At 38.2% G+C, this 72,089-nt stretch overlaps 3 protein-coding genes and 1 long non-coding RNA gene across 6 annotated transcripts in view; 2 read left to right on the top strand and 2 right to left on the bottom strand.

Annotated features, from left to right (window-relative positions):
- Positions 1-459, top strand: part of kiz (kizuna centrosomal protein) — a 21,889-nt gene extending 21,430 nt beyond the window's left edge. Inside the window, 1 exon segment of the mRNA XM_072365381.1 lies at positions 145-459. Within this exon segment, the coding sequence (XP_072221482.1) occupies positions 145-248 (104 nt within the window). The 3' untranslated portion in view covers positions 249-459.
- A 26,354-nt stretch (positions 460-26,813) lies between these two features.
- nkx2.4a (NK2 homeobox 4a) lies at positions 26,814-29,375 on the bottom strand. 2 transcript variants are annotated; one of them, XM_072365330.1, is made up of 2 exons: positions 28,885-29,375; positions 26,814-28,362 (listed from the first exon to the last, which is right to left on the bottom strand). In XM_072365330.1, the coding sequence occupies exons 1-2, from the start codon at positions 29,252-29,254 to the stop codon at positions 27,674-27,676; spliced, it is 1,059 nt and encodes a 352-aa protein (XP_072221431.1). In that variant the 5' UTR covers positions 29,255-29,375; the 3' UTR covers positions 26,814-27,673. The 2 variants fall into 2 exon arrangements, with proteins under 2 accessions (XP_072221431.1, XP_072221430.1); XM_072365329.1 differs by having other exon boundaries at positions 26,814-28,335.
- A 432-nt stretch (positions 29,376-29,807) lies between these two features.
- LOC140269922 (uncharacterized) lies at positions 29,808-30,819 on the top strand. The gene is made up of 3 exons (XR_011907675.1): positions 29,808-29,882; positions 30,457-30,555; positions 30,700-30,819. It is a non-coding gene; the product is annotated as an uncharacterized lncRNA (long non-coding RNA).
- Positions 30,820-51,536: 20,717 nt separating this feature from the next.
- Positions 51,537-54,168, bottom strand: nkx2.2a (NK2 homeobox 2a). Of its 2 annotated transcripts, none has more exons than XM_072365395.1 (2): positions 53,832-54,168; positions 51,537-53,148 (listed from the first exon to the last, which is right to left on the bottom strand). In XM_072365395.1, the coding sequence occupies exons 1-2, from the start codon at positions 54,094-54,096 to the stop codon at positions 52,568-52,570; spliced, it is 846 nt and encodes a 281-aa protein (XP_072221496.1). In that variant the 5' UTR covers positions 54,097-54,168; the 3' UTR covers positions 51,537-52,567. The 2 variants fall into 2 exon arrangements, with proteins under 2 accessions (XP_072221496.1, XP_072221495.1); XM_072365394.1 differs by having other exon boundaries at positions 51,537-53,124.
- Between the last annotated feature and the right edge of the window lie 17,921 nt (positions 54,169-72,089).

The following is a 72,089-nucleotide window of genomic DNA, read 5'->3' as shown; positions in this document are numbered from 1 at the left end:
ATCCTTGATTGTGTACAAACAAGACTGCTAAGAATTTCACATTCAATCACTTTAATTTTTTGTATAATTTTCACTAACTTGGCTGCATTTGAAGCATTGAGGGAAAATTCTGCTCTAATGATGTCTTCTTGTTTTTTACTAAAGCTTTCTGGCAGGAATCAGATGACAGCAACTCAGAGATTGAGGCAGCCTTACGTCCTCCAACCTTCAACACAAACAGCAACGACACCGATGATTTCTATGACTGATGTTTCTGCTAAGACTCTTTTGAAGTGCACTGCGTGATATCAGTGCAAAGTCTTAGGCAGATTGGCTTTTGGTAATTCACCTCCCTGACCATAATGTTAGCGGTCTGCATTGTAATTCACATGCACACTATATCGTAAAAACAAATAATAAAGTTGACAGCTCTCACGCTGGGTAAAGTATGTGAAGAGTTGTCCAACGCACTGATGTTAACCCTGCTTCGGTCTCTTTATCTGAATAACTCTCCCAGCTCATAATAACAGCTCGAAATAGATTAAACAGATCTTTTAAAGTGATTTGTTTGCACTAGGCTGAAAATCATGCATTTTGAATGCTGCAAGCATCTCCGAGTGCTCTGCCTCCGGCATGCTCGAGTGTAGTGATGTGAGTCACCTGTGAAATGACAAAGCACAATGGCCACTCCGCACGCTTCTGCGCGACCTGTGAACCCGTTGAAGAGGCCCATCTCTCAGGGCACAAAGTGTTGCAATGCTAACAAACTCAGAATATTTAGAACCTCAAACAAATGCTCCACTCATATTCTCACAACTGCTTCGTTAAAAATGTGAAAAATCTGTGCCTTAAGTATAAAAAGACGGGTTTACCTTCCTCTGTGTTATTGTACTAAAGAGTCCCAAGTATCAGAACTGATGCTGCTAACACACTATAGCCTTTTGTAATATAGGATTTTCCAGCACATTGTGCATCCTGTATCTATTAATAACTGCAAGCTGCTGTGTGGGAGGTTACATTCCAAGGTTTACATTTATAGTTCATTATTTCTGCGGTGTAAATTTCCCAAACTGCCATTCTGGGATGTGGTAGAAGCCCCCTGGCATTCAGTGTCAGCAGGATTCCATTAGTCAGCTTTAGGTGACTTTACATGCCTGAACCTTTTAAAGTAGGACTCCACATTCATTACCAATAATGGCTTCAGACAGCCCTGACCCACCACAGAAAAGGGACTGTGGCAGAGTAATTTGGAGTTTGCTAAAAGGCTCCCTAACATAATATCCAGTTAAGGAGCATGTCAACAGATACTTGTGTGTGACAGATGGATCATGGTGGAAGTGGAGTTATATTGTACTAATGTGTACTAACAGGAACATTTTTTTCATAAAGAACTTCTCCGAGTCGGTGCCAGAGAGACCATTTGGATGATTTTCAGCTCTTTTTGTTCTTTTACACTGTCACTGGAGGAAGTGTAAGGTTTTATCTTGCAGGCAACAGAACTCAATTGCAGTACTTGCTTTGCAACGTTACTTGATCTTTCGTGCTCAGGCCGGCATTATTCTGAGCTCCACTCTTCCTTTTGTTTGGTTTAATTATAATTTGTTTCTTGTTATTGTACAGATTGTTTCGGGAGTGAAGAAGGATAGAAAATAAACGAGTAAAAGCTTATATGACCCGTTGTGATTTTTATTGCAGATAAGGAAAAATCTGTTTTATAGCCATGTTTTTTAAAAAAAATGACATTATTGAAAACATTACTACGACATGTTCTCAAGTTTTGACACTGGGAAATGTTATTTTCTTGAGAAATATGATTATTTTGAATTTGATGCCAGCACCATTAAAAAGGAAGTTAGAACAGAGACATATTTGCCTTTTTAACAAAACGTTTAATATTTTCAGCAGTTTGGGGCTTCATTCATTATATTGGTCAGTTCTTGACCATATTCAGGCCAGCCTAGCAACCTAACTCCTACCATGGAGCTTTGCTGCCGTGATACATACATCATTTTGTTTTATATTGTCTGATATATGTTGCTCCACGACCTGCGCAACGGTTCAAAACTACTTCAAAACATTTCTTCCGATTCTCTATTTTGAAATGATATTTTGTGCCATACATGATGAAATCACCATTAAAAGTCATGAATCTTCATTAGATGAACGATTTACCTACATAACCTTTTATAGGATGGTGAACCCCTCCCATTCATCATGTTTTCATACCCACTGGCCTGTTGATCTTTTAAGTTGTGAGGTATTTTTCAGCTAGGTGTTTTTTTGTCTTCATCTCAACTTGTTTTTCTGGCTTCAAATTCAAAATAATTTGAATTTCAAAGTTACTGCAGTATTTGACAGATAGAACAAACTTTTGGTTGTTGCTACTTCTCACCATGACCACTAATATCAGATCTACAAAGTACTTTTTGTTGTTGCAGTTGTTGTGAATAAATGCATGTGTGTAACAAGATATATGGACTCACTGTCTCCAGAAAATGACATGTAAAAAAATGTCATGCAACGCGTGAGTTGGTACTTTTACAAAATGCATGTGCATAGTTTCTGTATGCCTAATTTCATGGTGACTGGTCTGGTGTGGTATTTGAATGTATTTTCCATAACCTGAACTTTACTTAACTAACTTGAACTTAACCATGTGGCTTTGGTTCACGTGTGAAACCAAAGAGGAAAGAATGGGAGGAAAAAACAACAGCGCAAGAGCTTAACACGGGTTGGAAGTCAAAGGTAAAATGAGGAGTCTAAGAGTCAAAGATGGGTCTTTCACCAATTCTTCTTATAAGACCCTCTTTGTTGGTCGGTAACAGTGATGTTGGCTTGTGCATGTGCAATAATAATAATTAAACAAAAATACTTAGAATAGGCACATGAGCTAAGTAGTCACATTAAGTATTAATTTGAAAATAAATCTAAACTATTAACAAGGCGGAAAATGGCAACATCACCATTTATGTAATGATTCACTCTCCTTTGTGAGGCCTGTTCATAGCTATGTTTTTTTTTAATGTCGTAAAGATGAAAGATTCAAAGAAAGTCTGCAATATCAATGTTTCTCTTCTCATTTAAAATGAGTTCATCACAGATTGATACTAGTTACAAGAGGTCATCATCACATCTTATGCCTGCATTACAAACCTATTATTAATACTTTCATTGTATATGCATAGAAAAGACTGCTGCACATGCAAAAGTAGACATGAATGACATTGGAATTGGTTAAAAAGGGTGGGTGTATGCATACTGTATAGAAAACTATACTATTTCTCATGGGTTCTATAAAATATGAATAATAGGGTTTATGTAGCACATGAAAAGGTATCAAATCTAGACTCAGCCATGCTGTTTGAGCTATATATCAACTATATATACCCCTCAACGTGGGACCAAAGGGCTGAGAGACTACTTGAGTACAATCACATTCCTTTTTCAGATCTAACAGTCACAACGAGAAAACCAAAGAAAGAAAACCTAAGTAGAACATCTGTGGGGGGAAATTTCAGACTTACAGAATGTTTCAATTCTGTCTTTCATAGTTTTATAGAGTATGTTTTATAGAGTGACAGATCTCTGCAGCTCAACAATGCATTTCATGGTAGCTTGAAAATGGAATCGGTAACAATTGAGAACGATGCTGTAGATGAGTGCTTGTTCGCTCCTGAAGCATTATTTCATAACTTTCAATTTCATATTTTAGATACAATTAAGCAAAGTGAGCGAGCACAGCAATAACACTCACAACCCCATGTATTGTTAGCATATTGAGTAAAAACATTTGAATTCTCCTTGAATGCAATGACACACTTTCATGCATCCATAGGGCTTTGCATCCACTATATGTAATATTGGTCAAGGTCTGACACGATGCAGTTTTGTCAGATGTGCACTCACATTGTCTGTAGAGGAAACCCGCTGGCTGTTTCACAATGGAGTAACATTTCAGAACTGATATAAAAAGAAAACCAAACATCTGATGCCAGAAACCAGACAGCAGCTCAAATAGAATTCTGCTATGTTTATTCAGCTTTACCACTTTACCATGTGGACTGCACAAAAGAAGAATGTTGTGATATGGAGTGATGCTCAGTCTTATGATTGCACGTGAGCACATTATTCAAAATACAACACACCTTATGGCTGCATTGTGGTCCGCCCCTGTCAGAGAGATTGTCTCCTGTACTGTAAATCTCCATGTCTGATTGTTGAGCAGAGTTGCAAAATGGCTTCTCTTGAGTGAGGCTTCTGTTTTTTCCCTACCCTACTCCTATTTTCCACTGAATAATCATTTAAAGCAAGGTCATTTTGATCTTCTGCCTCAATAGGCCTCAATTAAATATTCATTCATTCTGATGTGGCCTCTTCAGCAGCATCTTTGGTATGTGTGTTACAGAGACAAAAGGCTTTGCTTTTAATTACACAAACCTGGGCTTTTTCAAAGAGATCAGGCAACGTTATATGAAGTTAAACAATCTTTTCCACTGATCAATTGTTTTCAGTAAAACGTTTTCTTTAGCTAGGATCAGGGATTTTGTCCTTGAACGTTGAAATAAAAACAGTTTATTTTGTTTCCAAGGTTTAATCAAACTACATCTTCAAAGCCTTTGTTAATTGTTTCATGATCCTTCAGCAATTCATTTGCAGTTAAAACCTATTTGGTTTCTGTTGACAAGAAAACTAGTTTTAGACTAGTTTATTCAGTCTAAAACTGTAACAATTTTGAATTAGATTATCTATCTATGCCTAGTATATGTTTACATGATTTAGCAATACAAGAACAACGTGAATGAGCACAACACAATATCTGCACAAATTTATGGTCATTTTAGCATTGTATGGTGTTACCTTATAGAGCCTCAATCTAACCAGCTATAGTCATTGTATTGTGTATGTCTGACATTTCCTAAAGTGGTCACTGTAAAGAAAATTTAGTTTGTCATAGTAGGATAAGTGAACGTATTACTCATGGCTGGGCTCTTAGTCTCAGTCAACATGGTTACATGCGCAGTTGACAAAGTGTGACAGTGACAATAGAAATTTTCACAATTTTCACAATGAACATATTTTTTCATAAAAAGCAAAAACATAGATTAAACATTTTCCTATTATAGTGACATCCTGTGTCACTATAACTAGTGAAAACTAGTTCAAAATGCAAGCCTTTTAATGCCGTCATGGTGATTTTCTCGCTATGATACACCATAACAGACTGATGTGGAGCTCTACCAGGTCCCATTTCTCATATTTTGTACAGCATTTTTTAAAATATGTGGAACAAACTGAAGTGAAGGTTACTCGTGCTTTTGTTGATGCTGTTGCTGGTCCTCTACAGAAGTTATAGTGGACAAGAATCTACTTTATGAACGAAATTTAGTGTAAAAATTGTTTAGCTATTGTCTGAGCTTTTCAGCTGTGCTTATTCATTCTTTACTGTGTTTCTTCACTCCTTCCTCCTTGCAATGAAATCTTTTGTCAACTCCCCCCTTCTAGTACAAGTTAACCTTCAACAAATAATAACCAACTGAAGTGACACTGCAGATGGCAAAGCTGCTGTCTAACTGGAGGGCTGCACACAAGCCTATTTGTGTGATGGTGAATACCCATAATCCTTCACTTTGCGTGTGATGACAATAAAGGCAGAAACATATGTGCCACCAGGAATCTTGCAGCAGGTGTTTAAAAAAATAAGTGAAGTGAAGTATGAAATAAAGTGTATAACTCCTCCACCACACTCTCCTGCTTCCTATTGTGGAGTTGCCTTTTAAAACTGATAAACATTCATTCTGTTCAAGAAAAAAAAAGAGAGTAGGAAAATTTGTGTCCAAGAGCACAAATCAATACATAATGTTTAGTCGTAGTTTCACACAGTGTTTTCATTTATGGAATAATGCATGAGGGGAGGTGGAAGTGATTTCACACAGAGGGGGTGGAGCATGTCCAAGGGGTCATTCTGATAAGGTCACTTTAAATGGCTGATAAATGCTCGTACCATGAAGTACCAAAACAAAGTAAAATATGTGTAAAAGTTTGAAATGGCAGTGTTTCTTAAACAATAGCATGTAAATTAAGTTAAAGTACTCACTAAAGAGAAATGGCATTCATGTGTCATATACTCTCATATTATGTCATTTTTGCTCAATATAAAAGCAGTGTTTTGATGTTGTGACTGATGGAGGAGGCTGCAACTAGGAATGATTTTTATCATGGTTTAATTTGCTGAGTGTTTTAGTCTCAGAGTTCAAACAGAAACTATCACATTGTTAGCCTTGTGCAACAACACACGATTCTACAGAATTATCATGATTGTTTAAATGAAATGCAAGTCAGTCCACAAATTTAAAAAGTAGACATCATGAAAAGCTGGTATTCAATTTAAATGAAAAAATGACATGTGAAGGACAAAAAGATGAAAAGTCAGTTGCATTCAAATGTTTCAGCACCGAGGACAGTTCTTTGTGCTTTACAATGTGTGCGTCCATTGACAACCAGTTCAACACTACTGCACATAGACAGCTTCAGGCGGATCAGCTGCGCCGTATCACCAACATATCCGTCTTTAATGAGAATCACGTAAACAGAGCATTGATAGTGGTTTACAACATAACACAGGCCTATTCAAACATAACAGATAGCCTAGAACAATACCAGCCATTACACAGATAAATGCCAAAGTGTGTCACACATGAATTTTAATCTAATATTGACTGATTTTTAATCCAACATTGAAACTGCTCTACATTTGTGTAAGTGCAAGATGCGAGAGGAGAGCAGAATCCAGCCTAGTCTATGTATTTTGTAACAGCTAACCCTAACCACTTACTCTTATCTCCTAAACCTAACCATTTGCAGGTGGGAGAGGAAGTAGAAAAGTGAAAAAAAAGAGATAAATATAACCCAGGACATGATTTCATCTCATTATCTAACACTTTACAGTCTTGACTGGCAGCGGTCATCCACCAAAATCCTCCTAACCCATATCAAGGCCCTTTTGTCCAAGTCAGTAGTGTTTCAGAAACTGGCTACTGATACGACTAGCTGTGTAGAGTTCGTTTTACACCTTTGACCAAATATGTACTGACAAGCCTAATTCCCCATACAGTACAATGTGAAACATATCTGCAGCCCTGCTGTTACATTTATTTATTTAATTTATCACTTGATTCAGTGCGTATCTGAGAGCACAGCAATTGAACAATAGGTCCACAGATGATTTGCACATGAATGATGTCTCTGAATGAGAGCGTGTTACAGAGGAAGGCTGTCTCTCCATAGTCAGGTCAGCAAGGTTTGGTCCCCTTTGCCCCCACTCCAAGGGCCAGGTGAGATTTTCTGACACAAAGGGCCAAGTGAAAATCTGTTCAGCATGGACCTCTGAGACCCCTATTATGATGATTCTTTTGGGAGGATTTCAGTAGACATATATAAGAGACCAGAGTTGCTCCCATGCACAGCTTGATGTCATGTCTTTATACATTGATGTCACATGTTTATTTAGCTTTGATCTTTAGATTGCAACACCATTTCTAATCTTTGTTCCACAAAACATTTGCAGCCACCAAGCTACAACCTTGAACTCCCTTCTGATAACTTTTTAAAAAATTGGTCTGCATTTTAATTACATTTCTGTATCAGTGTATATGCAGTAAATGCATTACTCAGCCCCACATGCAGTACCGAGTAACACTTGTTTTTTTTTATAACAGTTCACACGTTTAGTATTTAGAAATATATATTAAAAAACAGTGTCCAAGGGGACTTACTTAGTCTTTAAAAAATTAAAACAAAACAAGCAAAAAAAAAAAATCATCAACGTGTACAAAAACCTTTTTAGACCTCGTCCATGATGTTGAGATGATATCCGTGTAGGAAGCATACAATCTGTGTCAGGATTTATTTGTTCCTCAGGCCACTAAAGGTAGATCTTTGTAACTCTATATGAGCGAGGCTGCTTGCTGCAGTGTGAAACTGGGATCCCTTTATCATTCAGTGAGAATCTCATCTCACTACTGTGACTATTCAAAATAGTCACAGTAGTGGGAATTAGAAAGAGGCACACATTAAAACTGTGACAGATGTAATGAGAACCTATAATCACCAACAAGCAGAAATTACAGCTTTGATGCAATGTTGACACACAGAGCTAAATAAGTTATTTTCTTTATTTTTCCACTTGCTATGTCATGCCAGGTTTATTGTCATTTGATTAATGTTAAGTTGTACTAACAAAAATATCTCATACTATTTCTATTTCATTCTCTCCAAGAAATCCTTTCAAAGTTTTTACATATAGAAAAAAGAAAGAATAATTTCGAATATCTTATTTAACAAAATTCCTGGAAAAAAAGATAAGGACTAATGACAAAGACATTCTCCAGACAAAGCGAGAATGAGTTTAGAATAACACATTGAAGTGAACAAAACCCTTGTGTCCTAATCTAATTCCCACCTATAGTCCATTTCTGTGATCTTTTGGCTGCATAGATGAAAAGGTCTAGTCATACTGAGCTGTAACAAGGAGACTCAAGCTGAAGGTCTGGTCAGAGAGCTCCAAATCTACATTGCCAGATTCCTGCTTAAGATGCTTAAGATCACATTATAATTAACCACATTTAAGATGAAGGGCAGAGTCCTTGCTTAGTGTTATTCCCATGATTGAGCCTCTCTTTCTTTCTGACAAATACTCTTCTTCTGTCACTCTGTCCCTCCATCCCCATCTCTTGCTGTCCCTATTTTCAGTTGGGGTAATTAATATGGAAAGATGGAAAGGCATCATATTCTGCAAATTCCTATGAGATTGGCTTGCAAAAGCTGTTAAAGCCAAGTAGGCAAATTAGTATTCATGCAGGTTTTCCAGTTGCAAGTCATTTTTTTCCTGCGGGACCGAGTGGTAGATTGGGTAGACAGGCACTGCTCATCCTTGATTATGTGAGCAGAATGCCACCACTGAGCCAAACCCCAGCAGAAAAAAGAAGAAAATTCCTTAGGCAGTAAATCAATTTTTGTGACCTGCTAAATGTAATTGACTACACTGTAATTCTTTAACCCTGTGTATGAGGCAGAAAACACATCCTGAGGTAGAATGATTACCAGCTATTATACAAAGCCATGGTTTCTGTATCGGTTAATAACCATTTACAGCAAAATTATACATAAAGCATGATTCAGAGGCAATAAACAATTGCTTTAATGCACTAGTCATGTCTTTGTTTAGTCAATCAACTGGATCTCAGAAAACCACCTATTATTCAAAATGGGAAAATGGCTTCGTAAAGAGTTTTTTCGCTTTTAGATGCATGGAAATTTATATGTAAATTGAGATGTTAATATTTCAGCTTTTGCTGAATACTGGATATGGCCTTTAATATTATGGTTCATACACCAAAGGATCCACTGGAAGTATTTGATGTTGTTATGCTACATAAATACTTTGCTGATTATAGATCCACGTTACTTTTGATTTTTTTGCACTGCTTAGATATTTCATTACATCAACTTCATAATGAAATACTTGTTTGAAAACATACACTGTTGATATGTGTTATCTGACAATATATTTGCCTCTTACCTAAACTTGAGCAGTTGTCAGTGGGCCCAGGACATGAGCTCTGACTTTGGCCAGATTAATTAGCAGTCTGTCCTCTTCAGTTCGTTCCCATATTCCTATTAGACCCAGCTCAGCAATCTGGTGGAAGGTAATTTAGTGCATGCACACAGGGCGCTGCATTGACACCTTATGTTTCATGATTGAAGGCAATCTCCTGGGGACAGAGATAAATTTATTCATGGTACGCTCTCCCATAGCCACTAGAGACGTGTCTCTGCCCACCCGCCACACATCCACAGATTTCCTGCTCTGCATCTTTCCCTGAATGCACAAATAATACTAAATGATCTGAGGGAGTTGTTGCAAAGTCTTCTATTCTTATGCATGCAGGGACCTGGTGATCTCTGCACGAGTAAGTTACCTCTGCTCCAAATATGACTCTAAAAAGAAGACAATGCATAATGTGAAGCTAGAGGATGTTATAGCATTTACAATTGTTCACCTTCACAACCTCTATCCAATAAGAAACACACATGTTAACAAATGTACCTGCACACACATGTCTGTGCAAAGTGCAGCTGGGTCACAGGAAGTGGCATTAATGTAATTCCTTGTTGATGACTGAAATCTGTTGATAATAGAGATGTTAACAAAGGTGATCAAAGTAGATTAGCCCAAGACACCGCAGGGGGATTGTTTGGGCTCCCTGTCATTAACACAGACTGTTATCTTGGAGCCGGCACGCTCACTGGTCCTCACTGGGGGAATACAGGGTCAGCCATTAACATGGAGTAGAAATGCTAATGCTCAACTTGAATCAATAGACCCCTGAATGCCCGCCACTGTTTATTTACTGCTGGTGTTAGTAGTCAGTGGCACAAACAGTTGTATTGCAGCTCTGCTATGCTTTGACAATAGTTGCTCAAGAGGGCACAAAGTCATCCACAAGATAACTGAGAAATGGCCTTTCGTCATGAGGTCCATGAGATAATAGATGTGTGGCTGAATGAAGCATAGCATCATACATTAAACCTGTCTTTTCATGCAAGACCTAAATCATAAGAAATATTAGAAGCTGTGAGTGTGACTTGAATGTGAAAATGCTCTATTAGATCATAGTGGTATTGCTGAGGGCCTTAAAGGTGCCCTCAGCTCTCACAGTGATAAAAGGAAGAACGAGCCCAAGAACACACGAGAGCCTTCACTCCTGAGGCTGTAAACTTGTTTGATGTTATTGTATCATCAGAGCAGAGGAGGCAAACAAGTACCATCAAGTATTGCAGTGCTTGAGAGGGAAGAGGTATTTTGACAATTAGCTCTATGAATTTGGTTCCCTTGGCATCAAAACACGAGTGCCATCGATATTTGTTACACAGTACATGTACTTGCTCTTCCAACACTGAAGATTGCTTGTTTCCTTTGGTGAGTGAAAATATTCTTACATCAGGGCAGAAACAGTGTAACAGATCTGAGCTTTTGCGATGAGTATTTATAGGCACTTTGTGTCATGATTAAACTGGATTTTTTGTCGCTGATTTCTTAGTTATAATTAGATCAATTATGTAACAGCTGTCCAGTGGTTTGGCAATCACGATGCAAAAAGGTTTACATCTGAAGTAAATGGAGTTTTACCAACAAGGGGAATTTGAAAAACCTGAAATAAAACTTCAGGTCATTGCAAATAAAAACAGAATGCCATGAGCTTATAAACCAACATTTTATTCACATTAGAAGACAAAAAACCAGACCAAAAAAGTTAAATACTGTATCTTACTATTACATGAAAAATGTTGGCTCATCTTGAATTTGATTTGCAGCAATACATTGATTTTATTAACATTTTACAACGCATCACAACTTTTGTGGAAATGGGGTTATATAATATGTCAACCCATTACAAAAACATTAGTGGAAAATAGCATCAACAGAGTGTCTGGAGAGAACATGGCATTAAAAAGAGAGAACAATGTTAAAATCAGTTATTTCAAAGGTGAAATACCTAAATCACAGCCTGGCCTTGACATCAGAATAGTATATCTCTTACATACTTTTAGGCCATAAAAACATTAACTATAAACGACTTCCCATACAAGCTTGTGAACACAAGATGTGTAAATTATTTTTACACTGATTTGACAAGCCCTTTGTCAAGGAATAATCAAATAATCTAGTCAAGTGCGGGTGAGCAAACTGTCCAATACTGATGATAACGCTTGAGTTTTTAGTTTTTAGTCTGTATGAACAGAATTTTCTTTGTTTTCCTTTCACTCATTCACATACAGACACAGAGAATTTAGGAGAGTTAAACAATGAAAAGAATAGCAGCTAAAACTGCAGAAAACTGCAGCAGCCTTGACCTAGAGGCAAATAGGCAGCAAATAGTATAGAGAAATATGAATAGGAATCTACACAATAGTAGCTTTATGAAAATGCAACTCATGCAACACTCCTGTGCGTTATGCAAGCAATTTATAGACTCTTTTCATCAAAAACCGAAAGGAACATTGTCAACAATTATGTTTAAAACTACTTAACTTACTATGGAGAAAGAAATGATTCATTTCCTCTTGCATTCATAGTTTAAAAAAAAAGAAGAAGGATAGTCACAGACTTCAGCAGCCATACGTTCTTTACATCGATATCATGTGTTTTTTATATATCGAAAGCAGGCAAAGCCCACAGAGATGTTAAACCAAATGTTTTTTCAAATGAATATATTTGATTTAATTTGGATTTATAACAGGCTAAATTATTCTATTCAGCAGATGCTTAGATCTCCAGGATGAGAGGCTGATTTTAAAACACCTTTTGTGACAGTCCCTAAATACAGACTTCAACTAAATTTGTTTGACCTGTCACACATCAGTCAAACGCAGGAAAATAATTGTAGCTCTTTGTATGCAAAAATTGACATGAACATAGCAATGCATAACATTCAGTTTGCTCTCTTTTCAGAAGCTCCGCACTTTCTGAAGGAAGGCCAAGCAGTAGACCTATTCATTAGTCCCCCTGGTTTAATTTGTGTTTGCTTAGTACGTCATGGGGAAAATGCCCTTCAAAAAATAATTTGCCATGCAAGGAAAATGTGTGTTTTTAATCTTTTTAAATTCAGATTTTAATTGGATTAAAAGTGACTAAATTACAACGATCCACAGACTATTCAGATCCTTGAGCAGAGAAAAACCTTAAAGCATGCATGCTCAATACATTTTATTGATATATATCTGCCCTCAATTCTGAATGTCCTGTTTTCAATGATGTGAAATACTGTAATTATTTTGTGACATCTACAAGGCAGGTTTGAAGACACTTTTTGCAACTTTTTGATACCTCAATTCGATGATGATAATGATTATAAATTATTAAAATTTTTAATGTACATGTAAATTCACTTGTAACAGAATATTTACATTTCTTTCATCAAAATTTCTTTACATACTTGATATGAATTGTAAATTTTTTTTCTTTTAAACTTTAATGTAGGTAAAGCAAAGGTAAACAAGAAACTGTCTCCTGGGCATGATAGGAATTTGTGGATTATAATACGGGTTGAATTACAGGAGAAAGAAATCCCAGTAAAGTAAAATTCAATAAAGTTGAGATAGAAGATTTTCCAACAATCTTTTTAGTACCTGTCGATTGCCTGTGACATCTGAGATTCAAATTATTAACTGTAGTTTTTAGCCAAAGTGCGGAAATATGCTGCATTATTATATTTATAATGATCTGTACCAAAATAACCTTACATTGAATGACCTCTAGAAAAGTCACTCACTGAATTCACTCATTAGTCCACAATAGTCACATACATTATGTTGAGAAGGGCAGCATGGATTTTCTGTCTTTGGATATACTGTATTGCAGTCTTCTTTATCACCATGGAATTAGTATGGAAAGTAGTCAGGATGAAGCAGTGTGAGGTGGTGAATCTGCTGGATTTGAAAAGTTCTGCTCAGTAAAAAATCATTAAGTTCTACAGTTGTGTGGATACACTGTGTGCATGAAAACTATATTTTTTTAGAGTTTAGTTCATGTAAATGATGACATAATGCGTTTCAAATCTGACTAGCATGGACTTTCCAATCAAAATTGAAAAAAGCTGTAGTATAGCATTGCAACTTGCATTACTTGAAACTGCTCTGACAATGTGTATGCCTCCAAATTGTACCAACCCACCTGACATCCTGCATTAGGACTCTTAGTAAGGCAACAGAAGTGGTCAGGTGTTTGGTGACAAAACTACTTGGTTAGGGTTTGGAAAGATCATGCTTTGGCTCATTATATAGCTGTTCAAAAACCTGCATGTTCCTAACGAAGCAATGGCATATGAATAGGCAGATGAGATGCCAGGTGGTTTTGGCTTAGAGACCTTCACATTAAACGTGTTTATAGCTGAAAAATATCAAGAGGGCTTGGAGCGCTGGCTTCTGGAAACAAAATAGCAACATTTTTCTCTATTTTTCCTGCAAAGACATGGCAAGCTTAAAAAACTGGTGTTTCTAAATTGATCCAGTCAGTGTGATCGTGGATGGTTTTCTGTGTCTCTGCGAGTTTCCTAAGATGTACGACCAAATGGTGTAGCATTCACAACTATGAGCTTCTAATAGAGATCGTTTGTGATGTAGTTTTAGTAATGCAATGTGAAACTACTATCATCTATTTCCACCCAGTCAACTGTTGTTTTACATACTTTATACATTTCATAAAAAAATGTATAAAGTATTTGGATGGTTCCATCAACTACAGACCTTTATCAAAATCAAAAACAAAAAGAAAAACAACTTTAATATAAGTTGGAGCAGTTTAGAAAATGTGGATTTTCACTTTTCCATTTTTACAAGTAGTATTTTTTAAGGTAAATACATGATATTCTTGCAAGGAACTAAGATAGACAGTAAGGAAAGATATATAATCAACAGTAATCAACAGTTGTTTTTATTATTAGTGAGAAGCATCAGTGTTATCAGACTGCTTCAGGAACACTATTCTACTACTCCACCTCTTGTCCAAGGACAGCTGGGATAGGCTACCCTAAATTGGAAAAAGTGGGTATAGAAAGTGAATTAATTAATGAAATTAACAGTACAGTTTAAGATACAGTTTTTATATTGATAAATAGTATGTCCAAACCAGAAGATTTGACACTTATACATTCATTTCTGGGTCACAATTTTTGTCAATGTTAAATCAAGTAATTTAAATTTGTGTTTCTAATTTGGAAATAACAAGGGAGCAACATGCGAAATGGTAGTCACTACAGATGAGGCAGTGGTAAAGACAATAAGACACACCATACAGGCTTCAGAATTAAATTTCATACGTCCTTTGAAGTGTCAAACTCACTCCTCTAGATGTGGGATGTCTTTTGGCCAAATGTGATGGCCAGCAGTACTCAAAAGAAAGCTGAGTACTTAGCTGGACTTAGCTGGAGATGTGTTTCTGAAAATTAATGTCTAAAAATCTGAAAGAATCATGTCAGTATCTAAAAGCAGGCTTAAGTGAGTACCAAAGTGAACAAGATTTAAAAGTATGGACAATGACAAAAGACAAGCTTGTTATAACTCACAGAATGTGTTACTGATTATATTATTACCAGCAACAACCACATGGTAAATTTTCACATCAACGTACTTCCTAATCCTTTTAAACAATAAAAGCACTTGAAACAATCATATTTTTTTCAAGATAAACTCAATCCAAACCATGACATTAGGTGACACTCTTATAAGAGAACATGGGTTTGAAACCCATCTAACGTTACCTGTTTTAACAGGGTTAGAAGTTTAAAACACACGGTAAGGATTACAGTTAAGTATATGATTAGGATCACCATGTTTTCAAATGATGTAGTTCCTTTGAGGTCATGTCTTGTGAAGGCTTACCCACACTACACACACACAAACATGCTGCCATCATACAATTTTTAACCCCATGTTGTGACACTGCTTTGTTTTGGACATAAACATAATTATGACACATTTTCTGGTGAGACTGGGCTTTAATGTGTTGTCTTTTTTTGTATTCAATCTAATTTATGGCTTGCAATGATGAGCAAAGCATTGTGTCTTTTTGGAAATAAAGCTGGCCCTTGATCTTCTGTTGTCTCCTATTCTTCTTGACTTAATATTTCATGCAGTTTTATTTGTGAAGCAGAAGGAAGCTTTCTGGAACACAGAGCTTGACAGTATCGAGCTGGCTGATGGAGCGAAGGGCAACACGGTCAATCAAAGGCCACCTTTCTTCTCTCAGTTCTTGCTTTGGGGTCTTCCTGATGGTAATTCTCTGATTTGACTTTGATGTGCCAATTTGTGGCTGATGAATAATTGTCTGGTTTGCTGATAACTTGTGGGAGTCAAGTGTAATCTGGTGGCACTCAATGCAAATGGGAGATATTTGGGTCCTTCAAATCACGACAGTAGCCCCTCTACATTTGCCTCCCCGTTCCGTGAGTAAACTGACCAATTAGCTGTGTTTGAAGAAGCCATTTTTGATTAGAGCAATCAGTAAACAGCAAGCCCTCTCTTTGATTGTCCCCCTGATTAGATGAGTTGTCACTTGAGAAGTTGTTTCAGATTTTAATTTATGGCCTTATATCACTGGAAAGTATGGTAATTACCCAATCCATTCTCCACAGTTCAGCACTTGGATTAAAATTCATCCATACTGTTAATGTTGATGACCTCATTTTACCTCCCAAAGTTTCTGAAGGAGTCTCTGAATCGACTGAATCAGGCAAATAGGACCACTGCCATTAAGATGCAGATGGACTGCATTGATGTCAGTGGCGATGATATCAAGATAAAGAGACTGTACAACACAACCAAATTAATTCAAATCAAACACTACAGTACACTATTTTTGTTTCATGGTTACTTTTATCGAGTGTCTCCCATGGCAACATGGTAGTCAGTGCTTAGGAATGACCACAGAATAATCTGCATAAGAAAAACATTTTCACTTCAAAACATCATTATTCACGCCCATCTTTGAGTGTCTATGCATTAGTCTCTAATTAAGAATATAAGCAAGTTAATGACCAAAAGACTGTGATAAGTGCTAAATTACAATATTCTTGTGCAACCAAATTAACAGTTTGATAAATGTTTTTATCCTAACCTAGGTGTTTCAAGCATTGGAAGTCAAACAAAATTTTGAGTATTGCAACAGCAAAACATATATACTTTAGTCAGTGAATTAGATAAGTGTGATACGTTTCTCACATGCAATGCCTATGCTAAAATGTCTAATGTAAAATTGGAAGGATGTATGTATGTATGTATGCTTCGCTCTGTAAAAACAACGCTTAAAAAATGGAGCACTAATTTTACAAAAAGTGGCTTCACCTATAAGAAGGAGTTTTCACTCATACAGAATATACATTAATGCAAACCATTTTAAAATTTGTACACACACTTCTGTAAATATTCAGGAGCTGCTCAAAGCTTCGAAACCCGAAGGGAAGATTCAACAGGACACCCAGACCTTACAGAGATAGACATAAATGCATACACACATTTATTCAAGACAACTAATAGATGTAAAGCTGCAACAGACAAATGTGCTGTTTTCAGCTGTGTTGAGGTGCACCTGCTGATTGGGAGAGATGGCATCTATTTTACCTTGAATGGGAAAGCTCTTATATCTGGAGAAATGACCCAATTTATTTGCTGTCCAAAGCCATGACAACCCAGGGTTGAGACCAGGATGCAGAGTTGCAGTCTTACATGCTTTTCTGGAGCTTCCCACCTGCAGTTTCCCTCCCAAAACCCCATAATCACCGTGTCTGCTCCCTGACCGTCGTAATCTATTAAATAAAAAAATGCAAGAGGTGAAAATCATGAAAAAAATCTATAAAAATTTGGACTAAACATTTAATTGAATAACAAATAATTAATGATGTGCTGATTATTAGATCTCTGATTATTAGATTTCTCTTATGATTAGACTGTTGAACATCTATTTTGCCTTACAGAATGGCTGCAACTACAGGATCATGTTAGCATTAATGAGTCAACTCCCCTCAGATAATTACATTTTCATATTCCCTGAACCACTGGCCAAGGAGGAGGAGTGGCAGCTACCTTCCAATTAAGGTTACTCATTAGTCCTAGATGAGTAACCACTTGGCCCTAATTCTGAGTTTATCTCTGAATTCTCATATTTAGGTTTTCTCACTAACTGCTGAGCGCAGATTTTTACATTAACAGCCTGTATACCACCTTTGAATCTATTAGACTTAGTTGGCTTTTCTTAAAATCTACACAGACTTGCTCACTGGGTTCATCCTATCCTTGATCTTGTTCTGACTTTACAACAGTATTTCTTCATAACCCTGTTGCATCTGATCATTTTAATAACCATTGAGTTTATATTGCATGACTACACAACATCTGAGAAGAAATTTCTTTGTAGTATGTTGATCATCTTGTTGACATTGCAACAACTCCAATGTATACGATATTGGAAAATGTTGCCCCCTGTGAAGAGATTGAGTCCTTGGTTTAATTCATTGCTGCATCATTTAAAGCAGACTTCAAGAATGCTAGAAAGAAAATTGTGTTCCACTAATTTAGGCGAATCTCACTTGGTCTGGATAGGTAGTTCAATAACATAAGAAAGCCCTTTGCAAAACTGCTTAACATTCATCATTGATTGAAGAGAACAAAAACAACCCCAGGTGAATTTTTAGCTGGTTTCCAGGCTGAGAGAGAGTCATAGCTCTGTTGAGCCATGTTTTCCTTTAATTTAAAGCAGGACAGCTTCGTGTGCTTCTTATAGTTTCTAAAAAATTCATGGCATCAAAGACTGCTCAAAGAAGTTTTTTCCTTAATTAACTCTTCCATATTGGATCTAATCAATCTAACTTCACTGACAGGCTGTTAAGATTAAGGCTTTAATTCGCTCTACTCTTAATCTAGGACTGTCAACTAATTGTGAGCCTATACCCAATCTCCTTCCTATATTTAAAAGTTTTTGGAAAAACTGTTGCAGCTCATCTTTATGATTATTTGCACAGAAGTAATATGTTTTTAAGAGTTTCAGTCAGGATTGAGAGTCTATCCTGATAGTGGTAAATATTCTAGGAAAGTTCACATGATACAAGATTATGTAAGAAGCCAATCAGGGCTGAAGTTGTGGAGCTCCTGAGTCACTAGAGACGGTTCAGTATGTCCCCCGACTCTCGTTCTATATCTGTTATGTGATCCAAATGTGTGAAAGCTGCACTGGTCCACAGTGCAAAGCATAGCATTAACAATAAATGCTTGGCAATTTTAAAATGTTTATACTTTCTGGGCCACTTAAATTGAAACATGCCTGTATTTTGCATTGTGTGAAACTGCCACAGCTTCTCACAAATTGTAAAATGACCACATTTTAAAAGCTACAAAATATCACACAACTGTATTTTAAATAGCACATTGTAACATGCTTGCATTACTCAGTAAAGGAAACCATCATCAAAAACATATTAAGCAGGTAGGGAGGAAGGGGAGGATAGCGGTGTTACACCATAGACCGATATTATCCATGGTGTAACTATATCCGACAATGGACATTGTCCGGCTACATTGCACTTTCTTGGGGTTAGGCATAAAAAATAGAGGTTTTACATATTTCTACATCCCAAATTCCAAAAATGTTGGGACATGGAGTAAAATGTAAATAAAGACAGCATGCAATGACTCTTAAATCTCAGAAACGTATAATCTATTCACAATATAACATAGAAAACATATCAAATGTTGTAAGTGTTGTAAGTAATTTTACTATTTCACGAAAAATATGAGCTAATTTTGAACTTGATAGCAACAAAATTTCTCAAATGTTCTCTGGTCCAGAGAAGATGCCACTGTTTCTGGATCGTGTTCACATATGGCTCTAACCTGCATTTGAGGATGGCATGGTGAACTGAAATTGCTGTACAGTTTGTAGATGTAGTTTACTTTGCAGATTGCCAAACCTCTGCCCATCTTGGCTTCTGAGAAACTCTGCTGATCTAATTACGTTTTACCCATTAACCTGTTTAGTTGCCACGTTTTTTGAGAAGGGTTCCCAGTTCAAATCCCAGAAGGAGCCTTTCTGTGTGGAGTTTGTGTGTTCTCAATGAGTATGCGTGGGTTCTCTTCGAGTACTCCAGCTTCCTCCCACTGCCCAAAAATATATATGTTAGGTTGATTGGTGACTCCAAAATTGACAGTAGGAATGAATGCGAGTGTGCATGGCTGTCCCTGTGATGGACTGGCGACCTATCCAAGGTGTACCCTGACTGTTGCCCAATGACAGCTGGGATAGGCTCCAGCACACTTTTCTTGTTAGACTTGGCTGTATAGATTCCAAATAGAAAATGTACCAAAAGGTACATTTATTCTTTGATTATGGCTGGTTTGATCAATGCTGCCAGGACTTGGGATGTTAGAAAGTTGCTAAATCGCAAGGTTTAAAAGAATGGCTTATTGTAATAGTTAAGGCTGCATCATATATGAGTTCAGGTTTGCTCAATTAAAAGGCAACACAAAAAAAGCTGGAGCTACTTCTTGGGATCTTTTTGCACATAAAGACCGTTGGCGACTGGATTTCCCACATGCAAAGGGGTGGATTACATCTGCTAGTATTTGCATTCCACTTTTGTGAGCCATTGCTTTTGTATCTTTTAGATTTTGTTTAAGCTAAATGAATGGAAAAAGTTTTATTACCTGACATCCTACAAGGTCTTAAGTCATTGCTCATACCGATTGCAGTGTATTGACCACCAAATCCCTAAATGATGGCTTAATCAATACAGCAGACAGAGTAAGCAGACAGAGGAAGGTTGTGTGTGACACAAAACCAGGATTAGGCCTGATTAGGGCAGTTTTAACATGTCCTGCTGATTAGGGGCCACTGGATCTGACCGCTAATTAGATGTGAAGTGTGGCTGGCCGCACAGACAGGACAGCAGCAGGAGAAGGGGTTGGCTGCCCAAACACACCCCCTCCCTCTCATTCTCTCCCCCTTCATTCACTTGTCCCTTCACCACCCCCACAAAGGGGTTTGGATGCTCTTTGATTGGGTGTGCAGCGTTGTGGAGAGGGGACTTGAAAAAGAGTCCCATTTCCCTTTTGCTGTGCTGCTACCCCCTGCAAGGTGGAGTCAATGTACCCTTTTTGTGCCTTCGTATGACCAGCTGGCTACAGCGGGCCAAATAAACACTCCAAATCCACCGGCCAGTATGACTCCCATCTGAAACACAACCATTGTCCCATGTGGATTGTGCCCTAATTGGTGTTTCTGAGACAAATTCTCACTGTGATTGTTATTTGCACTGATGAGGTTTTAATGGACAGATAATACACATAAGATACAAGTAAATAAAGAGTAATGTTGGCCTGTTGCATAGATGGAGATAACTTTTCCTAAAAATAACAATAGTTTAAGATCATAAAGTTAAGCACATAGATGCAAAAAATAGAATACATTTCTCAAAAAATTACTTTAAACATACCAGAAAACTGAGGGAAAAACACTCTTTGAAATAATTGGTCATGAATCTCAGTGCTTTAACTCACTTTGTAACCAAACTAAGGATTTATTTATGCTACATTTTTGACTCCATCGTGAAGAATCCTTGCGTTTTGTTGGATGACATTTTGTTTCTCGACTGGTTCATGTCATGTCAATGTCATGTCAGATTTTCTCTTCGTGAAAAGGAAATTGGGTAGTCCTATTGTAAAGATGACTATTTTTTTCATTCCAATTCATTTTATTTAAGCTCTTAGGATGTTCTTAATGGACAATTTAAGAATTTTTCTAACTTTCTGAACATAAGCTTCAACCATCACAAATGTATCAGTTAATCCAAGTTAAAAAGAAAGCAAACACCCACTGTTTTTTGGTGATTTACATTATTAAATGTAAATCTTGTCTAAACAGGAATTAATTGTGTCAATGTCATATTTGCCTTTTTGGGAAAATTTTGAAGGAAATTCAGCAGAGTTGTTCCCTGCTACCACCTGGACACCCCCTGACCAAAGCAGCTGAAGAGGAAGAGAGGAGAGAGTAAAGGAACATGGGATTTGGGGTGTAATCCTGTTTGCCCTTTGGGTCACATGCTCTACAGAGCTGAGCTTGTCAGCTACAGTCCAAAAGTTTATTCGAGGGACAAACAGGAGTCTAATTGTAAATCCCTCTGGAGAGCAGTCAGTGTCTCCTGCTGAATGCTGGAGAGGAGACAGGTTGTTGCAAGATGATAATTGAAAAGAAAGTGGGTGGTCTTGTTTGCCCCCCATGGCCCTCTGGGACAGTTATATTGAGACCTCTGCATGTTCTGGAGGAGCAGATTAGCCTATGTTATATTTGAAGAAATCATTATGCCCTTCCGGGCTTAATTTAACAGACACAGCTATTGAGTGATGTCTCCTTCTGTTGTCTTTTGCTATTCATGTAGATTTGTGTCTTTATGTGTATATCTGTGTGTGTCTGGCTGTCTGTTTACTGCTGGATTATTTTCCTCCATTAACTAGTTCTAAGAGAACTTTCTAAACTATTCAAGAAATGCTGTCCTTGAAATTTGTAGACATTCTTTTTTTCTGTTTTTTAACTTGTCAGCTTCTGGTTTACATCAGTTTTTTACTTGTTTGTATGTGATACCCACCTGTTTATCTTGAGACATAATGACTGAATTTTTATTCAAAGAGAACTGTTTTTTTACTGCAGTGAAAAGAAATGTAAAAAAAAGTACACCCATACGGGCAATCACACTTAAATAACTTTGCGGTAGCCACCAATCACAGATCTTATCCATTGCTTACCTTCATTGAACTGCTCTCCAGTCCTAGCCCTATTAACCAGTAATCCGCAGACTGGCAGCTGGCCATTACCGTGGCAACGGTGAGCTGGGAGAAAACTGCTTGCTGGTTCAAAAGTAAAAAGGAGTGTTGGTGAAGGACAGAGATGAACTCTTTTGTCCTGTAAATGTGTCTTTTTCACATTTTGAATTTCTAACAAGTTTTCCCTTCCTCTTGTTATACAGGCTATTGGGAGGTAATGATTAAAAAATTTTTGTGCTCTTTTAATTTTATTTCTTGTTGTTTCTCACAGATAGAAACCCATTCCAGTGAGGTAAATATATAATAGCCCCGCATGTATAACAGATATACAGGCACACTGAATGGCTTAATAGTAAAGCTTCACCTAAACAAAAACCCCCCAAAAATGATTGAGGATTTTTTACAGTTTATTGACATTTGTGTATATATTACTGCCTCTTTTTATTTCACAATATTTGACAGCAGGTGCCTCCAGTTAGTCAATTGATTTCACAAAGGTTGTTTCACTTTATGCTGACAAAAACATTTTCACGTATTTTGTGTGAAAGCCCATCTTTTATTACAACACTGCAACAATAAAGATGCATTCAGGTCCTTGCAGTCATATTGAAATGTTCTCAGCTTGTATTAGTATTTATTACAATACTTGTTATTCTGTGGCTCAGTTCATATGTTTTCAGCATCTGTTGTGAAATATTCTTCACAAACAGAATCAGATCAATAATTTAAAAGGACAAACATCTAACTGTGTGAGAATGTTTATTTTTGGGATTAAAATGTAATGTTATTAAAGGAAGGGAAGTGAACACAAATGGATTAAATGTCAGGCTCTCGTGCACATTTCAAAAAGTTACCAATAAGTAAAGTAGGTCTTCCTCCAGCCTCTTGTGATTCAAAGCCAAACCACAGTGGCACCTCGGTGGGGGACTTTCAAATGTAATAGATTTCAGAACTGGCTCAACTAATTTTCTTAAAGAAGAGTTTGTGGGACTTAATGAGGCATAACTAATGGAGGTTCCACAATCATCAGCACCATGCTGGAAGCTCTGTGGCAGGACAGAGCAGCCATTGATTCTTGCTTCAAACCTCTTGAGTTCCTAATCAGTTTCTTTAGTTGTGCGTTTCAGGCCTGACAAACCTATTGTTGGCCTGTGTCACTGGAGGTCAGTAGTTATTAGTGGCAACTGAAAACAGTTTCTCTAACTACTTATGAGAGAATTGAATAACATGCAGAGGGGGACTTGGAGGGGGGATTACTGGCAGTGCAGTGAGTCCGGTCGGCAAAGAAGAGAATGTGACATGGTTTTCTAATAAGGGATGCCTGCCTACCTCCCGAACACGCGCACATTTGCACACACCTCTAACCTGGTTCTTCAACCTCCATCCTCTCCCCTTTAATAGTCTTCAGAAAGCTACTCTGGCCCTGCAAAGCTTAATATTGTAAATTGTACTGGAAGCCACTAAAAGTCCAGAATTAGCAAAAACTATGTGCACATGTGAGTTCAGTTCAGAGTTTTAGTTTCTGCTGTCATCACACTGAAGGCAACGGTAAAATTGTGCCTCCGTGTATTTAATTTAATGAAAATCTATTAGAGTGAGAGATGCTTTCAGAGTCCTATGACCTCCTTGAAATGTTGTGTTTTTTCACTCTGTAGGAAGATGGTTATTTGCATGCATATTTTTCTATTTGAAAATTACCCGAATTAGAGAAGTTTTTGCTTTCTGGAGCAAAAACTTGGAGTGACTCATTTGGTGGAAACCAAACAAATTCAACAGGTACAGGTCGCTCTTGAAAAGAGAGACACTGCCGATCCTTGGCAGAATACAAGGGCAATACCCTAATTAAAATCTTGCTCAGTGTCTCAAAATACTTGCCAATTGAAAGCATTCCCTCTCTCAGTGAAATGAAAAAAGCAGTCCTCGCTAATCATTTCAACATGGGGCAAGATCTGGGGACAATTTCTGAGAATGAGGGACAGGGGAGGATGCCTTTATTCTATCACTTTATTCTATATATTGATTTATGCTCCCATTACAAATATCATATGAAGGGGACTTGAAAGGCGCCTAACAAAGAAAATGTATTATTATTATTATTATTATTATTATTATTATCATCATCTATCATTATCCGTGTGTGTTTCAAGAATATTCATCCACTCTACCTCTGAGAAACTAGACCAGACTGCACTTTCAGCTTTCTGTTTAATTGCCTTTCAGTTAAGACTAACAACATGAAACAATTTCTCCTCCTCTCCTGCAAGCAAAACGAAAACGAAAACATTGATTTGTGCATTACGATTGTTGTATGTTTGGCCAATGTTTCTGTGTAAACTATGCAGCCAATAATGTGAAGCCCTTGCCAATTAGCGCTCCCTAGGTTGCTAGGTCGCCATGGTCAATTGAGGAACACATCAATAGGACTTGAAAAGGTTTCTCTGCGATCAGACCTTCTGACATATTAAGTAGAATAATGGGGAGGAAGGGAGTTGGGGCGGAGAGTGGAACGGGGGGTGGTTGCAAAGGCTGAGGCAAGGCGTCCTTCTACATTCATATTATGCAGTGCAACCTGCAATTACCTGAGAAGAATAGTGAAAGAAATCCTTTACATCTGTGAAACAAAATGTCCCCTGCCTCGTGCTTTATGCTGTAACTACATGGCACTGGAGTAGTTATGGACCGCTTCCAGTCCAGATAAAAATATCAGCTTTCTATAATACAGGTAATTCCACGTAATATATGAGTTATTCAGCTGCTTTGTTTGTGTTTGTTAATGTGGGTATGCACATGAGCAAGTGCATGTGTGTGGATTTGGATGTTGGTACATCCTTTAAGCAGGTTCTGTTCTACATGGAGCGACTGTAGCGACCACAGCCTCCAAACTTTCCAGACAGAAATGATGATGCCAGCACCAATTACAGTGCCCAGCCTGTCTCATATATCCTTACAAAGAGAGGTACCCCCACAATAAACTGAGAGCAACAGGCACAATAGCCAGTGATTACCAAGCATAGCCTATTAGTGCGCTATAACTATGGCTATTGAAAAGAGAAAAGAATGGCTTCACCTCCACTTTCATTTCATGTGGTCCACCATCAAAAGCTTTGTTGACAGCTCATTCATGCCCTCAATTTAGAGACAAAATCTATCAGAAGCATCTTGCAGCATCAAAGTGTATATTGAGGAATGTATCTCTCCTTTTAATGCTCTTATCAAACTCCCTTAAACTGGAGTTGTTGTGCTTACTTCCAAATGTCAGGTGCATATTGGCTCTGGCGCTTTCTTCAAGTGTCGGGATGATAACACATATACATACAGCTGCCAGGTATGTGAAGGGGCTGGAAATGGAGGCCCTCCAAGGTCTCCATTGAGATACACTGATAGCCATCATCATCATCATCATAGGGTGTCATCAGCAAGGGGATTGAGAAATAATTTCCAAATGTGTTTAAATGACCACGGAAAATGTAATATTACATTCTATTACCAGACGCTGCTGGTGGAAAAAAGGTTTTGGAGGACAGAAGCAGAGGGGAAGGGACACTGACGCTAAGTGATGACCTTAAACACTTTGGAGTTTATCTGTACGAATAATGAATCTTCTCAAAGAGACTGAACAAGTGACACTAGGCTTTCTATGTTTCTATGTGAGTGTCTTTGTCTCCGGAAACTTTTATGTCTTTCTGTACTTCAGAAATAATTAATTTGGATGCTATATTTGAAAATAATTAAAAATACAAGTAAATGCATAAAAACATTCAGTTTTTGTGTCAAGTATCAATGCCGTCTTTGATCATTTGTACACGACTTTCCTCTTCATGCAGAGATTTGACTGTTTTGTCAAACAGTAGGCTGCAGATATTAAAAGAAAAATGTTGAAAATAAAAAAGGACTTAATTTTCAATAATTAAAAGATGCATGTCAATTATACAGAAATTTAAAGTTTTAAATATCCGCAAATAATAACAATCATCATTTTCACAATAATTTATCAAATGTTCAAGTAAAAATGAGATACATTCTTTCTTTTTTTGAATATTACGAGAATTCTTTATATGCTGGCAAATGTAAATAATAATAATAATAACAATAATAATAACAATCATTATCATTATTATCATCTATGTCCTAATGTAACCTTTAATGTAGCATAACAATAATGAGGGGCATCCATTCCATGCATTTAAAAGATAATATATTATCGTACTTATTGCAATAATTTGCAGTAATTGTGTATTTCATGGAGGCTCGCATCCACAATAAAATTGACCAATTACACTGCAGCAAAACGAAGGTCTAGTCCTACTATAGATAGTAAGGTCAATATGATTGGAGAGTGTTTGGGAAAAAAAATGAAAAACATTAATACAAAAATGCATAAATTGATGTCAATATTGAACCTGCTGAAAAGTGCTAGTGATTTTAAAAGGGGTGATTTCCCGGTCTTGGAGTCTTGCAGACATCTCCCATGAAAGGCAGCCCTCCAAAATGTCACCTGAACAATGCTGGCTCCCTCATCGACCTTGCTTTCCAGCTCAATTTGGTCTCAATCACAACATAATGAAAATGCACTCCAAAACAGATCCCTTAAAAAAAAAAAAACTTGTTCAGGAATAGCTCTCACACTTCAAGTTATTTATTGTTAACGTTCACTTGTTTTTGAAACATATACAGCAGCCATCACGCATTTGTTCCTTTTTAAGTTACAAAAAAAATAAAGAAAACATAAAAGTGGACGCAATAACGAGTATTATACAGTTAAACGCATTCTTGTTTGTTAGCCAAATATACAAGTCCCTACTTTATCCAATAAGTCTAAATGAATACATTAGTTTACAATATTAATATGATAGAATACCAGGTTATCACCGCAAAGAAGGAGTGGTGGTTTAGAGTACTTCAAACCTGATCCCACCTTTCCCTCAAAGTCCGAATAACTGAAGCAGCATTCATTTTTGTTTCAACAACATAGACTACGTTTAAAACATCATGAGGAAGGTCCAAAACATGAATTACAAAAGGTCCAAAAACAACATAATTGCTTTCAAGGGCAGCCATTTCTGTAATGTTCAAAAATAGACTCCCTTGTCAGAGATGTCAAGAAAATGTGCCCTGATCAGCTGGTGCGCATCTGTGCGCCTGGTCTCCTTCAACATCAGAGGACCCTTTTTCAACCCCACAAATATATATAAAGATATATCTAGATATATCTATAGATATATCCATATATCTATAGATATATATAGAGAGAGATATATATATTTGAATTTGTCATGGGCTCATCCGCAGGTTCACATACAAAAAGTGGAAAGTGACAGTACTGTATTGGGTCCTACCACGTTCTGCCGTAGAGGAGGTTTGAGCTGACCATGTTACTGGTGTAATCTACAGCTGATGTGTCTATTTGGGCCATGTTGAGCTGGCTGTGCAGTGAGGGGGGGCTCGGCGACATCTCCTCCAGCTCCAAAGCGTTCACCTGCTGCTGGCTTTGATGCTGGTTTAGGCTGTTCGCCGAGGATGCGAGCACCACTCCGGTTCCGTTTTGTTGTTGGCTTTGTTGTTGGTTCTGTTGTACCTGTTGCTGATTCGGCGTTGGCGTATTGGAGCCGTTCTGACACGGTTTACCGTCCTTCACCAGAACGGGCACGGCTACGCGCCGCGGGGACTGCGCCTGCTGTTGGCACAGGTTACCGTCCTGTTGCTGCTGCTGCAGCTGTTGCGCCGCCTTGTCCTTGGCCTGGCGCTTCATCTTGTACCGGTGGTTCTGAAACCAGATTTTAACTTGGGTTGGTGTCAGGTGGATCATGCTCGCTAGGTGCTCCCTTTCAGGTGCCGACAGGTATTTCTGCTGCTTAAACCTCCTCTCCAGCTCGTAGACCTGCGCCTGAGAGAAGAGGACGCGCCGTTTCCTCCTGGGCGCCGCGTGGAGAACTGGCATGGCTTTGCTGGCGTCCGCCATTCCAGTGAGACTCCCCATGCCAGTCATGTTCATACCTGTGGAAGGTCCCATGAATCTAGAAACTTAAAAATATACATACATATACGTGCGTTCAATAAACAGAAGAGGAGAACACTATTTCGCCTGAAGTTATTTTTTCTTTTTTAAACTATTGGCTGGTGTATCCGTTATTCACTGAAGTTTAAAAAACTTAAAATAAAAAGCATTAAAAAGAAAGAAAAAAATATAATAATGATAATGATAACGATAATAATAATAATAATAATAATAATAATAATAATAATAGCTTCAAAATTGTTACTTGTGCCAAAGAGACAGTCTAGTCAGATTTGAAAGAATGATCTCCTTTTCAGTTTAATAATCAAGTACAATTGTTTTGAATTAAGAATTCTGTAAAATGCTGTAAATCATATCATTGCCAACACCTTTCATCTTTAGCATAAACTGAATGTCTTTTTGTTTTGTTTTAAAGAAACACATTAAGTTATGTGAGTTTTATGCTCTTGCTCCTTATGCACTTATTTGTGTTTGTGTGAAAGAAAAAAAAATCTGGAAAGTGTGTATAAAAGGACAAACGAACTTACTTGTGGAGTATCTTGGATCAGGGTTGGCGCTGTACCACCCTGTAGCTGCTGCACTATTCCGCATGCTTTCCTGGTACGACGGAAGGTCTCCCATGTTGCCAATGCTTCCATTGCAGTATCCCCCCATTGCGCTGTGGGAGAACTGTGAGACGGTGTGCGGCATATGGTAAGTGGTGGCCACGGAGCCGTTATGGCCCATGGAGTGCTGTTGCATGCCGGTCTGAGACACCTGAGGCTGTCGGTAGGCTCCCAGTGGAGAGGTTAGGTTCCCTGCGCCGTCCATGCCACTAAACTTCTTGTAGGTCTCCTCGATTGGACTCAAAATGTCTGTCACTGAAAAAGGCGTAGTGTGCTTTGGGCTCAACGACATGATTCAGAGAGCAGGTAGATTTTTGTGTTTGAGCAGATCAACCGTGTTGTTGTATCGGCTCTCTCCTTGGTGGATGTCTACGTAAGAGAGTGCTTGTAGTGCGCCTGAGATCCTATTGATCGCCTTGGAGAAGGAGGCGAGCCCAGGGCGCTCTTAGCCCGGGTTTATTGGAGCCAGGAGCCAGGTTTACGACAAACACAGGGGGCGGAGCAAAACTCCTAAAACCAGCAAACAATAGTCATTGACATTTTAGGGAAATAATTCATGAAAATACACTTCGGCTTATATTAACTTGTGCATATGAATAAAACTATTCACATATTTGTAATCAGGTTCTTTATGTTAACTTTATACAGGTGATAATAGCTCATTATGTTCTACACACCGCCTGATCTGGCTACATATGACTGTTTTGCGTCAGTAGGGAATTCCACTCTTTCTAAAAACTTTGAGAGCACTTTGAACAGACATAAGGGCCACCGAGTATCATCAAAGAGCCACAATGAAGTTGTATGACCAGCTCATTTATGCTTCTTAAGCATCATTTTGCCCACCAGAGAGGGACAAGTCCAAATAAAAGCTCAAATTGACGAAATGTTTAAAGGGAACTGCAAAGGGGATCCAACCTGTAAGTTTACATACAATAACACCGAGGCACAGCGAGGCATGGATTTTAGATATAGTTTGCCAAAACTCACCACTCAGTTTTCTGGAGTCGAAATATTTTCGGGAAGTAGAAATATTCTATAGATGCTTTTTAGACGCATCTCATCGCACTTGATGGACTTCGGAGAACACTTTAAGCTTCAAACCTGGTCAACATGCATTAATGACACTTTGCAGTCTTGACCCGACGTTGTAATCTCTGTGCAAACTGACTGGCGCCAGGGGAAGAATAAGAGAAAGAGCGACACAACAAGGGGGTCAAAAGAGAAAAGAGCCACACAATAATGAACAGCAGTTAATAGATATTTTCATTACAACCTGGTTATTTGAATCTATAACATTTCTGAATCTGTGTTAGATAAAATAGTTTGATCGTTCTGTGAATTAATGCATATAATCAAAATTATGAAGATATTTGATCTGTTTTTATTTAAAATATACTTTTTCTTATCATAAAACCACAAATTTAACAACGGGGACTGGTGTTCTGTAGGTAGTTATTTCACAAGTGATGAGTTTCTGTTTCTTTATTACAGAAAGAAAGCACTCGTCTGCATGAAGCCACTAATGTAATTTACTATGGCATGGAAACAAGTAGCTACCTACCCTAATTGAGCAAATGAAGATGTGACATGGTCAGTCATCAATTATAACGACACAACAAGAACATCAATCTCCGGTTAAATTGACACCCTGGATGTAATAAATCCCAATTCCTGTTCATGTTTCAGCCACATCATCTCTTCCTCAATCTGTCTTTCCTTGTTTTATTCCTCCAGGTGTCCGGATAGCGCAATGGATTTAACGTGAAGTGGTTGGACTTTATGGCTGCTTAGGAAAACAAAATAGTCCGCTTTTCCATAATCAGCTGGAGTTGTTCGCAAGACAACGAGGACAGAACAACAGGAATCCCAAATGTGTTTGACATTTTACAGGTGTTGGCTCCCCTAAATCAAAGAAAAATTGTCGCCAGTCTCTCACCACCCCCACCCCCCAACACAACCACCTTTCTTTTTTTTTTTAAAGAAATATTTCAAATCTGCAAATATTCCAACACTTGTCCAGACGTTTGTGCGCCTTTTCCACTCTTTTGCTAACGGCAGCATGGTGTTTCAAGTAGAAAAGAAAGGTAGGCCTCGGCCCAGACCTCTAACATTATGTAAATGAGGCAAACCTCTCAACCTTGTGGATTACTGAGTCAGAGAGCAGGACCCTAGTCCAAAAACCCTCCACATTAGGATCCCATAAAAATCTGGGGCAAGCTGACTGCATGCAGCGCTTTTCAGAGCTTATAGCTCATTGTTAATAATCTAACTTTTGCAAACAGTGAATATGAAATGACCAAATCACCGGGAGCCGGATAAACGAACGTGTCGTGGAAAAGGGAAGAAGGCCAAGCCAAGGTTGGTTAACTAATCTCAGACTTTTACATAGAAAATCATTTGAAATATATATTTTTTAACAGCTGTTGATATTGATATTTGTCGAATAGAGTTAGCTGCTGCACGCTTGCAGGACAATACAGTTTGCCCTATTAATTCTGATGAATATGATTACATTCATTTAAATAAACCTACACCAGCCTTTGATCAGGGTTATTTAAATGACCCAAAAGACAACGAAACCTGGTGGTAGCATGGCAAAGAAAGATTGTATTCCTCTATTGGACACGGCGTGTATGAGCTTCTGTTTCAAAATGATCCTCCGACTTATTGACTTTGGCAGCCTTACCTTGGATAGCATTTGAAATGCTTAGTTGCTCACATAATCAGAAATGTACCTTTCGAGAAAACTAAGAGTCGTAATGCTCTATAAAAAATATGCATACCAAGAGTTCTTGCCATTAGTTTTTAGCAGATCTTGTATAATAAGTGCATTCATGGTGGACGTTACTAGTGTAAAATCACTATGTTCAAATAAACGTCGGGGATTTTCTAAAGGGATATTCGGTTCAATTTCCAATACCTTCAAGCTTTAATCGGTCCATTTAGGCGTTATTAAACCAGAACCTAAAAACAACCCATTTATGTAGTTGGTTTATTTCCTGCAGACAACCTTTTTCCGATATCATCACCCCCTCAGCTCAGCACAGCAGATGGACTCAGGCGCCTGGTTGCTGAAGTGCTTTTCTCCATCCCGTCGATGCGAGTTCAATACCCTGAGAGATGTGAAGAGATGGCTGAAGGGCCAGGGTCCTGACCTGCCAACTCAATCACACACCGGCCGAGCACAAAGTGCAGAAAACACGAGGATTTATTGAGCCATGCAACCCCTAGAACCCCCAGTTTAACTTTTAAGTTATTTAGTCTCTGAAAGATTCAACAAATATCCAACAATGAAAGGGGTTTCCAGTTTTCTATAATTTCCTTTTTTTTATTTTGCATTCAGGACGACTTTGTACGAGTGTAAATATGCGCTGTGATCATAAATTAAGGCGAAGATCTATCCAGGTTGGAATGTCCATGCGTAATTTACGCACGGCTATACCTCTTTCTTTAATTTTGGCTTCTTGGTGCACTGACATGTCAAATTATTTATCTATTATCAGCCACTAGTGTAAAGAAAATTAAACATCTTATACCGTAGTTCCATGGAAAAAGCCCATCATAAAAACAATTACTTTTAAGGTGCGGTTCAGAAAAGTGTGATTACGCAGTAAAACTTTTACTTTAAGGCGGACATCTTAACATTTTAGGCAACCAAATTTTGTATAACTTTAGAAAAATATAAACTAATGCGATGTGAGTTCCTTGCATTACTATTTATTTAAAGTCGTGCAAAAGAAAAAAACAACGAAAAAATAAATTCAAAAGATAATCGATTTGATGGATTAAAATATGAAATGATGAAAATGGATGGTAAATATCTTTTTGGCTGTCCACATCTTTTATTTCATTGCACAGCTGTATTCAAATTAAGCCTGTTTGTTCGGTGGCGCAGAAAAAGAAAGATGAAACCAGCAAACACCACAAATCGATTATTTTCTTCGTTCCAAACTTGGAATTTCATTCGCATTCGCATTGTAGGCGGCCTGGAGGCTAAATTCGTGAGGAAATTCATGGAGGAAATTCCACACCTGCAGTCAGTGTAGTACCATTTAGATCAAATACTTTTTCTCCTCTTAAATTGCCGAGCAGTGTGAGAGTAAAAAGCGGGCAGGTGCATATCTTTCAGCTGCACTACTTGAAACGGTGCGGTTCCTCAGCTAAGTAGGTTAAAGGTCCTCCCAAGTGGAGAAAGTATGTGACAGACCTCTTGAAGACCGTATTCTTCTGCAGGAGTTTGCATTCATTCACAATTAATGTCGCTTGATGGACGAAATGATGCTAATAGGGCGCCAAAAAACAGAATATGGGCTTTAATGGGATGCTGGCCATAATCTGGCGGCTGGGAAAAATGGAGAGCAGAAGAATTCAACATATTGTAATAGGATTAGATTGTTGAAATTTTTTTTCTATCACAGTACACTAGTTTCTTTAGCTAAGTCGAGTCAAGGCTATACACAACACATCGGAAACTCTCCTCGAGGTAAGGAAGAAGATTTTTATTTTCTGTAAGAATCAGTTAGTTATGTTGCCAAAGAAACTGCCTTTTGAATAAGAAACTTAAACCAGACTGTGTATAGTGTAATTTCTGCCTTTGTGACATAAAAGAAAAATAAATATTTTAGTTTTGAAGCTACTGAAAGCAAAGACAACAAAACATAAGAGAAACACAAAAACATTGTCACACTATACAGATTTAAATGTCAAACAACTTTCATGTACTTTGAAATCATCAGTGATGAATGGATTGTTAAAGTGGCCGTTTTTCATAAAAAAAACACTAAAAGATTAAAGCATTATGCTACAAACTGATCAGCTATCTCTGCAAAGCCATTGACAAAGAACTGAAAATCATCAGTAACTAAAGATATTGTTGTTATGCGAGTCAAATTTCAGCATTCTGCCCTTGATTTCAATTCAAACAGACGTTGATCAGTAGCATAAGACACAGGGCCTAAACCAGATTCAATTCTCTATGAAGTGTGATTAAACTAAAACTCAAACCCTTTTTTTGGAAGTTGAGGAAAGTTCTGTGTTTTAACATTAGCTTCACAGGTCATGTTATAATAATGCATCAAATAAATGAACAAATTCTTCACACAGAAACACAGAAATTCATTCTGTAATTCTGTCTATCATTTGCTGTTTTGTTTGAGATTTGAAAATTCGGCTTCCTGAAATTTTAGGTTGTCGAGTTTCCCTGAGTGTCAGTGTCCTCTGCTTTTGTTTTTGAGTGGCAACATTTCAGCATAGCTGCTCTCTTTTGTAACAACAGTTTAAAAATGTGCGTAGCAGCAGATCAATGCAGATTACCAAATGCATGGCAGAACAAAGCAGATAGTGTACTTGGACTGGGTGCTTGGTTCCAAGGGTACCTGGTTCGTCCACTTCTCTGCTGCATTAATTGTGGCAGCATTAAGGGCAGGTAAACAAAGCTGTTAGAGAGTATAGTTGTGACTCAGCCATGGCTCGCTCTAGCTTTGTCGCCCAGCTACTCATATGGCAAAATGCATCTGCCAATCTTTCTCTTGTGCCCGTTTGCCCCTCAGTGCATTCATTTATTGTGATACAGTAAAGTTTATTTGATGTTCTGAATTAAGTTTTAAATTTGCAGAGATGTGGATCTATTTGAAGATTTTTTATTTTTATCTGACAATGTTTAGTTCAAATAACTATAGAAAACAATCCTCCAATGCTGGGAGGTGTCTTGGATATATTAACAGATCGTTCTTGTGCAGTCAGTCAAGAATGCCATGTGAAAATTTGACTGTTTCAACTAGATGTGTCTCATGAAGCATAGTGCACAAAGTTGTTTTGATGAAACAATGCATGTGTAGAGTTATTGGTGTAACTACTACATGTGATAATTTACGTAATCGTAAAATTATTTACACACCTTTTGAATTTTTCAAACATTTTGAGGGGATTCCAAGAATTGTGTAACCCTTTTCAATTTCATTCCATTATTCTGTCAGGGAAAAAAATTGTTTTGATGCAGTGGAAGAAGTATAGCCTGGCACTGTTCTGCCTCTAAATGATTCAATGTGTAGCAAAATAAGTAATAATGAAACGCGGCTGAATAAAACATGTCTGAAGTGTATGCAAATAGCTGCAATTGGTGTCAGTGTTTTCTGATGTCCGTTTCAGTCAGGAAGCCATTTATTCCGCTTGTTTTCATGATAACAGTCAGAAGATGCAGCTTCTAATCAAAAGTTTCAAAGCACTTTGAGTGCTGCATGTGGAGACAGAAACTTTGTAAATGGCTTCACTACTCAACAATGGAAATGTGAGCAGAAGCTGCACATCAGTGCAGTATTTTTACCCGTGTGTTTGTCCCCACTTTGTGCTGCTTTTATCCAGAAGGCCATCCGATGGGCTAACATTATTTAGATGACTTCATATAAACACATCACAAAACTACTTCAAATTTCGAATGTATTGATCCTAGCTGGTGTGAGAATGGACTATGTGCAGCAATTTGAAATATGAAGTCAAATCCCATTTGTACTACGGTCTGTGAAGGGATTACAAATTTAATTTATAGAAACTGAATGCTGCTTAAATCAACTACTACATGCTGAAAGGGAGTCCCACTCAAACTGAGTCCTCTTAAAGCCGAATGACGCCTGTACAGCAACAGAAACATATTGTTATGAGTAACCAAAGATTGATGTTCATGTTGTAAATAAAAGCTGTTCGCATAATTACTATTGTACTGTTCATTATAAAATTGTTGCACTGTGTAGGCCTATGTTAGCTTACCACAATTTCAGCAAAAAGCCCATCACAAATATTTTGTAGCATCAGTTATATAATAATTTTTCCCACTTCATTTGATATAATTTTTTTTGTCTTGTGTGGACTGAATCTATAATTGCCTCTATCAACAAAAAATCTGCAATATTTACAGGGAGATTATGGCATTGTAATTATTGACACTAAATGTTTTATCAAACCATTAAGCAACAAAAATGAATAACATTGTTTAAAAGTTCAATAATTCTGCGCTCAAATTTGTTCTGTGAAAAGGGAAAAATATTTGACACTTTGTATCCTCATACAGCAATAAGGATTTCAAATAAATGTAGAATATTTTGCTTTAGGTGTTTTGAAACAGGGAATATTTGATTTTTCTGTGTTGACTTTGCCAAGCAAAGCTAAATTAAACATCTTTCATTGAAGTAAGTGCTCTGAAAGTCATCAGGTTTCTTTAAACAAAACAAAGCTGGTTATGAGGTCCCTCAACAGCCTGCACTTATAAGCAAGGACGTGTTATCATGAAAAGTATCCAAAACAAATTTAGAAAGTGCTATTAAAATTGTTGGCTAATGTCATAGTTAAAGCAGTAGTCTCGTGTAAAATAGTTAAAGTACCAGGCTGATATGTTGTAACAATAGATGATACAAAAATATCTTCAAATGTTACACTAATGTTTCAGTGGTCATCTGAGGAACTACAGCAGGGAAACGTCCAATGCCTCAATAGCAACAGCGGCAATGACACTGACTATTGTTTTTCACATGATCATTGAATGAAAAGAAGCAAATTGTCTGGAGATAAAAGAGTTTTATCATTCAACCAAACAGATGTAAACTGATAGATGTTCACATAGAAAGCAAAATGTCTACAATTAAACTGAACGATGGTGGCTGAAATTACAGGAAAACATCAAACTGATTTGTCACTCATGAAAAATAAGTTCTCATTTGTGGATGATACATGTATTTTCACCTTACAAAAATGTTGAATATCTCTATCTTTTCTGTACTGATGTATTTCACTAGATACTTCTTATAAAGAAGATGACTAATTAAATTGCATGTCAGTTGTCACGCCAGGTGAAAATGATGCTGTATGTATTATAAAACCAGACAAATAATGAAGATATAGACAACGAAAATCAAGCTTTTTTTTAAGCAACATTTTTGTTTTTCTCAAAAAGTTATCTAGATTTTATGTGAAGATTATCAAAAATGTTATTAATTTTAAAGCCTCATTAAAGATTTAGACTTACTAAGAAAATCATGCACGCCGTAGTTCTGTCATTGTATGGCCATAAGAGTTGTTTAATAGAAATATTATATAGCCTGCATCACGTTTATGATACAAGAAATTTCACATTTATAGCAAAATCAACAATATATTATAAGAACTGAAATAACGGCAAAGCCACTGAAAAGGTGCACGGCCCATCAATATACTTATATTCAAGAATAATCTATTATGTTTTTTGAAATGGCAAAAAGAAGTGTAGAATGATATTATTATGTCTCACAGGGACATATAAAGAAGGATGTTTCAATTATAAACATGTTATTAATATTGTGGCACAGAAAAGCAGATTCTGGCGATTTGTTATTCATCTACAGGTTAAGTTTATTTGTCTCTGTTTCTGCATGTGTTGCTCTGAGTGTGTGACTTTGTGCTGCTCTAAAGTGATAGCAAGTCTTCCTGACTCAAAGCTAAAACCTCTCTTGTTTGTTGATTTTGTCTGGTCCCGTTTCAGTGGTTCTTTTTGTCTGGGAGGATGTCAGCTCTCTGTGCCTGACCGTCTCTGAGGACGCTTGATGTCATCTTGTCTACCTGATCATTACACTACCTGCTCTCCTCCACAATGCTGCCCTCTCGCTGCTCTGCCACTTGAAATGCTTGGCTGGCCTCTTCTGTGAAACCATCATGAGATTGTGTGCTAAAACGCTGCAGACTGTTCCTCTTCTCTCCTCCCTCCGTAAGTGCAGGAGCCATAAAAAGATTCCTCCACTTAGATGGAGACTGCTGCTGCTGGTAAGTCAACAGGAAAACACAGAAATCCTCCCTCAGTGTCAGCCATTGTGCACGACTTACAGCTTCACAACTTTTATTTGTGTCATTGTTCTGTTCAGTTTACTGCAGCTTTGCAGATACAAATGCAAATAAATGAATAGACATGTACAGCCCTTTAAAAGTAGAAACTCAGATAACCTGCAGGTTCTGTAACTGTAAATGTAAAATCCACTTTTTCAATGGACATAATGTCGTAAAACAGTGATTATTGTCTGCATGTTTAAGTTACTAGGAATCATATCCAAATACACGTTCTCATGACAACTTATTTATTGATGTAACCTGATTAAAAAGCTTAAATAAAATGCTTTCATGTTTCATATTTCCAACCACTGTTATCAAATCTCATGATGTGGAATATATTACCTGTGTTAAATGTTATAATTCATATTACAGTTTAAGGTAGTAGTGACAGGAAGGTAGACAAAATAGTACCAGATTCTGAGGCCTTATGTGGTTTCTTTCCATTCGCTTTCAAGATTGGTAAAAGTGCATTTAAAGAAACCCCTCGTGTAAAGGTAAAGGCAGTGGTTGAGTTGCTTTCAGATGCTTAGAGTTCCAGTGTTGTGCACGGCAGCTCGCACTCACACAGTGGCCATTGTGTGTATTATTAGTCACTTGCACTTTTCCATCTATGACAATTGAAAATGCATCTGCTAAATGTACAGTGTGGTCTTCTTCAAAACAGAGATCATTGCTAAAACCAGTTGCATTATATATCTCTTATTGCCTATCAAAATAACATAACCCCATTTTTAGTAAAGTTGTGAAGTTTTCTACAATGCAATAATGTTATTTGTTCATTTTGGAGCTAATCCTTACTGCCACTCAGAGGCAGGATACATCCTGGACAGGTAGTCAGTCCATGAGAGGGCCACACAGAGACAAGTGAGACAAATAGCCGTGGACACTCAATCCTAGGGTCAATTTACAGAGACCAATTAACTTAACATGCATTTCGTTGGATGGTGGGAGGAAGCCAGAGTACCCAGAGAGAACCCACACATGCATAAGGAGTACATGCAAACCTCACAGAGTAAGGCCCCAGTCGGGATTCTGAGGTGGCAGTCCTTGTTCATTTGCTTCGAAGCGCCCCTCCTTCCTCCTTATGATTACTGAGGATTTTGTGGCTTCTTAAACCTTAAACAAAAAACTTGAAAAGGACATCAGTTCTCATGTGGAAACAGTCATTTGAGTTGCATTTAATTTCTTGCACCTATAGGAGCAATACTAGAGAAATGAGAAATGTTTAAATTGGACTTGTTAAATAACCTCTGACCTCCTAGGAAAAGACATCGCCTTGATGCTAGCATATGTCTCACTAAAGTTCCAGTTTACACCTCTGCATCACTGATATATTCTAACATATGAAGTTATCCTTGCCATGGGCACAGATGCACCCCATACAATCAGAGATGCTGACTTATGCATCTTCCACTTAAAACAGCCTGGGTGGCCTTTCTCATTTTTGGGACATAGAACCATGTTTCTGCACAGGACTGATATGTGGCTTCCTCCTTTTGTGATACAGTTTCAGATTACCTTTCTGAATACAGTGTCGGATTGCTGTAAATGAAATGGAGGCCAACATGGCTATATCGATCATGGATGAAATCATGATCAATATAGCCATATATGCAGGGACGACTTAAGGCTCAAAGGTCGCCTGCATCCAACAGTAGTTTCTGTCGTTGGGCATAACACACTGAGACTTCCACACACTTCCTGAAACTTTTAACAATATTATGCATAGTAGATTGAAAGATCAAAGTCATTTGCAATTTTGCATTGAGAAATATTCTTTTTAATTGATCAGTGATTCTCTGATGGAATTTGGTGCAAAGTGGTGAGCACCAACCCATCCCTGTTTGGAAATATTAAGCCTTTGTTTGAAGCCCCTTTTATACCCATTGTTGACCCCTTCACCTGTCACTAATTAACCTGCTTATTATAGAATCTTATAAAACAGTGTTACTTCTATATTCTATGAACTCGTTTCTACAATTTGCTGGTTGTGGACATTGTAAATCTTACACCTGTCATTACATAAACTAATGAACAAATCGTTTCCTTCGCTCTGAAAAGAGAGTGCAAGTGAAGACAGATCTCATAAAGTGTCTCTAACAGGCTGTCAGGTGTATCAACTGTTCTTGACGCTCAGACTGGTTCAAATTATAAAAGAGCAATTAATAAATGTAACAATAATGCAACACAACATTAAAAGGAAACCTTTTAACATGTCAATCTGCTCACAGTTGAAGCCAAAATTCAAAATATTTTTTAGTTAAATCTGGAGAACATTTTCGCTGCTTAATTTCAAGTCGGATAGTATGTGTTGCTACATTGATCCACTCCACAAAATGTAGTTTAGCTATAAAAAAAGGCTTTAGATTAGAAAGTAGAGTGGTTGTCCTTCATTTAGAAGGTTGCTGGTTCATTCTCCAACTTCCTAAGTTTACATGTTGACATGCCACTGGCAAGACATGCACTCCACATTACCAACAACATACTCTTATAGGGTGCTTTGGATAAAAGTGTCAGATAAGTCTGACGTGATATATTGTGAAATAAAAGAATGACTGAAAACATCTCCAAATTTAAATCTAACACAAAACTATCCAAAAATAATACCAAAAGTATAATCAAAGTACACAGCAAGTGAGTGCCAGTGCCTCATTTAAAAATGCTTTTTCACTCCTTTTGTTATTTTTGGGAATTCTCTCCTTGTAACTGGTTACAAAAAAGATAGGGGAACTCCGGTATTTTTAAATTTCTTAAATTTTATTATTTATGGCATGAAATACATTTATCTACTCACCGAGAACAGTTTGGCAAAAGTCGGCGTCCTTCGGAAGCTATTTAGATAACTCGTGATCCATATAATGGAGTGAACGGGCAAAAACGATGCAGCCTCTAAATAAGGCATTATCTGTCTTTATTTCACCAATACTTTAAGAAAAATTAATGAACAAACGTGTACTATAGCTCTGTCAGCTCATAGGTGCTGTTATGTGGCTACTTGCGGCTATAGGAGAGCTAACAGAGGGATTTCTATACGGGCACTCTACTGGGCCCACTTTATAATTTATAAGTTTTTGCATTTTGTTTTACTGCATCCAGCATCCAAGTAAAATGTAATGACTAAAATAAAAGGCAATAGGTTTTCCTGTGACCATATATGGTCTTAAAATGTCAAACTCTCTCTCACACACACACAAACAAAACAAAACGAATTAAAAATAATATGAATCACCACAGAAAGAACAATCAATTCTGTCCCCTCTTCATTTGCTATAATTAGGAATGGATTTCTTAATGATTGATTGGAATTATTTCTGTAAATGAATCTGTTTCAATTTTCATATTTATTGTTGTACTAAACAAACCTGAATTTTCGTAAATCTACCTTTTAAAGAGCACAATATTCATACAATTCTATGTGGTGTTATTTCTATTGAACAAGATAACAATACTTTTAACTCATTGAGATAAAAAATGAACTGCACCAGTAAAACTGACTAAAGGTGGCACATGAACATTCTTTAGTAACACTTTGTCATACTAGATACAATATTTGGTGGCAAATAAGACTCTTGGATTTCGTGCATTCAGTGAACACTTAACAGGTTAAGTAGAATAATAAGAGCCACACTCATCTTGTCATAGAAATATCCTTTTTTATTTATTGCACTGTGAAAGATTTGTAGTATTTCTCTAAATGGAAATAGACATTTCTTGCACCCTACGGTCATCTGCTCAAAACCACCTCAGCAAAAAATGCGTGAGGAGTGAGGGTACTCCTCATTTCTCAGGTGCTTTTGACTCATCTATCTGGGGGTGTGCTTTTGGCATACAGTGAATGTACTATGATATGTGTTTGTATTTATGAAAAATAAATGATTTTCTCAGGACTGCACGGTGGTGTGCTGGTTAGCATTGTCACATCACACCATTTTCTCTTGTGGTACTTGTCCTTCCTCCCTCATTTTACAAACAGGCATATTGATGACTTAATGTTTCTAAGTTGACTGTAGGGTTGAGTTTGAGCGTGCATGATCATTTGTCTCTGTGTTGGCCCTGTATTGGACTGGCAGCCTTTCCGGGGTGTAACCTGCCTCTTGTCCAGTGGCAGTTGAGATAGGCTCCTGCGCTCCAGCAACTCTGAATGGGATAAAGTTTGTATGAAAAATGAATGAATGATTTTGCTTCTTCCAATATGCACTTCATGTATTACAACAAAAATGTACCTATGTCCAACTGTAACATCTACTACAAATTAACATTCTCTGAAACTCTGCTTAATTTTCATCCAGGTGTCAGAGGTAGAAATGGTTAAAACTGAGTAGGATCCATCGATCAAAATGTTGTTATGAAGAAACCAAACACTGCTGGGAGGAAAGCACAGGAATCAACACCACACAATCTAACCTTTATTCATTAAGGGCAATCTCTGTACTCTATACTGTATGATGAGCTGAATGCACCCATCAGACATGAAGACCTTCCTGACACTTTCAAAGATTACTAATGTATAATCTAGTTGACTGGTTTGTAATGCTGCTGATGTTTCTTGCACCATGCTTACTGGTGCATATGATGCAGTGTATTGTTTCTGAATTGTCTATACCTAATTTGCTGTTGGAAGAAAATAGTGTAATGAGGTATAAGAAGATAAAAACTCACAGTTAGCTCATAAATTATAAATTAGACTACTAGGATATATGTATTAGATATTTACGCTCAACAATATTTATAAATATGTTATTATATTGTTTGTTTGTATAAATCTGTTTATTGCTGTTATCATTCCAAAAGAAAGCTTCAACATTTTGTCTGTGGTAAATATAATCATAGCAAATCAATGTGTTATGACATGTTGTAATTTACAAAAACTCCAGTCATCCATTCATTTTCTACACCTGTTTCATCCTGTTCAGGGTCGCAGGAGGCTGGAGCCTATCCCAGATGCCATCGGGTGAGAGAGAGGAAGGGCTCACGCTGGAAATGTCGCCAGTGTGTCTTACGACCAACTCAGAGTTGAATGAAACAAATAGCCATGCACGCTCACACTCACTTCTGGGGGCAATTTACAATCACAAATTAACCTAACATGCATGTTTTTTGATGATTGGAGAAAGCCGAAGTACCCAAAGAGAACTATAAACCCCCAAAATGCTAATGAAATTAATGGAATAAACATTTCTCTGTTAATTTGTCTGCTCATTTTGCAAAATTTTATTTATAGATCACAATTTAAAACAGCAAACTGTCAAGTATTGAATGAGTAAGTTGAAAATACTTAAACAAAGTGTAAATGATCTCAAATAGATTGAAATACATTGCATGGAAAATAAAAACAAAACTGAATAGTACAAAAAACAAGCTCCACTGAAACATGTATTCATGTTTGCACTAGTCAGGATTTGAAAAGAGCAGTTCCAAGAATTCATTCGCTTTTAATCGCTCGGGAAGATCTGGACGTTCAGAGAAGCAGATTCACGCTTCGTGTTATGTTGGAAACCACTCATCAGCTGAAAAGAAGCTGGACGGAGGATTTGAGGAGCTGGATTTCAGAATTGTTGGTACTGATGAAGGAGCTGTACACTGTGAACCAAAGCTACTGGCTAACAGATTCCCATATACTGTAAAAAATAAAAGAGTCAAGATATGAAGAAAGATTTGCATGAAGAAATGAATATGATGAATATTCATGTGCCACTCCTTAGAGTGGTATTTGACTGATGTGTCATGGTGCATTTCCTTCTGTGACATCCGGATTTTAGACATTTTCCTCAGTTGTCCAAGCAATGATACTCCTTTGTTTTTTTGTGGGGTTGAGCTGCCTTTGTGCAGATGAACACAGTCAGAGAACGGTATCTGTGACAGTTATTGCTCCTATCTTACACACCACAAGAGTATTAAGAGTTGAATGTGAAACTTAACACAATGAATTCAGGTAAGGTTGTGCATTTCTCAGTTGTGTTGATATGATGTGCCTATTCAGCAAAGTCCATGAGAGGAACATCATAAACTTTTATTAATTTATTTTCTATATAGCAGAGAAAGCTCCAAAATAATTTCACAAGAGAGTACAAGCAAACAAACACAAGAGTGGCACAACTTGCTACATTTTCTTTGTATCCTCTTTACACAGGAAGTTAATTACACTCTTTGAATCAGTAAAACTGCCACATTGCTGTTCTTTGATCATCAAACATGCTGACTGAAGCACGTCTGAAACAGATGACGGCTGGTCGTTATCAGGCTCAAAGCCCCAGGATCCATTTGCAGTGCTGGCATCTCAAGCACCTCATGTTCATCCTCTGAAGAAGGTGAGACAATCCATTAAGTGAAAGGCATAAACACTCAACTCTGGGAACCCGATTGTTGGCGCTGTCCCCCATCCAGCACACCTGACAGCAGCAGACTGAGGGTTTTATACACGACAATTCAAGTCCTGAGATGGAACATTGAGAAAGAGAAGACAAAAGAAAATTATGACCAGGTGGTAATTTGCATGTTATAATACATCAGCACAAGTTTTATAGAACTCATACAAGTTAATTTGGGAAGATTTAAAGCTGAGCTGCCTTTACATGTTAATTAACGTGCACTGTTTTTAACCTGTGAGCAATGTAGTCTCACCACAGAACACATCAAATCTATGTTGGTCCATAGCTAACAAGTTCACAATTGAAGAAAAACATATAGGTTGTTTGGTCATACCCTGAAATAAGACCCATAAAGATGTTCTGTACAGTACCACTCCTACAAAAAATTTGCTGGTTGCCTTGGTAATACATACTCACAACAATTCATAATGGAATTTTGTCACTTACTGGTTAAGGTCAGAAATCAAAAACTTTGAGAGGCAAAGTAGTTTTAGAAAATGATTATGGTTGGGGCTAAAATACCATATTTTTACAATGTGAGCATCCTCTTCATGGATGACATTTTTACACTGCACAAGCAGTTGCTTTTACAACTGATTTATAATTATAACATCCTTGTGTGTTTCATCATTTGAAACTGTCACATGCTGAAAACTGTAAGATCACCATATTCTCAGGGCTCCAAAAAACTTTACATGCCTACATTTCCAATGCAAATTACAACACACCTACATTTTTCAGCATATAAAAGGAACCTTTGACCACAATAAGATATTCAAAAAGGCTTATAAGTAAGCAGGGGTGATTTTGTATGACAGCACATTGAGCACTGTTGCACCACAGAACCAAACTGTAACCCACCCAACCAAATATTGTCCAAGAAATGTTCATTCTCTACTGTGCTGTCACTTGATGTTGGTTAAGCAGGGCAGACATGGAAATACATGCATAAAGGAAGTCGCTAACATATGCATTGTTTGAGCTGTGGATAGAAATAAAATAGTTAGGTATTACAAAAAGTAAACAAATGGTTAAAGGTTGGCATCACCTTGCCTGAATTCTGCCCCTTTACAGGATTAACAGGCAACATTTCTGTCTGTATTGCCAGTGTTACATTTTGAACACGAGGACAAACATGTCTATTATACACTTTCTCATAAGACTGAACTCCTGCAGTCGATAGAAGATGGTTTTAAATTGTTGATCTAAAGAAACCAAAAACATTCTTCTCCTCGAGATTCTTTAAATTAGACATATTAGCAATTATTTTCGCACATATCTATTTGCTGTAGGTATGTTGAAATCTTTTGGAGGGCAATAATTACGGCCTAATTTCTGTAAAACAGTATGAATTAAATATCTCAAATACACAAATGAGGATGAGGAGGTGATTCAGAGATTTTTGATCATTTAACAGGACAATTTCCAAAGATGCAATTTTTAGTCCCACAAACACCTCAACATGCCCATAATTCTTATAATGGCTATAATAGTGATTTTCTTTAAGGAGTAACTGTATTTAATATGTGCTTATTACAAGCATGTTCAGTCTGTTATTACTGACTACAGGCAGTGTTGTTGATGTGTGAGAAATCCCAACATACTGTGGACTTTGCAGCTAGAATTCTAATTGTCTTATTCAGTTTCATTTATGAACACCCCTTTAACTTCATTGTAAATTGATGTGGCTGAATCACCAAGTATTGCTGAACTTCTTCTTCTCTAAAACTAAATATTTGTTACAAGGCTGCGTTAAGTATCATACAGGCTGTAATATTAACTGTAATCTAATAATAGGAAAGGGAAAGGTTTTACAGTTAGTATCAATCAGGGTCACTAACTTTTTTTAATAAGTAAATCAAATAAGAATGACGAGATTCTTGGTTGATTTACCAGGTCAATGAATTCTCTCGTACACTCAAACCCGGCAAAATGTGATAAACAAACCGTCTTATTGCCACGTGTGTCTCATATACCAGTGCTCCCACATCAGAGAGGGTAGAAGAGTTCTGCTTGAGACACATTTAGTCGTTAATAGCTCTCAATAACTGTTTTGTTTTAATTGGCTGTTGCATTCCTTTATCGTTTTCTCTCAGGAAAATACACAAGGTTTATACTGTCAGCGTTAATGAGCTATTCTGTGGTACATCTTCTGCTACAGAAATGAGCTGTTGTTGAAAGAGAATTCACAATTGACATCTGTTGTCCATTCATAATCAGTTCATCATGATCACAAGCACAGTCCTTGAAATTTGCCGAAATAAAAAGCCAGTATGAATTTTTATAGTCCTTTATTTGACTCATCGTACAGATCATTGTTTTTACATGGAGTCAGGGCTGGAGTAGAGTATCTGGGAAGAAAAGAAAAATTCTATCTGAGCTCTCAACCTTTACCACCTGGTCAGTCTCCTCATCTTTAAGCTCACTCAGCTGTTTTTAAAATCTCAACATTCAGCAAAGTCAAGAACCTTGACGCTCACTTGGTCTTCACGGAGATGACACTGAACTGGGTGCTGTTCATTTGCAGCACTTTAAACCTACTACCGCCACATTGTTAGAACTGCGCTGTCAGCGTCTTCCTCAGCAGAGCTCTGCTGCATGTTGTGTTTTGTGCAACAAAATGAGAACAGAAGATAAATTAAATACTCATCTATTTAGTTCTATCAGAGCCGTGAGATATCATCACGAGAATCAAAAAGCTAAAATGAACCAGACAGTTTGCATAACTCATTGCTATCCTGGCAAAAAATACTCCAGATGCAGACTGATATGGCGTAAAACAAAAGAAAAGTTTACTCTCAATACCTACCTCCTCCCATGACTAATGAAGTGTAAGGAAATGGTATTAAATAGAGACAAGAAAGTAATGGATTCTGCATTTTCCCTGTGTTTTCATGCATGTCATAGAACAACACTGCATACAGCAGATAAGGAAGTTAAGTAGCTGGAAAACTAATTGTATAAAACAACTTAAACAACATGACGTTTGATTGTTGGATTTATGCAAATAATTCAAATGAACCACCTTAACAGGTGTAAAAAGTGATACTGAGACATTTATATTTACAAGACTTTCACAATTTAAAATGAGGTGACAAATGTACAAATTTAGCATGAATTCTATAAGACAAAGACAGAAATTCTAAATAGAAAATTTGATCATTGAGATATCATTAAATCTCTAAGTAGTTCTTCATTTTTAGATGCTGTGAAATGCTTCTTATTGGCGTTCATTCGTCAAATGAACTTAACTGAATATATTTTTGCTGACATACTTTTTTTCCCTTATCATACTTAATGTAAAAAGACTATGCTCGGTTTTTGGCTTGGATATACTTCATGAGAAAGTGGACAAAGATAGCCTCATTCTTTTTTTTGTGATAAAGATTAACAATTTTGACAGAAGCAGAAGATGCTGCAGAGATGTCTCTTCTCCGCTTCAACTCCACTGAAAGATGCTGTCAAGCTGCAGTTCCTCTGTTGCTTCCTTGTTTAAAACGCAGACGCTGGCGTTTTTGTTAGTCAGCTTGCAGCTCACTGGGCTCTTCTCATGCAGATGGCAGGTTGATGTTAACAATACTCAATGAGGCTCTGTCCCACTGAGAGAACTTGAGGCCTCTTCTTGTGGATTTGCTCTGGTTCACACAGCACTTTTGATTTCACCACCAATGAGCCTTAACTTTGCTTATCATTTTGAAGTTATTTTAATCATGGTACTTTCCCATGTTCCACATGTCACCCCCCTCCAAAAAAATATTTACTGTTAAAATCTGTAGGATTATTGCTCTTTTTGGCGTGATGCTTGCTGTAGACTGTGTATCTTTTGCCTAAGCTTGACAAATAGTCCAAAATTCTTGCAAATTATAGATTTCCTTACTTAACTCTCCTCCATGTTCAGCATCTCTCCACCCCCTGCTGCTAAATCTTTCCAGCCCAATGAGGCCCCCTGCAGGCTCAAACTCACTGTTGCCAATCTGAGAAGGTGAGTTAAGATGGTAGGTTTTGCTTTGACGTCATTTGACCCATTTTGCAGTGCTTTGCGTCCTTCTCTGCTTGACAAGATGATGGTGCTCAGGCATTTTGCAGGCTGGAATGTGAGTCTACATAACTGTGCGAAGTAATATACATGTAAATGATACACGTGAGTAGATTCTAGGTGTTAAATGTGATATTAACCTCTACACCACCAGGTACCACATATATCCTGTTTGATTTTGTCTGGTGGCTTAAGAGGGCAGTTTTTTCTGTTGCTGTATATGATTTTAAAAGAATTATTTTTCCATAATTATTCATTAATATATTAATTTATTTTTGTTGAGCAGATTTTACTCAGTCTTCTTTGTTGTAAGGGACACTGACTGTGAAGAGACTATCTTTTAGAGAATGTCACTTCACCTCTATTGTTCACTTTCACCGAAGTGAATAAATTTGAAACATGTTCGTCTGCCTATCCAAATGCGCCACACCGTGGAGAAACACAGAGTCTCTCTTCCTTTGCTCCTCCCTGGTTTATTTATCTGTGTACAGAAACCAGTTAAACTGCCTAAATTGCCTGCGGACCGTTTACGTCTTGTCTGGCTTGTTTTGAAGAGCGATATGATTATTCTCTCAAGATCCATAACAATGTCATAAACCGCAATCATGCACTCAAAAGACAGTCAAGTTTGCTGGGATGCGCGTTCATTAAAGAAGAAAAACAACACGAGAATTTCAGCAGTTGGAATTCAGTTGCAGTAATTTGTAGTGATGGAATCAGACGAAGTTGGACATTTTCAGGTGAAATCCGCACCACGCCAACTAAAGACCTCTGCTTCCATCTTGTGGCAACCGTGTGCAACAATTTCTACTCTGCCCCCCCCCCTCCCTCCATCACTCCCCTCTCTCTTTAATATCGGTACTGTGGCGAATCTAATCTGGATCTTCTTTAAGGCAATAAAACCCCGATAGCTTCCTTTAAATGAAAAGCACCGCTTATTATAGCTTTGAAATCCTCGTTTATTTGGCGATGTGCATGATAGAAAAATGATTTATGTCGAGGTTCAAACGGGCAGGATGACGAAGATCCACTGTGTCCCAAGTGCATATTTCCTCAAGTATTGTATTCCAAGGTATATAATAGCGTTATCCACGCAGGTTGAACTGCGCTGCACGCCAAGATGCTTGTTTTATTGTCGCACTGCTGTATCCCTTCAAGCAACCAAAAGCAATTTCCGATAGATCTGACCCTATCGCAACGCTGGTAGTGGATTAGTGTTGTTTTCTGGCGTGTTAATGACAATGCAAAGGTGCAAAACGAATGCTGTTCACCAAAAATGTTCACCAAACACGCTTTTACACAGCTAAAGTTTATATTTTGATTCAGTTTTAAGGTACATACAACACAGTTTGACTCATTGACCAAAGATTAAATTTAAGTGTTCATCTGCCTCGGTTTTATTTGTATCTTGTCTTTGATGTTTTTATTTAAAATTTTTTTTTTTTTTTTTAAACAAATGCCTAATAAAATATTTACAATTACAAGCAGTGCTCATGTCACCCTTTCAAGTCTTTCCAAAGGCACTGCATCTGAACGCATCACTCCACGAAACACCTGCCAGAACACCCCGATTCTGTTCCCATGGAAAACATCTGCATCTTCCAGATCACTGGATCCACAATAACATCTAGATGCAAATGAGAGCTTGTGCGTTTACCTCTTATCAGTAATCAGTTTTTCTGTAATTGCAACCAGCGTGAATTTGGCCTGATAACTTAGCAACACAGAGCTGGCGTAAAATCTCAACATTTAACAGCTCGTTCAGTTTTGCACCTTATACATGGAAAGTCCTCAGGGTAAATACTGTCAAATATATTTCCTTGTGGTCATTTTAGGATTAGGCCTACGCACACCAGCAGGACTCAAAGCAAACAAGGAAGAACTCTGTCTGCAATTAAAAATAGTTTTTGAGCTCTGACGAGCCACTTTTTTGGTCAGACAATAATCAGCCTTTCACTTCGGTGAACGGGGGGATAGAGCGAAAAGAGAAATGAGAAGGCTGTTGTTGGCATAGCTCTATCAAGGAAGAAGGACTCCCTGTTATGTGTGAATGGGGCTTCTTTTTTTGACCAGAATAGATATAGCACGAATTTTTAATTCGTTTTTCTTTGAGAGACAACAATGCTTTATTTGAAAGCTTGATACAATTTGGGGTTTGTAAGAGATCCTTTTCTCCTTTTCCGAGCCCAGCTGCCCATATGGGACACAACGTGTGCAGCAAAGATCACAATGGCACCAAGTGAAAGACAAGACAAAAAGCCCAAGGATACATCTCCCTGACTCTGAACAGCACCAAGAAACTCTGTCTATCTACACTGTCTGCATCTCCACTCCTGCTGCTTGTTAACATGCACGCCTCCAACATCCAGTAAAACCAGGCCTGGGCTTTTGTCCTTCCATTTCCTTGTGTACTGTATTGTACAGTGATGGAGTAGCAAAACTGCCTCATCAGCCACCCCCCCCCCCCACCCCCCCACCCCCCCCCACCCCAAAAAAAAAGTCAGCTTGTTTCTTTTACTTATGATCTTTTAAATAATGATATTCTCGGACTTCAGTTTTGCTTCAAAGAAACCAGCCGCTAAAATCGTCCTTTTATTCTGTCCTTTTATCAGTTCACTTCGGAATTCCCCAAACACGCATATCATTTTCTCCTTTTCTCTAGGTTAAAGATGGGATAGGAAATTATCATAACGCTGCAGTGGTGTTTTTCTCTCTTTTTTTCTATTGATAAAACATTAAAAAAGAAGCAAACTATGACAAAGTTGCTGATTTATTTGACCTACAAGCTCAACCAGTGTTGAAACAGAAAGCCTTTCTGTCAGGGACAAATTGAGTCTGTGTCGTCCACAAAAGCAGTAGCCCCCTGAGACTCAATTCTGTAAATAATTAGCAAATCTGCCCAATTTAGCTGTTTGTTCAGTGATGATAGGGGCGACTCTAACATCTGCTGTGAGAATTCTGTCCTGGGACAAACAAAATGCATAGATTTTTCTACCAGGCTATCATATTTACCCAAGATATTGACGGAGTCTGATAATCCGCAGTGCGCTCTGCGGATCACAGAGGTGCCATTTGTCCATTTCTGCTTGTTTTGGTCCCATAATAAAGAAAACAGCGCCTAATAGTCTAAAACACATCCTAATGCGTCATATGATCGTGTGAAAATAACTTTAGCAGGCGGTTAAAGCCGGGCGAATTTTAGTTGAACGTTGGCTGCGGTTAAACAAAGAAGGCTGGTGAGTCATTGATTGTTCCCGTTCCGTTTGCAATTTGGTGCTTAATAAGATAACACAACATTTATTGCATTTGACGATGCTTGTCCTCCACAGTCTGCCACTTTGCACCCAAAGCCGGAGAGTGGTTGGGGATGTCGACAAAAAGGAGTGCTTTTGACTCAAAAGCTTCTTATGTTGAGAAGCCCACTTATATTAAGTGAGTGGATTTTAGTCCCATTTCACAAGTGACTTTAGGCTCTTTAGCAGTGAGGTGTTCGGACAGAGAAAAAATATTCTCCGGATTAAATCTGACTAAAAAGAAAAGACTGAAGTACGCTGGAGGTTTATTCCCATGCCCAGCTCCATTCTTCACCACAATCTAGTGTTTGGCTCTTCGCCTTTCATTTAGGTGTTAAGCGATGTCTCCCAAATCAAATCGATAGGACACGTATAAATCAAAGCCTCGTTTCAGAAACACAGAATTTTATTAAAAAAAAAAAACGTATTTAAAAATTAGGATATTTAGCAATCACCGCGCGACTACACTGTTTATTTTTACATATTTGACATGTCTTGTAAATTTACTTTCCTCATTTATCTCTCTTAAATTGGAAAATGTCTCTGGTCAATCAACATCCAACCGGTTTCGCAACCACCTGCCCACAAGATATTTACAAGAAATAAAAACAAAAGGGAAAAAGTTGAAAACTTGCCAGTTTTTATTCATGGCCATAAATATTTTTTTCGGTCCATAAAAGAAGCAAGAAATTAAATTTTCTATAATTATAAAGTGGTTCGTACGTGCTGATAAAAACACGAAGGGACAAAAGAAAAAAAACAAAAGAAAAAAAAAGAAAACATCTCTACAACCAACACACAACATACTTTACAAAAAAAATTCACAAGAAGAGCATTGACATTCTTAATAAAATCTATAAGGGAGAGGTTTGGACCCAGTTCTCTTAACGAAAACATGTAAACACGGCGCACACATGAGCCCCGAATAAAAATGGTAGTATATATATGAGTCAAGCTGCAAAAAAATGAAAAGTCTTTTGTTTGTGTGTTTCATTTTTTTCTTTGCTTTGTGGTGAAACTCCCTACCGCACCTCCAAGCCAAGTCTCTATAATTTCTCTCACCAAGTCCACTGTTGCGTTTGCACCAAGTGATGTGCTGTGGGGAACTGTGGCGTGGCCGCGGCGCTGTACTGCGCGTTATACTGCATGTGTTGGAGTGACTGGGCACTATATGCCGAGAAGGGGATCCCGGCCTGAAAAGTGGCCGCCAAGTCCTGAGCTTTAAGAGTGTGACAAGGCTTTCCATCCCTGACTAAGACGGGCACGGCCACCCGCCTGGGAGAAGGGAGATGGGTCACTTCCATACCTTTCTCGGCCCGGGCTCTCTTCATCTTATACCGGTGGTTCTGGAACCAGATCTTCACCTGGGTCGGGGTGAGGCGGATCAAGCTTGCCAGGTGCTCCCTCTCCGGGGCGGACAGGTACCTCTGCTGCCTGAAGCGGCGTTCCAGCTCGTAGGTCTGTGCCTTTGAAAACAACACCCTCCTTTTTCGCTTCTTGCCGGAGTCGCTGCCGCCGCTGCTAGAAGTTTCCTTGTCATTGTCCGGCGATTCGTCGTCTGCGGACGGCTCCGGGGACTTGGCCGAGTCTTGCGAGCTGGCGGATAGACCGTGCACTGCGGCAAGAAACGGGAGAAACACTGTCAAAATGTTATGTTGTAAAGTTCTGTGAGACACTTATCACAAACACAGACCACACAGTCTTGAACAAACAATTAGGATACAGCAATACATTGCGCCACTGCGCAAAATGCGAACGCGTTCATGGATAAAAACTTGCACAAAGATTTAGGAGACTTAATGTCACTTTAAAGACACGAGCACGGCTAAGTAATACAATTTAAAAAAAGAACAGGACTTTCTGGCCAATTGCAGCTTTCTGATCTCATCTGAAAATCCACGCAGGTAACAAAACGAAAATAATTCCTCGCCCTAATTCTCGACAAGTAGAATGAGTCACTGAAAGTATTCAAAGGTGCACTATTTGTTTGTGAGTCTGAAATGTCACACTGTAGTTACACTCCAAATAACTTCCGCCCGTTTTTTCTACGGTGCTTTATCGATCGCATAGTTACAAAGCAAAGTGTGGTGAGCCTTAACACTGCATGCATTTGTTGAGCTGTAAACGCCTCGAGCAGTGCACGGTGCATAAAGATGAACAGTGCACGCCACCCAAGGGCATCGTTAGGGCGTTATTTGAAGCTGCATATTATTAATTATAATTGATAATAAGTCATATATGACTTAATGTAACCGCATCGCTTGAAAATATAACTTAAGTCTTTATCAGCAAGATCAGCAAGGTTTGTAAGACTCTACTTACATGAATATTGAATACTGTCCGTAGTAGCAAGCCATCGTGTGTAAGGATTGTCACTACTGTCATAAAAAGGGTTCTTTAAAGGCAGATTCTGAACGCTTTCTAGAGGACTTTGCACCAAAACTCCAGTGTTTTTTGTCGTTGTCGTGGTCTCCGATCCCTCCGTGTCTTCCTCCGCTCCGGTGATAGATCCCTCTTCGTCATTTGTGTCAGGAAGGTCCAAAATGTCCTTTACAGAAAAGCCCGTCTTTGTGTTGGTCAACGACATATTCTGGTGGGGGGCAAATATGCAGGGAAAAGTTGCTGCACCAGCTTTTCGGACAATCCGCTGTTGTGAAACAAACAAACAAGAAGAAAAAAGCTGAGGCGATTTTTCAGGGGAAAATACGACGAGTAAGTGTCGCTCTACGCTGAAGTACAGTCAAAGCAGCCACTGTGGAAAACCATTGCCTAAGCAAGTAGCAGTTGATTCAGTCTCTGTAAGTCCAGGAAGGATGCCAAAGTGGCTGAAGTGCTATATGTGGCTCATGGATACTGTGCTACTGCTGGGTGCTAGAGGGAAATAAGCCATTACCTTGTCCGATCAGTCCATATAAGGTTGGTCTCAACACATGAACCTGCAGTGAAAAAGCATTAAAAAACGCGAAAGGTTGGCCACGTGTGGGCGGGTCTTAGGAGTCAAGTGGATGAAGACAGTGTTTGCAGATGTGAAATTGTGGGTTTTGGGGAGATCCGAGCCTCTACCATTGGTGCTTCAGAGCATGATGAGTGGTATAACGTGTCAATTAATTACAAAGACGGGGAGGGCCTTTTTTACACCCTATTTACATACAAAGAACCTCCAAGTAGCTTTATACTCACAATACTTAAAAAGCCCGTTTTGATAAATTGCTCCCACAGAAGCTTTTTCTCTTTGACTTTCTGGCATAAATAATCACTTACAAAAACAACATTTAGAGGTTCGATACGTTCCGATGATATTTTCCTTGAGAGATGGACATGACAAAATGCTTTTGTTCAAATAGTCAGTGATAATTTATGTAAACCTTTTGTGTCAATATTTTTGCCAAGGCTTAGGGACAAGAGGCTGTGTTGAAACTGAAGCAGGACTCTGTTTGAAAACGCTAAACAAGTATTTAAGACAAAGGGTCGATGTGAATGTGACACTGATGAAGACCATAAAACCAGCAAGATCAACACCAATAATAATAATAATTATAGTAATAAGTATTATCAGTTACTTTTTTTCTCCAGGCTTGATTATAAAAATTAGACATTTTTAAACATGAAAATACATGTACCTACCAAAATGTATGTTATTGTACAATGAGAATAAAAATGTCAATCTTTTGCGTTTTCCCTCTATATATCTCTCCACTCTCAACTTGACAGCGCATCCCAATATTTGTTTTCTGCTTGTGGGGAGCCTCCTTTAAAGTGCTCAATCTTTCTTTTTTTCCTGGTGAAATCCGAGTATCATTGTTGCTTACTTTATTTTCCTCCCCTTCAAGACTTTCCCTTTCGCTCTCCTCCCTCTGCCTCCCATCCAGTATGTGATGTGGGTGACAATGTTTCACGTTTTTTAGCAAGTCCTCTGCGCATCCTGGGTGGTCGGACCCAGGCAAACACAAATACAAACCGATTGCTAAGCTGCAGACAATGGGGGAAATGTAGACAAATGTCCGGCTCCTGTTGGAAGCTTTTGTCCGGCCGCAGTTTTTGCATTTATTTCGGGGTCGAAATAATAGATGATTGACGCCCCGCGCACAATGCTTTCTAACTGTTTGGAATAAATCTGAGGTTGTTCCTAGTTGTCATGGCATTCAACTGCTTTCAATGGACTATCTCTTCATTCAATTCCAGGATCCTTCCACAATATTAAGGAAAGTCCTTCATCTCAACACACACACATACAGCCTGCACACACGGACATGTACACACTCCTTTTCGAAAGCAAAAACTATTGTGTTATGTTTCTTTTTTTCTCTCCTTCTTTTCAGGTAGTTCAACAGATTGTTGAAGAAAATGTCAGTTAAACTGACTGAAGCTAGTCGAGAGATGATGATTAATTATCATTATTATTGTTCATATTGTTATTATTATTATTGCATCCTATGATCAAAACGAATTGTGGCAGAAAATTGATTATTTTCCTTATATTAGTTACACACCCTTTTATTACAGATTTTATTTGTCCCTATTGAGGTGCGCTTGGCACACAGGCCTGAGGTAAATATTTCACCAGTCTGGCAGAATTAATCACAAGTCTCAATATCTCACAAAGGCTCCATTGAGCTGAACGGTCTTTATGGACAAACTGGAGCTGCGCCTGAGCCTCTATAAGGGAGAGAGAGGTTACTGACCTGATCCACCAAGTAGTGCTGCACAGCTAAATCCGACATGTGAAGGGACATGCAGCCCACAGCAGACACCCAGAGAGCTTTACGCATCACGGAGGACTGGCCCAGGCAGTAGCCTCCATGCGCACCTCATCAGGAAACTCACTTGGCCCATGCAGAACATTATTTCGCTGAGATTTATCCAGTGCCTTAAAAGTGCGTGGAGCCAAATCAGGGTATGTCTGAGCACGCAGGGTTATCACCCGTGTCATTCTCCCTTGCTGTCGCTGCGAGTGGCCCGGAGACAAGGGGGGAGTCACAGTAGGTTTGGAGACGGTGCATGGGAGCGCACGGGGCTGCAGACTGTGGTCAGTTGCTGGGGATATACTATTTGATCAATTGAGCTGAGGGTTTCGGAAAGAAGAGGTAAACGTGCACCGGCTAAGTGGACGTACTCCACTTGGAGAGCCTATCGCTCCGTGTTTACCTGTTTACTTTCGCAGGTAGTTCAAACAGGCCGCTCGCCTTTTCATTGTAGCTGTGGCCAGTGCGCAGCTGTTTTGGCAAAACGAGAGGAGCTGCAGGAAAAAGGATGGGACATTCTTACAGTGCAATACATTTACTCAGGATGCCAGATGCGCAAATGCTGCATCTATTTACAGCGTTTTAAATTATATATAAAAAATAATGTATTCTATAAGTGCACGCTTTTATTAAGGATATATTATTAATATCAATATTATTGGGATTATGATTATTGGTGTTGTTATTTTCGTAGCATTTCCCAGGGTTTTCTTATTATTCAACGCTTATTGATGTGATTTTTGTCATTTTGAAGTAAAAAAAACATCCTTAACATCCAGTGTTAAAGTAAGTCTGAAGTTTGAAATAGACTAATGCTATGATTAGACACAATTGTTTCACTCTCCCCACTTAGCACTTTGTTTCTGTGAAATGTGCGTGTTGGGGGTGTGAAACCACACAGAAGATGCACTAAAGAAGGGCCTCTGAGCTGCAGATGCATCAGGATTTAGAGGACAATGAGGGGCGCAGAGCTGGTGCATCCTATCACCCGCTTGTTTGAGTCCAGCTGACATTAAATCTTCAGCTGTGACTCCAGAACGATATCCTACTCTATAATAATATTTTCCACCGGGTTGTTGAAATGGCATTTTCTGCTTACAGCTGCACAGTGTGCCTGCACGAGACTAACCCTTTTTTATGTGATCGCTGCTGCTGTAATTATGTTATCACCAGTTTCACCAGTTCTCCCATTTTAATATTAGCTATAAGCTGCAGAGCTGACTGGCTCATTATTGGAGCTTGTTACATTTTCTGATCCCAGCTATGCAATCAAACGTACAGCAGAATGGACTCATTCAAAAACAATTAATTTTTCGGATGACACCCCCCACCCCCACCACCACCACCACAACCACCACCTCCACCAAAAAAAAAACGGGCCCCGTCTGATTAATTATAATTCCCTCCTAAAAATTCATGCCCACGATTGTTCCCAAATAAGTAAAGAAAGAGGTTTTTATATTCTTGATTAAATAAATCTTTCGATTGAATGCACAAATAAGAATGCCGCAGGAGAATCCATAATAATGTTGATCATTGCCTCCCTTTAATCGCTGAATTTCAGCGTGTTGGGATGCCTGAGGCAGGGAGTTAGTCTTTGATAAAGGTAACCCCGCCTGCCCCAGGGTGCCCGTGATAAATGTACAGAGTGACAAGACCGATTTCCTCCCTCTATGATTAAAAGCCAATATATTATATGCAGGTAAAGCCGGGTCCGGTTTATTTATTGGGGCTAAGCTATGGCCTGAGGAGACTTGGCTTGAGGGGAGAATTTTTCTTTTTCTTTTTCAGGAATCCAACCACCTTTCCCTCCCGGGAAAAAAATAGTCTTTAGTCGTTTCCTTTCCCCTAATGATTAAACATGTCACGGCGAGATTATAGCACCTCGGCTGTGCCCCGAGGAGATGCCTTCATTTGTTAAACCACCAGTTTATTTGTAACGGTGAATTTCACGCCGCGCTTTGCTATTCAGCTTAATCTTTTTCTGCATGTAAGACGAATTACTAAAAAAAGGTTTATTATATTTTAATGACTTCCCCATTTCAGTATAACACAAACACGGACAAGGACGTAAGACAAATGGCTTCATGTGATCAAAAGGGACAGCTATTATTTGTAAACGCATAAAACGCTGTTAATGCTACACATATAATTAAACAAACGAATATATAAATGGATAAAATATCCTCTCCAGGAAGATTTGATCTAGCCCGTTCTAGATGGCACAAGTATAGACAACTCGTCCTCCTTGTAAGGCAGCATGAGTGTGGGAGCAATAATAACGTTAACAGCTGTTGACATCTGTAGAGCTCTAGCGGTCTCTACCGGCAAAATTAAGAAACAACAGGGGGTGCTCTTTGAGTGCACCCAATTAGGCAACTTTTAAAAGCCAACATTGTTGCCCAAAGACTCCACAGACAAAGAGATGTTGTGTGATTATCACGCAGCAGAAGAGATCTCCATCATGTTCCTTTCTATAAGATACACAGCCTCTCTTTAGTTATTTTGCATGACTCTGGTGTGACCTTATATGCACACAATTTATGGAATCTGTTGTATATTGTCTAAATATGAGCTTTGTTGTTAGCTTTTTGGAGAGGTCGCTTGGTTTTCCTTTTCAAAACACATCGCCAGGTTCACTCAATTTTGGTTTGTATCTTCATCTTCAAGCAAAGCAGACATGAGATCTTACTGAGACTCGATTTGAAAGCGCAGGCCACTCTGATCAAAACGACCAAGCACAGCCTGCTCAGGTGAGTGTGTATTGATCACCGGCTACTGTAAGCTAAAACTGCAGGCCTGCTCACAGATTAGGCTACATTTTTTTGTTTTTTCAAAAATAGATCTAAAAAGCAGTGAGATCAGGTTAATTTAGTCAAGGACTACGGTGCGTAATAATGCGAAAAAGAACAAAACAACAGCAAAAAATATAAGCAGTGTCTATTAAACTGTAAAAAGAGAAAATACTGTATGTAAAGTGCCTGGAGCATCCAGTGCGCTTACCTAGACTGGAGGGGGGCTGAATATGTTGCCAGCGTTAAGACAGCGCGCAGAGTTAATGAAATATCTCCAAATGGGAGTCAGGAGTGCGTGCAGAGATAAGCCTGATGTGGTTTATATACCCAGAAAGCAAGTGCTCCTCTTCTCATATTGTCCAAGAGCGTTTGCATAGCTGGCCAAGTGGCTCTGCTCTTGCTGACTCGCTAACATTGCATGGTGTTTGTTTTCCCCTTGCAATGACGTGAGACAAAATATTGGCCATATGTTCATCTGCAATAAATTGGTCTTGAGCGCAAACACAGCTCCCTGAGGACGGTGCTTTTAACCTCCACAACTAGTTTTCTCTCTCTGAGATGTTTTGGGGACACGAAACTATCTGGTGAACAATGTATGTGAATGATAATGTTCCAACAGCCTGTTTTAAGAGATAATTGTACGCCTGTGGAAGCGCTGCCGGTTGATCTTTATACTGCGACCTATTATTCCTCACACGGGGCTCTCTAATAAATCGCTTGGTAACCAAGAAGCAGCACAGTCTAAAGAGCAGATGTGGCATGTTATCCACGCCACAGTTGCGTTTACATTAGATATCCTGATACAATGATTGATAACCAAGGTCAGCTCCCATGAGGCAGACTACTAACACCTAATGTTTGCAACATAGATCCACATGTGTTGACAATGAAAAAAAGAAAGAAGAAAAAACGCACCAAGCAGTCTCAGAGCAGAAGCCCCGTACGAAAAAGTAGACTAATTAATGATAATTTCCGATTAATCGGATTTGTCCACAAAAAAAACAAAAAATATTTTACATCTTTATTTCAAGCTACTTCTAACTCTATTTGATATATCTGACAAACTTATATCACTTATTATATTATATCCTCTGTAAAAACATTCGAACGTAATATATTTCCATCATACATGTATTTCACACATTATAATATGTACACTATAATGTATGTTATACATAATGTTATTTGTAAATAAAACAATAAATTATATATATATATATATATATGTGTATATATTTATTCACATATATAGATAGAAATATATATGTTTGTGTGTGTGCAACATTCTGTGTCACACAAACAAGGTTAAGCTTTTTCTAGCAGAATAAGATCAGTTTACAGCAATAAATGTGAGTGTATATGATCAAGTCAATATACTCTGTCCCAGCACATCAACATGTGTTTGTGAAAAGCAGAATATAACAGTTTAAACCTATTCTAGTAGGACTCATCTTATTGAACAAGAAACTGTCTTGAATGTAACTTAATGTTGAAAGAGAAAACAAGCCAAATTATTCACTTGATATTCTGAAAAGTCTTCAAAAAAAGTGCCGTGAGTCTCTTCAGTTCGTTGTTACATATGTTTGATGTGCGCTGACCACATTTGGCTGCACACGTTGTCTCCTGTATCAAAGGCTTGAAGAGTATCTAGTAGGTACAAAGATGATGCCAGGGGATGTCAGTAATTGTCGAGGAAGAAAGCAATATGAGGCAAACACCAGTTGTGCTAGTATGACACCTTGGGGGTGGACAACTTAAATCAAGACAATGATTTTATTGTAGGCAGCCTGGAATCTATGCATAATAATAATGGTGTTGCCTGGTAGTGCAGGAGCGACCATCAATCAATAGCGAATACATTACTGATGGGTTTTGTGCAGGGCCACTTCGCTGATGAAAGACAGAGATTATCCTGCCTACCGTCACTGGGTTCAAGAGTATCACTAAGACGCTGAGAATACAAATAAATAAATTGGGCTTATACCTCGTTTGGAATTCCACATTAAGGCAAAGTAGTTAGTTAGAGTTGGAATGTATTCATGAGGTTCAGACAAATGTGAAAAAGCTTTCCACTCACCCGCTCTGTGAATACCCTTGTGCTGTTTGAGATGTGCCACAAGTGCTCTGGGTGCTAAATACAAGACCTCCTGAAAAAGGATGGGTAAGATAGGCCCTGGCGGTCAAGCTATTATCAATCCCTGGCCTAAAGCTTGATGACTAAGATACTTCACATGTAGTTAATGGCTGCATAAGAACACTGATGGCACATCCATTCTGAAATCAATCAGTTCAAGTTTTAATGTATCGACCACTCGAGGAAAACTAAAAGAGGGAGAGCTTCTCGACACAAAAATGCCAGAAAGACAGGGTTGATTTTCATAGAAGATACACTTTGAAAAAAAGTTTAATTAAACCTGAGGGCTCACTTGTACGGTTGAGACTCACACATGATGATAGCCAGTCCTATCAATTTGAAAGGCTTAGCAATTTTTCTTCACAAATGCACACACTTACAGGGGTTTAGCATTAGATCCCCAAGTCCTCGGTGTTAAGGCGAGTAGATGGGAGTTTTTAGCCCTTCAAGAGATGTGGAGCAAAGTAGAGGAGATGAGTTGTTTTCTACCAAAGAGCCCAATTCTACACACTGGTGGATATTACCTTATCTTAAATGACAACAGCGCATTGTGAATTTGAGGAGCTGTGGAGTGTAGGGCGATCGGACTTAACATTTTTTGCCCTGCTATGTTACCTACCGGAGAAGAAGAAAAGGGACTGAACAAAGAGTGTGAAAGTGGGGAGCTGTGTCAAACTGTTACTAAGTGAAATAAGTTCCTCTAGGGCACTCTTGAAATGTCTGGTATTTCAATAAAAATATTAGATTTATGGGTTGGATGGAAGGGTTTTGTAGGCATTACTTGACATGAATAACTTTAGGCTTGAATACCTTTTTTCCAGTACTAAGCCTCTGATGTGAGGCCACTGCTTGGCCTTGAAGAGCCATGTTGCTGTAACCAAAATTACAGTACTTAGCAGATACATTCAGTAAGCATGTCAGGCCCTTTGGCATGTGGACACAAAAGAAATGGCCCTGTCTAGGTCAGATGCTTGAAAAGCTGTGATCCTCAAATAATAAACAATTGATTCAATCAAAATTTTCACATAAGTACATGTCAACCAAGTGAGATACCACCAGAAAGGCTGGATAATATGAATGTTGTAGCCACTGATGTGAGAGCTGAGACATAATTGAAGAAAGTTGATGTATCCTTCAGACATGAAAGCTGTAACACACTGAAAAGCAAAGAGCAGATTTATGGCTGTGAGGCTGCTTTGATGTTCAACAGTTTGATCGTTATATAGTTGCGTGTCTGCATGAGCAAGAAGGTCACCTGACCAGGTCATTTCCTACATCGTGCACAGAAGATTTTCTTTCGAAGGTGAAAGCAGGGGGATTTATCAAATCAAAGTTATGACCATCTTAACAATAAGGAGCTTTCTCTGTTGGAGAGGTCTTTGAAATGGATGGAAAACCGAGTCATGTGGTGATAAAAACCAGCATCCCAAGAGTGCTACACTTTAAAGTGGAACTGCTGTAACATTCTGTCAATGCAGCCAGTCAGAGCTACATTGGTTCCATGGTAAATTCACAAAAGCAGAAGCTAAGAAATGTAGAGAGCAGTAGTTTGGTTGCTTTAGTCATCCAAGATCTTCTCCATTTTCTGAAACAATAAATAATAGCAAGAGTGAAGGACAAGTCACTGAATCTGGCCGAGCTTGTCCTTGCCTTTACTATGGCTGTACAGAAAAGCTTTGCAGGAACAATTCAAAAGCAGTGCAAAGATGTCGAGTGTTACCTTCAACAGCAGCTCCATACTGAAGTAGGGATGGAAGAATATAACTCTCATATTTGAAAAGTAACTCTCTGTATAGGCAAAACAGACTGAATTCGAAAAGATATGTCTGAAATACCTCTATGCTATCCTCTGTCAAATACATTTAACAATAAAATCCTTGCAGCAGACGTTAGTAAAAAAAAAACTTACAATCTTATAAACAGAACAAAACCAGAAAGTAATTAATGTGGTAACATTTTATTGCACAACCTGAAATCAACAGGGTAATCTGCACAGATACAGAATACTTACAGGTGCTTACAGTGGAGAATTTATCTTGAATTTCACCGTAAGAACAAGTTTAACAAACTCCAATAGATGTTTGTTTATTCGTGCAATGGCCAACATTCTTTTCACTTTGGCTCTGCAGTTTAACTTTTTATTTCCTCTTTTATGCTTTATCTTTTTATCATTGTTTTCTACAAAAACATAGAAATTGACAAATGAGTGACGTCTCCATTCCTCCTTTACGTATACATCACCCTGAACAACAAAAAGGCTTGGGGTGGAGTTTAAAAGGGTCTGTTTCTCATTGCTGTCCCGATGATGGAGGCAGCCAGCCTTCCTCTTCAGTATGAAGATGAAAATGTTGATTTCTTGTAGGACTGCTTTACTTTATAACTTTTGGATAAATCAAATTTACAGAACAACACAGTAAGAACAAGCTTTTCAACGTTTTTTCTAGTATTGGTCCTTGATCATAATGTGTTCTAATATATAATCTGTTCTTCTCAGATCTCGAGTATCTAATCCTGATTTTCTATAACTGCACCTATACATTTAAGCGCTGTTGAGAATCAGTAAGTAATCTAATTAATTTAAAACTTAAAATAAACATAAATGGGGTTCTTTCATTCGAGACAGCAATGTCAATATATGTGTGTTCTTTAGAGACATGTGGAAGTGACAGAAATGAGAAACTATAGCTATACAAAAAGACCCGCCAGTGCTCACTGAGATGTGTGGCCCTGATATGTCAAAAACAACAACAGTAATCTAAAAGAAACAGCATGAAAAAGACCATCACACCATGAAAAAGAATATCTACAAAAAAAAAAGCATGAAAACATTTCACAAAACACAACAACACTGGAAACCATGAAGGCTAAAACAATGAAACATGAAATACAACAAGATCTCAAAAAATTCAACAATTATGATACAATGGGAATTGTTTTCTCTTTTGTTTTATGATATGCCGTAATCATTTCTGTTTTCATATTGTGTTTTCTGTAATGCTGTTGAGCTTTGCCAAATGTGTTTGCAACTCGGAGCAACTTTCCTCAACTGTGAAAACCACTATATGGAGCATGTCCACTTGAGAACATGCACAACGTAATGATTTAACATCCTGTGAATTTATTCTAACTGAAAATCTTATTCCTCATTCTCTGCTACAGTGAGGTCTATTTCAGTGACGCACTAAAGGTGCATGTCAAAACTATGGTCAAAACATACAGTAGTGGACACAGGGCTTAATAATAATGTCAAAGCCTGTAAAAGCATCAAGCTTTTGATGAATAAAAAGTTTATGAAATAATTTACAAGTATCACCCAAAGGCCTTAAGATTAACATCATTAGTATGCTATCAGAGATTAACTACACGTAGTAATGATAATTACAGCTGCAATATATACTGCATTGAATGTAAAGTAACAACCACGAAAACAGCCCTCTCACAATCCAAATTTATAATAAGTATGTATATGTATATATATATATATATATATATATATATATATATATATATATGTAGGGCTATATATATCTATATATATGAGGCTTAAGTAAAAGTGAGCTCAAATCTTTTTTTTTCATAGCATTTTGGTCCGTGTGTCACAATAACAAGTCACTGTTAGACAACCGACTCAGAAGTGCTACTGTAATGTTGCAGAGACCATTCCACATCAGTTTTCTTTGGCCTAGTCTTCTTTGTGCTGCATTAATACTCAACATGGATGTATCTTAACCACAATCAAGTGGTTCTTAACAAGTTTGCCCTGTAAGTCTAAGAGGTTAAGTCTTCAAAATCACAACATAGGCTCTAAAGCTCTTTGATGTTTGAAGTTGAAATATCAACTTTATGTGTCAGCTTCTCATTTGAACTGTAAAACAGTATTTGCCTCAGACCTGACTAAAATCAATAATTACATAAATAGGCACAAGTTATAACACTGACTGTGATGCTTTGCTATGTGTGAGTGGGAGGCACGATAGTTGTACATGGAGCAGTGAGCATGAATCTTTACAACTGTGTGAGTTTTTGTCTGTGTGAGTGTCTGCACGTGTGCAAGGAAAGTCCTTATTTTGGTACAGTGAACAGCCCATCAGGATATGTCACCTAAACAACACAATGGAGAGAAACAGAAGGGGGCATGAAACACTCACCTTGAACCAGACTGCTCCTTGCAGACACAAGAATTACCCATCTGCACATTTCTGAAGCCTTTTGACTAACAATGTGTTCAAAATGAAAGACGAAAAGAAGAAAACACTATTTAGTATTTTCAATGGCTTTCTGCAGATGGGTTGCCAACATATTTGGATAATTAACGTGTAGATATTTTCTTTATACTGGGCTCATGATGGCAATTAACATGTTTTGTGGAGAGGTGAAAACTTTTTTTGAGGCACTGCAGATGAATGCAGGAGGTCATGAAAATGGGCTGCTATTCTTTCTGCTAAACAGATGCTTTTATAAGGTGATAGCAATTTAGGTAAAAAAAAAAACCCAAGGGCAAATAAATGATAAAGAACTCATCTTTAATTGGCAATCTTTTTAGTTCATATAAATACTACTCCAAATTTTGCATCCACATTTTCATTGATGGCGACGCAAGTCTCTCTTGAACTAGATTTAGAAAGGGTGAAAGGAGCCACAATTGCTGATCAAAAAGGACAACTCTGCCACTCAGAAAACTAAATTGCTGACTCTCTGTTCATCATGATACTATGAAATTCAACTATGAGATGCTATGAAAATGGTAATTACTTGAGAATTGTTTTAAAGATGTATGGTGTAGTTTTAAGAAAATCTACACTCTAGAAACAAAATGAATTCCCCGTCACAAGTTTGATTCCATTCACACGGAGACATGAAAAACTGCATCTTGACTCAAATAAAGAAGCTTTGGAAAGACACAAGACACTGATCCAGTGGATTTTCTTTATGTGCAAGAGTTTAAACAAAACTATAAGATTGTCATTTTAAAAATATACTTTAGGACTCAATTTAATTTTGCATGAACAGTTTGTTAGTATAGCAGTTGTGGTAACGTATGTGTAAGCCTGGACCTGGCCTTCACCCTCTAAACCTCTCTTGCTCTGCCTCTCTGTCGCCATCTAATGGCAGGAGTGTGTGCTAGTCCTGAGCTTTGAAGCCCAGCTGAGGAAAAGTGTGCACCAACACATCCTCCCTCTCTCAGGTAATTATGTCTTTTATCTAGGAGACACATACAGCTACTTTAACATTGGATATCCAGCCGTCCTAATGGCCCATTATTCAAATAAATGGGGGAAACACTGTGGGGTTGGTGACCCCCTTCGTGCCGCAGGGCCCTCCATCCAGGCACACCTGCTGAGACAAGGTAACGTTTATCACTGACACCTTCGCAGGACAGAAACAAAATGGCAGGCGGGGTCAGCGGTAAGGAGCACACTGGGCCTGTCATATTGCAAACATATCCATTTGGTACAGCTCTACTCTTGTGGTTGCCAGGCTACTGCCTAATATATGGTGACTGAGTGTGCGTCAGGAAAACAGAAGTAAGATGTTGACTTTGGGATAAGTACCTCTTCAAATTAAACAGCACCATCACATTGCATTCAAAATAACATTTTCAAAGGTCAACTTTAAATGGCCCCCATTTGGCAAAAAAATCCTTGTGTTCTTCAACTCACTAAATCATCGAATTTGCATACCAGTTACGTTAGTGGCATTTAATTATTTATGTTTTAATTACACAGAATGAAGGGGATAATATCACTGTATGGTAGTTTTGTGGTGTGTGTGCCCCTGTCATCTGAGCACTCGGATGTCTCCTTATTAAAGTACACAAAAAGATAATTATGTCCAGCTCTGTCTAAACATTGCCATGGTGCTGCACTAGAGAATCATCGCTGAATTGGACACAGGAGAGGTTTAGACCTCTTATGATTAATGTGCTTGGTCACACACACTCATGAGTGGTAAAGGCATGTCAATTCCTTCTCTTTCCAGCTCTCCTCTGGAGTCAAGGGTCAGCAAAATTGTTTTGATGGCTCTGATTGCCACATGAATCAGAGTTATCATGTGCAGCCAGCTCACCGAAGGACTCCAGACTTCAGAGCAGCCAGCTGATATGCAGGAGAAGAAAACACACCTCGATGTGGGAATAAATAAGAGTCTTGAGAAGTTATTGATAGATAGAGCACTGGAACACTGTGTTTGTGGTGTTTTGTGGACATGTACCTCATCAACAAAGATGGAATATGAAAACAGATATGTAGGGTGTTGATAATAGCAAAAGACAAAACTTTGAGTACATATTTGCATGGTCCATTCCCACCAGCTCTCCCACGAAACACCCATCACCTGGAAAAGCCTTGTTGAATAGAGCTGCTGATGTCATTGGAGAGGAGGTATTGATTGACCAAGAGGCAGCAAAGGCCAATGCAATTAAGAGACAAGAAAACATATAGCATTTAGTACTGCGTAAATAAAGGGACTCTGCAGTGGGGCTGGACAAAGGCCAGTCCAAGGCCCATTCAGGAGCTCCTTGTTCCCTCGTTGGTCTGGGGTCTTCTTCAAGAACTGAGGGTCTGGGTGGGAGGCCTGGGGGAGGTGATAAAGACAAGAGTGTGGGTGTCCAGAGGGATAAGGACATAGTACGTTGCTAGGCTGGCTCTGAGAGGTCGACAAGAGCTTAGCCCTTCCTATGTCCGGAACTGTCAGGTGATCACGGTTGATCTGCATCTCAAGGAGGGGCTGTTGAGAGGAGGAATCTCTCTTTTTATAGACCTCTGTCAGGTTTGCTTTGCTGACGCTTTTACACACTTCCTTCCGCTTTCCTTCCCTGCCCTTTCCAATTATTTTTACTGTGAATTAGATGGTCTACTACACATTTCTAATGTTTAGAAATAGCTTAGTGCCAACATTTTACCTTGTAAAGGAGTGCTTATAGTTTGATACAGGCATAAACATTTTGGGTAATTTAGACAAAATCCATCTCTCATTAAACCTGTTGAACTAGAGAGAAACAACAGCCTAAAAAAAACCATAATAATTTGCGAATGCACAAAATAATTGTGCACTCGCAAAACACTTACAGTGTACCCCCGTGTGACTTTAGACATTCAGTTTACACACAGTGGTAGGCTGAAGTCCAATTTTTTCCAACAGGGCACAATAGAATATTCATCCTAAGAACAAGGGTTAAAACACCATCTATGTCAAGGTGCCATTTCTACACATAGGCCATGGGGTGATATGACCAAGAGTTGAAAATCAAGAACAGTGCGGCTAAGGCTGTGCTAGGCATAGCATTACATTGATTTGCATGCTAGCAGCGGTGTGCTGATATGTTCATAATGACATTATTAACATGCTAAAACTGGGAAAAGGCTCACAAAGATTACTGTCACAGGCTGCCGTGTGATGTGTGCAATGTAATATTAATATTTTCAAAGCAGTAAACTTGAGTTTGTAAGAAATTTAGATTTTTTTAGATATTTGGACATACTACTACTACTACTACTACTACTAATGATAATAAAAATAATGAAATGGTACCTTTCCATCCACTGATGGCTCAATAGTCATTTTGATTTATTCTGTGGGCAATGCAGCCAATTATTATAGAGACATTACTCCAGAAAAGCAAAACAAAAAGTAGTTTATTGACCAACTTAAGCGGTGCAACCAACGTAGCTAAAAATATCTTTCTTGCAGTTTCATTTGTGGGGGTCAGTCAAATGGGCCATAATAAGGCATTTTCCTGACCGGGTACAGGGAATGTGTACATATTTTTTTTATATAAGAGAATCATTGCTTGGACCTATTCAAAGACTGATTTTGATCTGAACAGTAAATATGTCAGCACTTCTGTTCTAAATTACACTTTGAGCAATATGCATTTGCAAGGTGTGTCCATGTTAAAGAGAGTGCGTACATGAACACAGACCGCTCAACCTCTCTGGAACCCTGTTTGCTCTTCCTATAAACAAAAAGAGCCGCCGGTTCACCTGCTCTGATGTGTATCCTCTCACCATGTTCTGTCCTGGTAAGCTGCATCCACAAAATAAAAATAAAACAACTGGGAATTTTTACCTTGTTACTTTTTTGTGTCTCCTGTTCTGTAATCACTTTTACAATTTACATTTGTATCATACACCGAAAAACAATGGCTTAGATGGATAATGTGACCCCTTCTCTTGGTAAACATAAGCCTAGTGTTTGTGGGGTCTGCACATGTCTTAAATGCCTCCAAATTGTGGTAAAAAAACAGCATTTTCTTCCTTTTGGAGGTGAAAATATATAAATATATATATTGTAAATGCTTGTTTTCATTTAAACCTTGTGAATATGTCATATTTGCAGGACTTTAACTAAGTAAACAGAATTATTGCTTTAAATAGTCAGGTACAAAACCACAGTTGAAACCTTTTTCTGGGTTTCTATATTAGAATAGTGTAGAAACAGAATTGTATCTGGTCAGTATAATGTCTGTCTCTGAATGAAAAGAACTCCATTCTGTGATCAGCAACCTTTACAGAAACTCAAGTCCTTGACCATGGTTTTAAAAGGTTCAGTACTTGATTGTGGTTTTTCTCCACATTCATCAATATGAATGCATGCCATTCCCTTCTTTTAAATGATATGGGCTGAATTTAATGTGCGATTTTACTGCAACAATTCAACGATGTCTCAACACTGATGAATGCATGAAACTGTAAGCATATTCCTTTGCGGAATCATTTATTTATACAATAAGTCTCATTGTTGGTGATAATTTAGTTTTGGTGTTGCTGTCAGTCTTCAGAGTTCAAGTTTGTAAAATGTAGTTCAAACAGCAGAATGAACAATGTGCCTTCAGATCTCAAGCTGGTAATATATGCTTAAGAAGAAATCATATACATCAAGCAACTTACAGAAAGTGAAATGCAGTGATGGAGTGAGAAACTGAGCAGTAGATAAGTTCAATCTGAAGCGATGGGCAGCGATTAGATAGGTGCGGGTGGATGCGTATGGAGACATGGGGGCAATATTCCCAAACATCTTTCTGCAATAAATATATTTTTAATTTGTGCTCTTTTATTAACCAGCAAAATCACTTCAAATTGAATAGCACATTATTAAGTCTTCTAGTGGCTCTTACTGTTCTTTATCATGAGTTTGTATCACAGTGCAATTCATCTCCAGCCATTCTTCACACTAAATATGTTTTATATGAGCCTTCATTTATCATGGCCTGTCAGCTCTTAACTGTATCATTATTCAGTCTAGAGTTATAAATTGGAATCATTAAACGGTTTTTCATATAATCTGATGCAATAACTGCTCCCCCTTTATTGGCTTGTGAAAAGAAAATAGTAAATACAATTGTCTGTCAAGATCTTTGGAGATAGTCGCCTCTCTCTGGGTGAAATGAAATTAGGCCAGCTGCGGAGACAGGATCAATGTCAGCAGATTTGTTCGACTTTCATCGTGGAGGGGACGGGCGTTGAGCAGATGAAGGATGGAGAGAAAAGGAAGCTGACGCCGCTGAACCCAATGAGGAATGTGGGCTATTGCTGTCAATATTTTTTTCATACAATGTCACATCAATCAGAGGTGCCGTTTCAACTTCCAGCTCTGCAGCTCTGCAGGGACATTTGTAATGGAGCTATTTCATTCCCTCCACTAAATATGTGGTGTCTGCATCATTTGTCTGAGACGTTTTCATGAGAGGAGATGTAGTGATTAACAATGACAATGTGGGGTCAAATGTTTAATCTCTTGAATCATATTCTAATCAGTAGAGGCTCTTAGCAACATGCACTGCCTCTGTTACCACTGTATGTCAAGTTTTAACAAATGCTGTGCAGTCTCAAATGTTTAGAAATAAATATCAGCATTTATTAACAGGTAAAAAGCTTATAACAATACATGTTGAAAGAAAAAGGTGGGAACAGGGACAGTTAAAAAATTGCGCAAACAATCACAGGTTAGTTTCAGAAGATTTCAACTGCTTTGAGTTAAAAGTGTTTTGTCATCACATAGAGAACCAAAGATAGACCACCTGAAAATCCTGGTTAAAGACTGCCACCTACTGGCAACCTCACAGACCCTGCTTCTTCCCTATGTTTTATGTTTAGACGATATACAAAGAGGTTTCATACTCCAACCAGGAAATAATAGAACAAGCATATTTTGATGCTGCACAAGAGTGAATATTTCAGAAGTCAATGAAAATAAAGAAATAAATTAGACTCAGAGGAGAGTGAGATGGCTTCTATTTGAAGAGGCTTGTTTTCACTGAAAAAGCGCTTCTACTTTTTTTTTTATAAGCCTATGCTGCCATCTACTGGACAATGATAAGTTTAGGTGAAATATGACATGACACCAATTTTAGAGGTTACAATCTTGTTTTGTAATAGTGATGTTGCCCATTTCTGTTCCTTTCACAAAAAAAATATTTGTGATTATCTGCTCTATGTGGGAGATACACTAACACAGTCGAGGTGTCTTTATAAATATGTAAGAAACTCATTCTGTCTTGGAGACCAAATACGCAACTTCTACATAGGGCCAGATGGTGGTGTGTTTGTACCGAGCAGCACAAGTGTGGGAGCAGGAAATACAGTAGGGGATTTATACCAAAGCTGAAACTAGCTGCAGATTGACAAGTGTAACCTGTGAGCATCTGCAGTGCTTCGGATACACAGAGCAAACTTAAAGTTTAGGAAATAAATCAAAAGAGGTTAAAAAAGAAACTCAGCTCTGATTTGACCATTTGAAGGTCAAACAAGTCACTTTCTTGTCAAATATTCTAGTAATAATTTGCTGACAATTTTCTTGGTAAGAGGGAAGTATTTTTACATGCATGTAGTCCAAGTCTATCAAAAAATTCCATTGTTTGCAAAATGTTCAGAACTCCATATCAAAGTTATTTATTTACCTCTGCAGGCCC

The sequence above is a fragment of the Leuresthes tenuis genome, unplaced genomic scaffold (assembly GCF_036924035.1).
Source record: "Leuresthes tenuis unplaced genomic scaffold, fLeuTen1.0.hap1 SCAF_15, whole genome shotgun sequence".
In the NCBI taxonomy this organism is placed as follows: domain Eukaryota; kingdom Metazoa; phylum Chordata; class Actinopteri; order Atheriniformes; family Atherinopsidae; genus Leuresthes; species Leuresthes tenuis.
Note: the sequence above shows the minus strand (reverse complement) of the source record. Positions and strands in the feature narration are given on the sequence as shown.

Coding starts and splice junctions, on each gene's coding strand:
- nkx2.2a (XM_072365395.1), bottom strand. CDS start 54,096: ATGTCGTTGACCAACACAAAGACGGGCTTTTCTGTAAAGGACATTTTG. Junction 53,149..53,831: donor GGACAGTATTCAATATTCAT/GTAAGTAGAGTC, acceptor ACATTTTGACAG/TGTTTCTCCCGTTTCTTGCC.
- nkx2.4a (XM_072365330.1), bottom strand. CDS start 29,254: ATGTCGTTGAGCCCAAAGCACACTACGCCTTTTTCAGTGACAGACATT. Junction 28,363..28,884: donor TGATCCAAGATACTCCACAA/GTAAGTTCGTTT, acceptor TATATTTTTAAG/TTTCTAGATTCATGGGACCT.